This window comes from Vanellus vanellus (genome assembly GCF_965231255.1).
Source record: "Vanellus vanellus genome assembly, chromosome: 20".
NCBI classification, from domain to species: Eukaryota; Metazoa; Chordata; class Aves; order Charadriiformes; family Charadriidae; genus Vanellus; species Vanellus vanellus.
The window spans coordinates 7,077,524-7,129,515 of NC_138925.1; the positions used below are offsets into that span (position 1 = coordinate 7,077,524).

Sequence of the window (51,992 nt, forward strand, 5' to 3'; positions counted from 1 at the left end):
TACAGGAGTGTGACAGGACTATGTCTTCCCAGCAGTCAGACAGGTCTTCTCTAATCATGCTCTCCAGGTCCGTTTGCTCATTTGCTTTGCCCTTCTGAGGTTGGGCTGAGCGGTGGCAGCGGCGTTTCCTGAGGCCGACAGCCACAGACTTACCTACGTGTTGGCCCTCGGTTCCCTGGGCCACTGAAGTCCCTCCTGTTGGAGTACTGGCTGAAGTCATGGCTTATTTATCTACTTCCATAGCAAAGAGCTAAGGGGAACAGAGAGTGGGAAAAGACCAACGATTTTTAATGGGAAATCACCACTTCATGCCAAAGATGTGGATTCTCCCATCACGATTTAAGGTTTCCGTTTCCACTCCTAAGAATCTTTCCATGAAAGGCTTAAATTAAAACATACATATGCAGAAGTCCACTCTATAAGCAGCACTGACCATGCCTGTTGTCATAACCTGACTGGAAACCACATATGCCTCCAGCTTCCCTTGCTGGCTCAGGCATATTGCAAAAGTGTCAGTGCCCTACAGTTTTCTCTCCACACTTCACATCGCTGGGTAAAAACAATAATATGCAATAATAAATTAATTATTTCAGTTTCAGACCTTGTAGCTTGTGAGAAGAGTAGCTCTGGAAACAGAGACGTTCCAACAGGATTACAGTGAAGTGGTTAATAACCTCTGATGAGGATTCATTAGAATCTGAAAGGAAAAACCAAACAATACAGGGGAAGGGGAAAAGGGAAAGGCAAGCTGGCTCTTGTTCCACGCTGCTACGGCATCTGCTGCGGAACAATTCTAGCACCCAACCAATCGCAATACCGTCCGAGTCCTTCCAGCTCCATGCCTTTCCAACCTTTTTCAGGCTACGGGCTACGCTGATTTCAGGCTAACACCACAATTCCCAGCTTTTTCCTTACTATTGTGCTTAAATCACACCCAGAAGAGAAAACTAATCCAGCTTGTACCATCCCGGTTAACTGGACAAAGATGACCTCTGCCCATCGGAGAGGGTCAAATGCGTTAACATTTGACAAATAGCCTCAGCACAACTTGATCAGAGGTTATCACATTTTTCCAGTTCTTTGACAAACTGTGTCACAAAAATCAATTTCTGCTTGCCCAAAAAAGTCATAAGTCTGTGGCAGAGCCAGGACCACTGCAGGATAACCTTCCCCCCTCCGCCCCCACTCCCAGCTCTGCTTAGAAGTTGCTCCTTACAGCAGTCTCCAGCTGCTAATACAAAATAAGCAGGTCCGTTTTTCTGGCAGGACAAAAAGCCCTAGCTCTCCACGTGGAAGGGAGCTTTGTACCTGTGGAATACCGTAAGGAATCATTCTATGAATACCTCCACGCTGCCCTCATAGCGCTTTTTCTGAGAGCGCTCCGCGGGTTCCGGCTGGAAGAAGTAAGTCTGAAGAGGAGATGGAGCAGGGAAGCAGTCAGCTCTTCTAGATCCTTTATGTTCCTTTAGGGTTTTTTACTGTGTTGAGAAGTCACAAGCAATTTTGACAGCTTCTTTACAGCATTTTCCAGAAGCCTGAAATGGGATTCAAGTGACAGACCTCTAAATTCCTGTAAAGTTCCTCTGTATGCCATGGCAAATTAGGAATTTGCTGTCCAAACCACATATATTGAACTGGCTCTGATCCTGCTGCATTGACATTCTGATGTGTTTTCCTTTCCTTCTCTTTCATTCCCCCTGGCCAACTACAATTGTTAACGCATCTGTGAATCATGGCTTCCCAGCCATCGAGGCTGACCCACTAATAACAGCATTATTTGCATTGTAGTCAGCCTATTTTGCTAGACATTGTGCAAAAATCTACAAAATGACAGATCTTGCCTCAGAGTCATCAACAGAATTAGAAAACGTCTGTTCCTTCTCACACAGAGAAGCAGGAGGTTCTTGAATTCCCTCATGTGTTTGTTTAGTGGTTGTGTCTGAGCAGTCCCTCAATTAACTAGTTTCCACACCAGGCCAAAAGACCACCCTCGTAACTGGATTTGCCTCTCATAATCAGAAAGGTCAAGGAAGCGACAGGCCATGAACAGGGAATCATCCTCTCACTGGAAAAGAACGCGATACGGAACACGCTCCGCTGCTGTTTACGGTCTCTTAATTGGGCCTGACCTGAGTAGTGCTCCTTGTCTGTTCACGTGCCACCCAGATAATCTTTATGATGACCACTTTATTTTAGAGTGACTGATATTTTTCGGAGCTGATGGGGAGCCCTTTTGCAATGCCCATGAGTATGCAAATGGTGGATGACCTGTCTTTCTTTGTTCCCCTCACCACTCATCCCGTCCTCACTGGCCACTGCATGTGAATCTACGGGGACCGAGATCATGTAGACTACAGGAACCCCAGTGAAGCGAACTGCCTGAAATAGGCATGGAAGTGCTTTAAGGTTTAGCAGCATCAGGCTGAGCGTAGGAGATATTTTGGTCATCTCTTCCACTTGGGAAGCACAAATATGGTACTGCAGGTAGTCATCAAAATTGCTAACATACCAGGTCACTGGGTGCCACCTACAGATAACCGAGGACGCTCGGTCTGCCTTGCCTGCTTGTGATTTATCAGTCGGGTAAATAACATCGATCGGATGTTATTACCTCTTTCCCCAGACTCATTTAGCATTTAAACAAGCAGATTCACTACTGGTTTTCCATATCACAAAACAACAAGAAAACAAGAAAGAGTTGGCATGGTAAAAGTGAAATGCATGCTAATAGGCATTAATATCAAAGCTATTAGATTATTAACATTTTCTGCTGGTTTTTTTTTTAATTAAAAATTTTTAGACAGCTCCAAAGATGTTCAGTGCATTTCTTTTTAAGCAAAATTGACCTTTGAACTTTTACATAATTAAAAGCTATTGCAACTATACTACTACTATTGGGGCTCCCTCCTAACTGTACACGAGAAGGGTCATGTCTATTAGCAAAAAAGTTGTAACTATCGTGCTCTGACATCTGCTGGGGGAAAGCGCTTAAATATTTACTGTCTGTATTCATCAGCTAAAAGAGTTTTGGACCAAGGTAGAAGGGGGGAGGACAGAAACCCTCAAAGCTCTTAGCTCAAGAGAACGTGAACTCTCTGGACATGCCCCCAGTCAACTCTGGAGCTGCGGGTTGGCCATCGCTGTAGGGAGGGAAAGCTTGGTCTGATTCTCTGCCTTAACAAGTTCGAATGAAGCCTTATATCCGCCCTTCAGTTGAGAATATTTCTAGATTAGACCTCTCCAGACTCCCTGAACACCTCCCAAAATCCCCACTCCCCGACTCTTCCCAGCGCTGCCGCTTCGAACAGCCCAGGCCACATCCTCTCTCCTTTCCCCCTGCTTTTGTCGCCTCTGGGGAAGCCATCTACGTCTCTGAAATAACTTTCCTATATTAGGTAAAATAGCCTCCAAACTGGGTGCTGAGTGTTCACAGCCCTCAAAGAAGCATCTCGCAGCCGATCAGTTACCGCTGCCTACGTATTTGAACCAAAAGGGATACGTTCCTTGCTGGCAGACTGCGGAGCCTTGCTGAACCTGTGCCAAGAAAATAGATGAGGCAAGGGGTGTTAAAAGCTACCGTCTCGCCTCTTCTACACATTACACGCACGAGTGCCTTCAGCACCCAGGGCCCGGAGCCCAGACAACTCGCTGAAAGTCTAACGCGTTTCAGATAAGGCCTTTGACTATTACCTGGATTGACAGCCAGAGAATGGGAGGAAAAATCCAGGCTCCATCCTACGCAGCCGAGCAGAAAGCATCCCGGTTCACAGGCTAACCTAGGTCAAGTGATTTGGCGCCTGCGGTGTATTAAAGCTGTTTACAAGAGAAGAGAGGGAGGGGTTTACACAACTTGAAGGGAACCGACTCTCCCGGCGAAAATTTGGTTTATTATTTTAATTCATGATACGTCCTGGCTCTGTGCCCAGGGTCAGGGTTGGAGAAGCACTGTCTATAGTAGAGAAAATGGGAAAATGAACAATATTTCTAAAACCCCTCTGTTTCACAGCTACCCAGCTCGCATGCTTTGCTGTCATTTGATGGACCATCACCAGAAAGCCGTGCCTTCAGGCTGGAGGCGGGAAGAATCAACTCTAAGTTCCTCAAGAGCCACGTGCATTTGTACACACTCGCCAACATATCTGAAAGTACCAGGACGAGGATGTGAAAGGACTACCATGCTCAGAGCCCCTCTCAGAAAGACAAACATGTCTCTCGTCCAGAAGGACATGGGTGCAGATGCTTCAGCAGATGTCTCCCAGTCAAAGCCAACCTGGGAACTCCAGAAAGACAACTCCTCTTGTGAGGTTTCAGCTGTCTCCCGTTTGAGCTGGAATGGTGTTTCACACACGATGAGTGCTCTCAGTACCGGGTGTGCCTGGGGGACAGATTGCAGAACCCGCCAAAATGCTGAAAGATAATGAGACCTTTGGGACTGACAGAGTTGACTCTTTCTAACTCCTTCCAAGGTTTAATTTCTTAGAAGCAGCCTTACCTGTTCAAGCCCAACGTACCCCCTGCAACACCCTATCTCATCCTCTCCTCGTCTGGCTGTCAGCCCCAAGGCAGAGAAGGGGCACAGCCACTCCAGGTGGCCGAGGTGGGCTGGGACCTCCAGAGCGACAGCAGCCAGCGCACGGTCCTGTACTGGTGTGAAGCTCTCGAGTTCTCCAGACACTGTTTATCCAGCAGGAAAACCTAAGTGGGGATTACTTCTTCTGAAGGAACTGGGCACCCACCCTCCTTTGGAGTCTCAGAAAGCTGCCTTTCCCACCACTTCTTGCTTATCTCCCAGTTACGGTGTGCCATCACTGGCTATAAACTAGCTGACACTTCTGCCAAGTCCACTTCCCAGCTGAGAAACAGACCTTGACTCAAGTTTCCATGGAGAAACTCGTGTCTCACGCGGAGACGGGTGCTGCCTGCCACGCGAGTGACAGCAGTCCTGCGTGGGGACAGGTTGACACCTCGCGTCCCTGCTGCGGCTCTAGATTGAGCAGACAGGGCTGGGAGGCTCTGCGTGACTGGAACCAGCACCAGCTCAGTCATCGTGGTAGTCCTCAGGGTCTGATCTGAGCACAGACACACTACGTCAGGGCAATAAGCATCATCATCCTCTAGAACACCTTCACTCTTCCCCCTCTGCTTCTCTTTCCCCTTTTCACTTTTCCTTTCTCTTTTTTTTTTTTCCCTTTTCTTTCTGGGTCATTTGTTGGGAAATCCAATATTCTGTGACCAACTTGCCCCCCCACCTTTGCCCGTCCCCCCCCACCTCCCGTCCCCTTCTGCTCTTTGATCTGAAGATCAAAGTGAGACAAGAGCACAAGCTGGTGACAGTAAGAAAATCAACACACATGTGGGGGAAAAGAAAACTTACAAAGAGGAATAGTAATATCTGTTCCTGCACTTGTGACGGTTCCCACAAGCAGCTCTGTTCCCTGATTCTCTGAACTTGGCATAAAGACACTGACAAACGTCCCTGACTGACCAATGCCCAGTTTTTAGAGTAATTTGGGAACCTCCAGTTATGGACTACCACCCAAAAATGTATGTTTTTCTTATGATTGGTTGAACTGACTTGTGCTGCAAGGCTCCAGTCCTGTCACTTTCCTCCACTGCTGCAGTGTCAAAGCCCATCACGGGGTTATTGAATCAGCTGCTGCTCATCGCAGAGGAAAATCGAGTCCCATCGCACCCATTCCGCACTGGAGCGGTGCTGCCCAGACAGCAGAAGTGCCGCAGGACAAACCACAGGAGCTGCTCTCCGCATCCTTAGGCTTTGCCCTTAGAAAACTTCCTTCTCAGTTCTGAATCAGAATCTGCTTAGCTGAGAAATACAAGCAGGACGTTACTCTGACACAGCACAGATGCTCCACAGCAGCTCTAAAATTAATGACTGAAACTTGGTTGGTTTTTTTGGAGTTGTTTTTTGGGGGGGTTGGTTTTGGGGGGGTTTTTTTGGTTGGTTTTTTTTTTTTTTTTGGGGGGGGGGCTGTGATGCCTCACACGTATTAGACCAGGAAATTAATTTCCTAATATCCCATAGACACTTATCTGTGTCCCACTGTCACTGTTTCACTGTCGCCTGATTCAGAAGCAGGGTAAGGACAGCCCGGACGAGAAGCTACAGTCCCCTGACCCCCGACATCCTCCTCCACAGTAAATATAGGTATAACACATATATGTAAGTACAGGTGCAGAGCACTTTGCCGCTCAGGCTCAGTTTCTATGATGAAAAGGATAGTTTTGTTCTGCCAGAAAAATAGCCCAGGGACCCCTTTTTTTTTTTTTTTTTTTTTGGTGAGAATTGCCTAGCATTTACAAAAAAGGGCAAAATAAATGGCAGGGGGAGTGGACATTGCCTACTGCAAAGCAAGGGCTAAACCCAACATCCCCACGGGCTGTTAACTCGCTACGGCTGTCAGCACTGATCACAATCAATTGGTCACTCATCGCAGGAAAGCAAATGGTCAGGCCACAGCACGCCCCACAGGATCAACAGGCTAATTACTATACTCAGTCTCGCTGGAATAAGCCTGCCATTAAACTCCCAGAAGTCTCGCAAAGCTAAAACATTGTCCTCCGGCACTGCCGAAGAGGCGCGGAGCAGCATCCCTGAGGTTTCTCTGCGGTACCTCTATGCTGCATTCCCCTTTTGGCGATGAGGAATATCAGAGAGCAGCAAGGCGGCCACGGGCGCACAGAGCAAAGACACGGCCTGACGGCGCTTCCCGAGACTCCTCATCACCACCTCTCCTCCATACCCCTTCCCCTGCCCGGACTCAAGAGGATTTTCCCTCTTCCCAGAACAGAGAAGAGGAACGCAGCGGTCCTCCCGGCGTGCGTTCTGAGCCAGCGGCTACCCATTTACCGGCCGCGTTGTTCAACCAACCGCTCGAGACGGTCTCTTCTGCACCAGCCTGTCCTGCCCACCGCGGCCGCCCTCGGCGCTGCTCCTGGCGCGGCGGGCAGGAGGCCAGCGCCGTCACTCAGCGCCGGGGCAGGTTCCTTGTCAGCACGCTCTTCAGCCGTCACACCACCCTCAGCCCTGGCGCCCGGGCAACCGTGGGAGGATGCTTAACGAGGTCCAATTTGTCTGGCTGCGCGGGAGGAGAAGCCAGGGACGCGTCGCGGGGTGCGCCACGGGAAAAAAAAAAAAAAAGAAAAAAAAAAAAAAGAACTACGCGCTGGAGGCAAAAGCTGCGGGACCCAAGGAGAAAGGCACAGAAGTAGGAGAGAAGGCAACAAATAGCCTCTTCTTCCCCAGCCCTCTCCCTGTCCTCCCAGGAATCTGAGGGGTTAAACACAGTCCCCTCTGTCTCCACACGCAGTTCTGTCTCCTCTTTCTGAACTCCTTCATCTCTTTTTGCACCTCCTCTATAAACAGCCTTCTGCTTAGCGCGGCTAAACTCATTTTTATCCAGCACGCGGTCATTCAGACATTTAGGCTGAGGCTTCGCGCTTCCTCCCAGCAGCACGGACCTCCACGCGGCCATTATGTGCACCCTGGGGACAACGGCGACGCTCCGCTTCCCTGCAAATTCCTCCAGCCGCAGGTTATTACAGTGCAACAGTTCACCTGTCTCCTTGGAAATCCCGCAGCTTTAGCCGCGCCACCCTCGCGCCCTTCTGCCAAGCTACATCCTGCTCTTTTCACAGAAATGACTAATTCTCCACGCTGCTTCGCGTCACTTGAAAAGGTTTCACTCGGGGCTGTGTCTGGTCAAAACAAAACAAAGCACTGCAAAAAAAAAAAAAAAAAAAAAAAAAATCGCTTCTAGCTAAAAGAAACATTCTTTCAATATTATATCACCATTCCTTTCCATCACATCTCACATTACGATTCCGCGGCACCGAACGTGAGCACTTTTTACCTGTAAGTGGGAGGTGGGTAATCCTGATTCCCCGTGAGTTCAGAGATACCCGCGGTAGGGAAGCAGGGTGGAATTTCCACTTTAACTGGGATGGGAAAGATGATTTCAGGTGGAAACGCAGCAGCTTTCCCTTGACACGCTGCCCCATCAACTCCGAATCACCAAACGAGAACGATTACTTCACCCGGCACCGGTCAGGAAAGCACCACATCCCCCAGGTTAAATTCAGCCATCAGGTTATTCGTGCAGGATTGAGGTAGTGAGCAGTGGGTAACAGCAGGAAGTGTAGATGCCTCTGCTATGGTTTTTTAATATATATGTATATAGAGAGAAATCAAACCAAAGTCAGTTCTGTTGCTCACCGGGATTAGTTCACCTGGAACAGGTCGGAGCAGCCGCAGAGGTGAGATAATCCGGGAGATTTGGGGATGGATGAGCGGGGCAAACTGTGCGGCCGGCTTCCCTTTGAGGGTAGGAGGAGATGCCTTACACAAGCTATCTTTTGCTCTCTTGTTTAAATTACCTTCTTACTGCTTTATTTGCAAAGGTACGTTAGAGGACATGTCCTGTATGGACAGATCAGCCTTTCGCATAAAAGGCTGTCAGTTACTGTCACCTTGAATTAATTGAAACAATCGCCTGTCAGCACGGATTAGCTCAGAGGGGTTGGGATCAGGTTAGTGATCTGCCTGTTACATTACCAGAAGTCTATTGTTTAATCGTGTCTTCCAGCAAGGAATTTTTTGCAATCTTTCCGTGGGAGTTCGCTATTAAATGCGAGCCCGGAAGCGCGTGAGAAATGGAGGATCCTTGTCCCATCATGAAAACAATTTAATCTACTCTCTCAGACATTAACAACTACAGACAGGGTAGGAACACGCTCCTTCGGTTGGGAATCTCCTCGAAACTCCTTTTTTCACCTTGAAAATGCTGATGATATTGCTGATCTCACAACTACAGAAGACTTCGGTCACATACATGGGGACACCATTGCCTCATTTAATCCCCTGCCAAGGTCTGCACAAGGTTCTGTTGTGCACCACCACAGCACGCCCAGTGCTCCCAGTAGGGTACCCCAAAGCAAGGGCCTTGCTTCCCCAAAAAGGGGCAGATCTGCATCCGAGACTCCTCTGAGCACTTTTCACTCATGCAAGTAGATCGATGGGCATCAGCAAGACCCAGAACAGAGTTTACAAGAGCATCTCACAATGAGCAATAAAGGTTCATCGCTCACGTGCGTTGGCCGCGAGGCAGCGCGGTGGTCTGGGTCGGGGTAGAGGAGGCAGGACCAGCCAGCTTTCCCCCAAAATCCATGTGTAGCTCTGGCTGGGGGCAACGGCGTCAGGAAACGGTCTGCGGGACCGCAGGGAGGCCGTGGCACATCATATGGTGCAAGACACGCGAGCCGCGTGGTTCGCGGAGCTCAGCCCAGGGTTCGCGTTGCGCCTCTGTGCCTCAGGTCGTCGCGGGAAGCACCTGCTCCGTAGGTGCCAGACAGAGATGATATCAAATGAAACTTTGGCACCAAAAATTGACATACTTCTGCAAAGCCAATTTACATTCCTTGCTCTGGGCTTCTGGAGCAAAAAAAAAAAAAAAAAAAAAACACACCACCACCACACCACCAAACCAAAAATTTAAAAAAAAAAAAAAAGGACTTTGGATCCAAACTTGACTCTGCGGCTCCAGTTTGCCTAGCATAGTCCCCCCAGTATAATGCTAAAATGAGGTTCTGGCTCACAGTGCTGTGTCCTAGAAGAGTCCCCAGTGGGTATTGCAAAGTCTATCATAAGAGCAGACTGGGAACAAGACAGCAATTATGAGATTGTGATGAAAAATGGTCTATTTGTTGCATTGCCCAACCCTGTTCCCATCTTTGTCCTCAAGGGCTTCTTTGCAGACACTGTGATTTGCTTTTTTTTTTTTTTTTCCCTTAACGATGTTGGTTTGGAAAAGAGACTCCTTTTTTTTTTCCACCCTCCTGACACACAGCCCACGCGATCCCTCCTTCCCTCCCTCCTGCGCTGCACGCTCTTCCCTGCAGCAGCCGGGATTCTCAGCAGGGAATCCAGCGGATTCACAGCCCCAGAGATCCTACCCTCGAGACAAAGAAGCATCAAACAGTACTCGCAGGCTTACCGTTACCAAACCGACTCCGTTGGCTGCTCATAGAAAATACAGAGTCGGGTAACCTGCGTTTTCTGGTCTTGAATGTCCCTCACGTTATGCTGTAAGTTACTGCCCGTACCTTTACAAACCTTCACGGCACGGGCTTCAACAGCTCGCTACGCGTGCCCCGTCCGAGGGTAACCGACAAAGCGCTGTGGATGCAGTCGGGCTTTTGTCTTGACCTTTCAGCTTCACAGTCTCAGACAAATTATGTGGCTCGAGCATCCAAACTCCATTCTTTTCTTAAACCGATAGCTGCCAGCTCGGTGCCCCACCAGCCCCGCTCCCCATACAAAGCATAAATTAATAACCCAGCATTAAGTTGTTTTCATATAACATAATACTAATGTAGCCGTGTAAAATAACGTACAACATTACTGAGGTACGTTACAATGCGAGTTACTCCTTCGCCCACTTGTTTTGTCTTTCGCCCCCTTGTTTCATGAAGGCATCATCCCATCCTAATGTAACTCTATTAACACAAGAGTTATTTTAACAGTAAACATATTTCTTGTCGTTTAGGCTGCTCATTCGGTCCTGGCAAACACTTAGGCACATGTTCAGCGAGTCAGGATGAGGACTCTGTTTTTCCAGTTTTGCCTGCTCACTCTGGCTGCCTTCTGCAGCATCCCTGTGCGCGAGCAGCCACCACCAGGAGCACACAGGTTCTTCGCTGACGGTTTCCTTCTGCTTCTCAGCTCACATTCTGCCCAAACACTCGTACTTGGTTCTTCTCAAACTTAACCGCCTGTGTCTGATACGTTCTTGTCGCCTCCTTTCCGCCCCTGTGGTCCTTCTGACCATCTTTCCTCCTTCGCTTTCTCTCCTCCCCACCCCACAGCACCATCATCCTGCACCTGAACCACAGGGACACAGCTCGGTCCTGGCGTGTCGTACACAGGCCCTGAGGTTTGATGGCTCCTACAGTTTCGGTGACCTGATTCTCTAAAGGAGCTTTGTAGCTTCTTACATTTCTCCTGAATGAAGAGCAGGTCTCACTTTTACAGCTTCAGAGAAGTTCCGGACAGCCCATAGCATCATAATATTAACCTGTTACCCTCTTTGGGAGTAGAACAAGCTTTTTTTTTTTTTTTTAAGAAAAAAGAAAGGTGCTTAAGAAATCAGACTTCTGTTTTTCTTGGAGTCCATGAAAACCAAAAGCAGCCAGAATTATATGAACTTGAATTTTTCAAAAGGTCCCCCTTGGCCTCTGCAGTTTCTACCCAAAGCAAATATGCTCAGGCTATACGGCTCGGCTGAAATGAAGGTAATACTCATTAGAGTAGAAAGGCTTCACCTTTATGAGTAAGGCACCGGCAAAATACCACTGAACTGATTATTTAAAGAAACGTGTTTTATGTAGTCTTTATTGATTCTCTTCTGAGGTGCTGATTTGGCAAATACTTATACAGGTGCGTAATTGAAGCCCCTGAGGAGTGCCAGGCAGCTAATTATTTGCAGGAATGGAGGGCCTTTTGTGCCAGCTAAATAATGAAATATAAATCTGCAAACCTGTCGGCGAGTAAGCAGTTCTCCCTTCATTGACTATTATTCCATCTTTTTTATGGGTTTGTGTTAGGCACCTTCCATTGGCAACAAAAAAAAAACCCTGGTAAGTAGATTCAGAAGATTTCCAAGTCTTTTCCCAATTGGGTGTAAATGCCGCTTGGGGAAAAAAAAAAAAAAAGAAAAGAAAAAAGGTGTTTTCTCTCTTCTCGTTTTATTTGTAAACAAACAGATGGGAAGAGCCTCCTCTGGGGTTACGTCTCCAAAATGAGCTCTCCTTGCATTTCATTGTCATCTTTCCCTACGCTCCTCTCTCCCCAGATTTCCTGTTGTCATATCTAATCCCAGCAGACTGCTTGCCATGTGAGACAATCCAAGACAAATAGCCAATGGGAGAGGTTTAGGCTGGTTCTTTCTAGGAGGGATGTGTTTGCAGGAAACCAGCAGACATCCCCCAGAAAAAAAAGAACAAGGAAAGAGGGGAAAGGAAGAAGAGGGGAAAGGAAGAAGAGGGGAAAGGAAGAAGAGGGGAAAGGAAGAAGAGGGGAAAGGAAGAAGAGGGGAAAGGAAGAAGAGGGGAAAGGAAGAAGAGGGGAAAGGAAGAAGAGGGGAAAGGAAGAAGAGGGGAAAGGAAGAAGAGGGGAAAGAAAAAAAAGAAAAAGTACAGCTGAGAGTAAAGTCAGGGGTGGAAGAATAAGATGTGATCTGGAACTTTGCTTTGTTGCCCTACCCCCCGCCTCCCCTAGCAAAGCCTCATCAAAAGAGATTGCGCAGAAGGGATCACTTCACACGTTTTCTCTGAGCAATCCCAAACCTTCCCGGGTCACCAATAATTTAGATACTAGCGACAGGAGGCAAGTGCCCCGTTGCCTCCATCCACGTCTCCGGCACTCTCCCAGAGCCAGCCAGGCTCCCTCATACGTCCTTACCCCCAACTTTGGGATGCCAGCAGGCTCCCCAGCCACCTTTCAGGCCCCCACCGCTAGCATCCTTCCGAAACAGGTTCACAGAGCCTCTTGCCCCAGTAAAATAAGTCGTTCTCAAACCCCCCGACGCCTTATTGCCGCCCCAGACGCCAGTGTCCATTGCATGACCTTTCAGGGGAGGTACAACATCTCGTTTCAAGCCTTTTTGCCTTTATCAATGTGGGAGAAGAACTGTCGATCTGCACAAACTTCCGGGCAGCCGTGCCAGCGCTCTGCCACCCGCACAGGAGAGAAGTCCCTCCTCAGGTTGAGACGGAACTGCCTATGCTCAAGTTGGTGCCCGTTCCCTCTCGTTCTAAGTTTCAGTAATTCTTACTATTACAGTTGCAGTAATTCTTATTATTTTTACTCAGTTTCCAGAGGTCAGAGTGCCATCCACCACTATTGGCAGAGACAAAGATCATTTCTAGCTGTTATCACATTATCGCTTCACCTTTGAATAATCCGAGAGAGTTACTTAGGGGGGCCCTCCTGCTTTTCCACTCCCTTTAATCAACTCCTCCGGTCTGATGGGATTTGTCATGGGATGTGATGGGATTTGTTGGGTAAGGGCTGACTCATTTCTAAATTGGCCCAAGCATGCACAGATACACTCAAATCCCAATTCAGGCTGTGTCCCAGCCTTCCTTCTCACTCCCAAGAGCCTCGGTTCCCGAGGCAGCTGAGATACCAAGGCATAGAACACTCGGCCCTCTGAGGATCAGGGTTATGTCTGGAATTACTAAAATAAAAATCAATAAATAAATAGAAATCAATATTTCTCCAGAGGATGCAAGGCACATTTGGATGAAAATGTTGCACAGAAGTCAGACACCATGTTATCTTTTTTCCAAACGGCTTTTTATGTAGATCCTGTGATACGAGACAACAGTCTCGCAGCTTTCCGAGCAGCGATTTCCTGGTTTCTTAGTAAAATAAGATCATGCCCGACATCTGTATGTAATCCATTCTAACTAAACTTGGCAGCGATGTGAAGGTCTCGGATATATCTAAGTTTCTACAGATTTCATGAATAAAAAAAAAGCACGCAGGTAGAAGCAGGCAACCCATGAATAGCCTCAAAAAAAAAAGTCTGTAATAAAACAAAACAAGCGAGAGTAACCAGCCATCTCTAAAGAAGTTAAACGGTCCGCCTGAAATCATCAGACAAACAGAGCTGACCTCAGGCATCCTACCTCCCACCATTATTAATTGGATGAGAGCGAGTTTTTACGCCGGGAAGCAGTTACCGAAACCTCTAGTCAGAACTGCAGCCCGCCCGGCGTGGAACAGAGCCATATTCCCAAAAAAAGCCGCTCTAGCCCAGCTCTGCCGAGGCCATAGCTATTTTCATGCCGGGGTTTCAGCCACGCCAGGGCAGAACAAGCTCTCCGTGCCTCCGCGAGTGATGCCGAGAACAAGGGCAGCGTAGAGTCGCTTCCGCTCGGGGACTCGCAAGAGGAGGGACATGACACGACGGCTCCTTTTTGCCACTTGAGCACGGGGAGAAGCGGTGGCTCGCAGGCGGCAGCGAGCCTGTGACGCGAACCACGGGAGGCTCAGCGGCGGCCACGCTCCGCTGCTTCGTTAGGGTCGTTAAGCTGCGGCAGCGGTGCCCAGGCAGGGCTGCTGGCGGGACGAGGACACGGGAAGCGGGAACCTGGCTGCAGCGGGAATGGGTAATTTTTTCCATTCCCCCCCACACCTCCTTTGTTTTCGGTCCCGATACATCCACACTGTGTCTTCAGCGAGTGCTCCCGCTGAGTTTTCAGAGTCAAAACAGCACATTCCTTATGACCCCAAATGCCTGCGCCGTTCCGCTGGGCATGCGAGGAGCGGGGCAGCCAGAGCAATCCTGGAGGTTAGCTGGGCCAGCTGGAAGGAGGACGCTGGTCTCGGTGGCCCAGTGGAGACAGAACTAGTTTGGAACTGCCCCTTCTGGAGATGAGCACGACGGTGGTTCCCAGATCCCCGGCCCAGCTCCTGCCGCTCCGAGCATCGCTGTACGGCGGCAGAGCTGGGCAAGGAAGGGCGGCAGATCCCCAGGCGTCCCTGGTGCGCGAGGAACCTCTTCCACGAACACCTCGTGCGCTATGTGGAAGTGCCGGTGGTGTGCAGAGGGGGGGGTTGACTTTGCACGGGGCAAGAGTTCAGCAGGACTTAAACAGTAATTCTTACTGGTTTTACTCCAGGCAATGAGAGCTAACATTAAACCACAGACATTTAGATAGCTTTAACATCGTTAGTGACCGAGAGGGGATCTCATCAGTGCTGATCAATATTGAAGGGTGGGTGTCCAGGGGATGAGGCCAGACTCCTCCCAGTGGTGCCCAGCGACAGGACAAGGGGCAACAGGCACAAACTGGGACACGGGGAACTCCGTCTGAACACGGGGAAAAACTTCTTTCCCTTGGGGGTGGCAGAGCCCTGGCACAGGCTGCCCAGAGAGGCTGTGGGGTCTCCTTCTCCGGAGAGATTCCAAACCCACCTGGATGCGGTCCTGTGCAACCTGCTCTGGGCGACCCCGCTCTGGTGGAGGTTGGACTGGATGATCCCCGGAGGTCCCTTCCAACCCTGACCATGGTGTGATTCTGTGATGATGGCTTGGAAAAGGAGTCCGGGGGGAGCACGGGAGGAGGACTGGGTTCTCTGGACAGGCAGCCGTAGTTCCGAGAGAGGACCTAGTGAGTGTGTGTGGCACCTATATCCAACTGTTCAGTCCTCTCGCACACCCCCCCAGGCTGCGCAGACAGTTCCCACGTACCTGCCGAGCCTGCGGAAAGCTCCCCTTCCCCTTCCCTTCCCTTCCAGCCCCGAGAGAGCGGCTGTGGCCGCTGGTGGGGAGCGTTACCTCATGCAGCCGAAAACGGTCTTCCTCTCCCCCCCCATCCACCTTCTGCCTCCCCGTTATCAGACCCTGTTCATTGTGAGTTTTAAGCTAATGGCTTCCTCGGGTACAGCCCAGAATGGTATTAGCGGTGGAGATCCCTATCGCTCTCTAATATACCCTAAGGCTCCAGCTCCTATTTGTTTAAAACAGGGGGGAAAGCGAGAAGAATGTAACCCATTGAGCCCCTGCAAGGCAAGGGAGATGCAGTACCGAGATGTCTAGCACCGCTGTCTGACATTCTCTCCCCCTCTCCCTGGCATTTTTCTTTAAAGGAAAGAGTAAACATGTAAGTACAGACCAATTCCACAAATACCAGCCCTGCAGGAGTCAGGCTGACTGTAGTTTGCTCCGGTGTCTACCCAGCACCTCCAGCTGCTGCCAACGGCCTCGTGGACGAGATATTTTTTTGAAAAGGGGATGTTTGTCGGGGACAGAGACGCAGGGGGACACGAATGAATGGCTTCCGAGCACTCTGTACGGCCCCCGGTCACCTGCGGTGTGAAGGCGGCTCTCGGGACACGTGTGACAGGGTACAGCCTCACAAGGTCCTCACTGCGGTGACAAGATGGCAAGTGCCGCCGTGTCCCTGCACAACTGCTACGCGTATGTCATTGCGAGAGGAACTGCCTCCAGACAAGTAACCCGAGACATGTTGTTATTACAAAATGGGATTTTTATGTGCAGAATTTGGATATCCCACATTCTTTAGTTTCTTTTTCTGACCATGAAAGATATGTATTTAATTGATTAAAAAAAAAAAAAAGTTACTTTTAAGACAGCAGAGAATATTAACCCTCTCTTCGCCCCAGGCACTCAAAAGCTCTGACAAACTGAAGTGGAAAATAAACTCTTCTCCAATCACTTAGCAGGTCTGCAATGGGAGGAAATAAGGAGCTCTGCACACCCCTCAGATTGCGTTAGTCAGACTCCGCAGCATTTTTGAAAGAGTCTGTCATTAACCACGACAACACGAGAGAGAGAGGACGAGATCAAAGAGGTAGAAGCCTGCAACTCCAGTTTCAGATTCCCGGCCGTTAAAAGTAGTGACAAGGTTAGCGATCACTTGTTGCTGGTCCCTAAGTGTTTCGATCCAGCTGGGCACCTGCTGCTGCTGGAACCAGCACTCCTGTATGGCCCCCTGATTGTACTGGTTTGGCCCAGGTGAAGATCTAGTTGCAGGGACTTATCCAAACCACAGAAAAGAGCATAGCGAGACTGGAACCTTCAAAGGGATGGTATTTCCAGTAGCTCCTGCCTGTGGTTGAAGCTGGAAAGATCATCTTCTGAGGTCAGCATTTCCTCACCTCCCACTGCAGAACACCTCTGGCAACGCAAAGGCTACAGCATGATGGTGGTGGGTTACCCAGAAAGGTTTCAGAGGAGACGTTCCCCCCAGTCCCAGCGCAATTTCCATTTAATTTTCACCAGAAGGTTTCAGGACGGCTGATGACTCTTTTCCTGAGTGGAAGAAAGGTATGACCCTTCGGTGCTAGTACCCTCACGCAGAAGCCCTGAACTTAGTTAACACCCCTACCCTTCTTCTCAGCAGGAGGAGGAAACGAATGCTCTCACAACCCGTGGCAGCATTAGCAGGAGTTATTCACGCCTGTAAAGCACTAGCACTCTTCACAAAGACAAAGTTCTTGCCGGTCATCAGGGATAGCAGGCGATACCTAAGGTCAACTTAAGGGCGCTCTAGAACTCATCACGCTGGTGTGAGCCTGACACACCGGCTGCTGCAACCCACGCAAGACCCTTTCCAGAAGGGTCAATGGCCGAACTGGGTGGGACACAGTTTGAGGGAGTTTGCCCAAGGTCAACAAGCAGGTCAATGGGAGTGCTGGAAGGAGAACCCAGGCTTTCCATTCTCTTGCTCTCAGACATGTTTTCTCCCCCAGGCAAGCGATACACCAGCCGCCATCTCAGACGGCGCTGTCTTGCGCCCAGCTTCAACCCCAAGGGCAACGCCGTGGCTTCCCACGGGAGCTGCCCTGTTCCTCTCTGCCCAGCCTCTTGTAAAAACATCCCCAGAATCTCTATCACTTCATAAAAAGCTTTAAAACCAAAACCTGGTTGGACATATTTATACTGTTTGAGATCATTTCCCCCAGACTGACTGTCATTCCTGTTTTATAGATTACTGGCAGCTCCCAGCACCCTTTGCTGGGAAAAAAAGGAAAAAAAAAAAAAAAAAAAAAGAAAAAAGAAAAAAAAAGAGGGTTCGATAATTGCAGCAGCCCTTAAGAGCTTTGCTTTAAACACAAACAAACAAACCAACCCCACCCCAACTTCATCATCCTGTAAAGTTTTGTTAGATTCCAAGTGCAACACGCACAGAGCAAACATTCAGTGCTCTGTCAAAGGAGACACCTGAGAGAGCTTTAAGGACAGTTTTCAGCTGCTTTAAATTGGTTCAGATTCCCCTCCGCCCCCCCCCCCCAACTAGAGCTACACCGAAGAGTATTCTCCCATCTACGGAAGCTCAGTTTCCTGCCCACACAGGCATCCCGGCTAATTAGGATCGCAGCTAGTACCGCCAAGAACCTTGTGCCCACCCTCAGCACAAGCTGGGGCTGAAGGCCAGAGGCTGCCCCCGCCAGCCGGAGCCGCGCACCAGTCAGCCCCTGGAGCGGTGCTCCCCCTCTCAGCAGTGTACCTCGGTTACGTTTTACTTAAAGGAAAAAACTAGGAAAGGTTGTCGGGCATTTATAAATTAGCCACGAGTGCCCGAGAGAGCCAACAGGAGCACCCACAACGCAGCCTTGCTCCTTTCCTCCCCCGACTTCTGAGCACTTTGTTTTTCTGCCCGTCATGGACACAGCACTGACCCAGCGCCCCGCACCAGCCTGTCCTTAACACCTCTTCCCACCCGTCCTTCAGGAAAACAAGCATACCATAGACTCACAGAATGGTTCAGGTTGGAAGAGATCTTGAAGACCATCCAGTGCCACCCCCTGCCCCGGGCAGGGACACCTCCCCCCAGCCCAGGTTGCTCCCAGCCCCGTCCAACCTGGCCTTGAACACCTCCAGGGATGGGGCAGCCACAGCTTCTCGGGGCACCCTGCGCCAGGGGCTCACCGCCACCACAGCCAAAAATTTCTTCCTCATATCTCAACTAAATCTCCCCCCTTCCAGTTTGAAGCCATTCCGCCTTGCACCCCCTAAGGTCACCTTAAAGCGGAGCATGGGAACACCCTGCCCACAGACAACGAGCACCAGGGCCCGGGCACCAAGGAGCCCGGGGACAAGTAGGGCCAGGGAGCAGCCCAGGGTCTTGTGTCTGCGGGCACCTCTCCATTGAGTCTATGTTGGAGGCAAACCCAGCTCAGGTGCCTCAACAATGCTCTTCAGACTTGGAATTTCGATGTAAGACATCGTAGAAAGACACGTGTTTGGTCCCTGCACACTGAGCCCCTGTGAGATGCGACAAAATTCGCCCCAACCTGAACTGAAGTTACATCGATAGCGCGGTCAGTTACTGTGGAACACTATGGTTTCAGCAACACAGGCCTAAGATCGTTGGCCCAGCTGGCAGCCCGTGTTGGATTTCAGGATAAAGGGAACTAAAGCACTTCCACTGTTAAGAATGTGAGACGATAAGGCATAGTCTCACAGCTCTCCGGGACATTTCAAGCTTTCCAAAGAGCCGTAAGGAAGGTGACCTTTCCAACTCTTACGGCCTGCCCTGTCTATTCTCAGGACTACCCAGGAACCCAGAGGCTACTTCAAATCAGAACTACCCACCACAGAGGAAATAAAAACACTATACCCTTTCTAAGCCTGGAGATAGAGGTCATTTAGGTAGTAACAAAAAAAAAAACAACCACTATTTCCCCCCCAAACATCAAACAAACAGTAGAACAACACGACTGACCAGCAGATGCAGCTCCTCCACTCCACAGGGCTCCAGCACCTACTCCTCAAAACCATTCCTATAAAAGCTGACCCAGCCCTTCACCGCTGGTCCTTTATCAGGGGAATACCGAGTCCTGGAAGCTCTGCAGGAAATTAGTTGTCCTGGGGGGAATTTGGCACACCTGAACCCCTCGTGTCACAGCCCCATTAGCGTTCATTGATCCCAGCCTAACCGGAGCTTTGAGTAAAACCACCAAGTGAGATTCAGCTCTGTAATCAATGAGAGTTTGCCACTTTCTTTCCATAGATACGAGGACACGAAGCAATGAAGACTCAAGGTCTTCTTGGTACTTAGTTCTGGTTCTAGAGGGTCCCCAGCTCCCGAACTTTCTGTGGAACCTTAACAGGTTCAGCTGCTCGGGGTCTGCTCTCAGGGCTTTCCCCATCACAGTAGTTACAACGCCAAAGCTCATGGTGTTAATTTTTAAATATCACATAGCATTAGTGCCTATATTAGGGCTAATTTTACTCTGCTTTCTTTATTACAGTCACCAATTCAGAACGGTTTTCAAATTACCTTTGAGTTTTCCTTGAAGAGTATAAGCATTTCGCAAACATTCTGTCGCTCGCTTCTACGTGCGGGCTTCTCCCAGGGAAGAGGCTCGGAAAGGGTCTCTCGTTCTGTTTGATTTCATCGTTGTCCTCGGGACTGATTTATAACCTGCGCCTATTTATAACAAGACTTTTATATGACAAACTAATCATTTTGCTTGACGGTTAATAGCCCGCCATTCAAGGGGAGTTTACATGCGGCGGGCTCTCTTCTGCCGAGTGAGGAAAGGCAGGCAACGTGCTGCTAATCCAACATAAATACCCCCGGAGTCAGTCTGGAGTGTGGCATCGACATCATTTACAAAACGCGAAATTTGAATAGAACTTAAAACCTCATAACCTGTCAGCTCCCCGCCGGGGAAAATACTCGGGGAGCGCCTGGAAGACGCTGTTGTTTGCCTGGAGCAGTTAGCAGAGAGGAGCAAGGGCGCAAACGGGACTGCCCTGGCGTTACGGAGGGAGCTCTGCTCAGCTCCCGACTCTACCACAGCCTGTCCAGGGCCGACTTCGAGGCCCCGCGTGAATTAAATAGAAAGAATTCACTGCGGATTCCGCAGCGGGAGGGCTGCTCCAGCGCCGCTCCCTGCCCTTCCGAGCACGGGGATGGCGAAAAGTAGCGGGATCAGGAGAACCCAGCAATCTTTTGTCCATATAGCTCATAGGACATAGCTTATAGCGGCCACGCCAGCAGAAACACACCTGGAAGGCAACTCTGGAGTTACGCCCTGAACGAGAGCAACTCCCCGTACGCTGGGGTGAAGCGTTAGCGTTTTCGCCAGGGAGCGCAGCGGGGTCTCCGTCAGGCTCCTAAACCACAGTCACCTGCAGGTGTTGTGAGGGCACCCAACGTAGAAGGAGCTGAAGAGCAGCACTCCCTAGCCCAGACCACCGAGACAAGGGCAGAGGCGTGTTCCAGAAGCACGAGGCGATGGTATTTACCATCTTTGCCAAGGAAGGAACTTTAGCTTGAAGCTGGAGACTTTTGGCTGGACTCTGTTTAGAATAAGGAATTATGAGTGAGGATAATCACTCTTAAAGACAATGAAATTAGCGGTCAATGCTCATCCTAGGATGGTTTGGTTTATTGTTCCCAAAATATAAGCTAAGCAGCAAAGTCTGTTTCCATCGCAGCCCGTGTAAGAGGGAAGGGTACCAACCAGAGCAATGCAGTACACAACCATGAGGGCATTGAGCCCAGAGAGTCATACGGGACTGGAGCATCAAATTCTGCATCAATATCTCAGAAGCACAAAGCTCTCAGGTAGGAAAAATCCACGTGAGCGATCTCAAAACCCTGAATAGTGAACACATCTCCCTTCTTTGAGGGACACCTGCACAGAGCATTGACCCCAACAAAACCATACTGATTTGCAGCAGTTTTGGCTGAACCTGAACCGTGTATGCAGCAAAAAGCTTCGTGTCGATTGCTGGGAAGGTTGTGCGAGGCCTTTGCGGAGGAAGGGGCTGGGGGAAGAGGAGAGAGCGAGGGCATGGGGAAGACAGCCAAGTTTCAGTAAATATGAACTGCTCTGTGTGGGGTGTCACAATAACCTTTTAGAAAGTGCTCTTGAACTAAAACTGGCCAAAGTTATGACCACAAGTACAAGCTAAGCTGTTAGTGTTTGAGACTTTTTGAAGGTGACTCTGTGGCAAACATTTCCGTGAAGAACTCAAAGACGAGGGTCAGAAAGAAACTTGTTCCGGTAAGAAGAGATGTACTTCTCCACACCTCCACTTTCCCTGAAACCCTAAACTTCTCAGAAATTGTAAAGAAGAAAAAAAGCACAGCAACCGGTTGCCTTTGCTATTCTGCTAGGACCTCAATAGCGAGGTGCCCCCATCCTGTCCTCCTGCCGCGGCCCATACTGGCAGGGCACTGAGCAGGCCGGAACGACCCAGGGAAAAAAAAAAAAAACAAAAAGCCATTTAATTTGTGCCTTTTTTAGACCTCTCCCCTTGCACGCCACAAATAGCCATCGCCACTGAGGGGGATTAACACACTTGGCCATTAAATCATAGGCTCAAGCACGTGGGCTTTATTTTGTTATAAACAACTTCTTCGTACTGAACCACGTCCTCCTGAGTTCTCAAATTTTCTTGGACTATAAATTTTATGACTACAGAGGAGCGCTGGAACTTTGCTTCGCACACCATTAATCTCTTCTCTCCAAACAGCGCGGAAGCCTCGCGGAGTGTTTGTCTCAGCGCCGGCCCAGCCAGGAGCCTCCTGTCCATATTAGTCAGGAGTTTTGTGCGTTGGCACCTCAACACGGCGGGCCCCGTCTCAGCTCGCCTCTTGGCTCTTTCAGCCCATTCTGCCCCAGTTTACTGCTGGCCGGACAATCTCACGCTGGCTGGAGGCTCAGGATACAACTGCAGCCTGGTAGCATCACTCAGAGCTAAAAGACTCTTAAAAAATAAAAATAAAAGTCTTTTAGCCAAAAGACCTCAGTGATGCACAGGAAAGCTCCTTAAGGGACAACCCTCTATCCTGAGGATAGAAAGAACTGATCAAAACCCCACGAGCTTTCCAGTGGTGACAGCGAACTCAGGACAAATCAAGAGGCGCGATGTCCATTTTCTCTGCTGGTTTGGCTTCGTTCCCCAGCGCTCCCCGAGCCTGACATGAGCAGTCTCTGCTGTCAGGAGCAGAAAGGCAACGTGGCTTCCAGAGAGACGCCAGAGAGAGAGGTTTACTTCTCCCTCTGACAGTGCCCGCGGGCAAATCACGCTCTCCGCCCAGGGAGGTTGAAGCCTTCCCTGTTCGGGCTGTGTGTTCCTCGGGACCATCTGACCGCACGTTGAGACCGCGCACCGGGGAAACGCCTGCCAGGACAGCGCTCCTTGTACAAATACGGGAGAACAGGCACAAAGGCAGAACAACTCATCTCCTACTCCGAAGATCATGACAGTGAAACACGGGAGGGGAAAAAAAAAAAAGGAGGGGGGAAAAAAGTCACAAAACCCAAAACAAAGTCTGACAAACGTTTTTAGTTCTACAACAAAATAAATATTTCAACTCTGATTTACCAAGAACAGCGAGACTTGGTTCAAAAAAACTATAGGTATAACAACATACGCTGAACGTCACAACACTTGGATTATGTTGCTGTAAGTCATGCATGAAACAGCCCAATTTATTACAAATATTCACACAGTACGAAGTACAGTATAGTAATACATGCTGGGATACAGGCCGCTTGCCCTGACTGCTCTTCCTCCATCAAAACCCAGTGGAAACAGCCAATCTTTATCGACAGGGTTTGGTGACATTCCCGTGCGTTACATGCTTTCTGAAGCTCCAGAAACAACTACTGGTGCTCCTTGCTATGCCCTCCGACAGCTGTGGGCTCCCCCCTCTGCCAGCAGAGCACCCAGCTGATGCTTAAAAGTACATTCTCCCCAAAGCGTACTAGAGAAAAAAATCCATAGGACTTGTGGCATGTATTGTGGAGCAAGAATGAGTATATAAACATTGGTAGCTGCTGGATTTTAAAGTCACACAGGTGCAGTTAGAACAACCGCATTCCATTGACTACAAAGTGGAATTTACCTCTGTTCACTTGCGTAGCAGCACTACTTGATTATTCCCTGTACCCTCTCCTTCCTCATCCAATAGGTATCACTTTAATATGTTCTTCTCAAAGGAAAAAAAATACCATTTATTATCCTTAAAGATCTGTTTCAAAGTGTTTATAATGTAGATGAAAAAAAAACAGTTTCAGCCATGCGGGTTTTACAGCAGATTTTTCCACAGCTCTTGAAATAAGACATCTTTGCGTACCACCAACCTCAACAGCAGTGTTCCTGGAGCTTAGGGAAACATCATCTATTGATCCACCTGAACAACAGACCCAGCAACGGGTGGCATTCTTTTTCATGCCTTCTGCTGTCCCCAGCAGTCTCTGTTTTCATTGCACAAAGATACGGTAGTTGATGAAAAATTGCAACGCTATACAAGGGACATTTTCCATTCACTGCAAACATCCAAGAATGAGTATCTGGACTTTTTGGGGGGCCTTGCTACCATCGATGTATGACATTGTTATACAACCATTGCCTCAGCTAAGTTGAATCAATAACAGGGCCAGATGACTGTTGAAAGGGAAAGCTACAGAGCTACATTAAATGTGTGGGGTTTTTCTTAATCACAAGGATGTTACCACACCTTGGGTAACACGTAACCCCATGAAATGTCAACACCCTTTTGCTTTATTAAAATTAGTTTATAGCCTGGAGCTATAAGAAAAGCTGCTTCGGGGGGGTCAATCGCATGCTTACTGTTGCGGAAATCCAGAAAACGTTCACTGGACGGTCTTTGACAGCACTTTCACCCTCCAAGCAGAGCTCAGATAGACTCCCTCTGACCCTGGCCACCTGACGGAAGCAAGCCTTGCCTCATGTCTTCTTTCATTATTTCACTGCAGTTAACAAGCACCAAACAGGTGACGTATCTGATCCCAAGCTGCTATCCTCATTGTCTTTGCCAGGATTTTGACAACCAGCGTAATGCATTTAACAGGTTTACAAATGATTATCTGGCACCCGAGAGGACCCTGTTTACGTGATGCAGTCCAAACCCACATGTATATCTTACTAAAACATAAGAACATAAGTAAGGGAGTTCATGCTGGAACTGGTGCCGTTGGCCTCACCTTTTCATAAAAACAAAACTGCACAGGCAGCGAGGTATTCAGCTTCATCAATAAGATCGAGGAAATACTTAGATATAAAGAACCACAATTGAAGAGTTCAGACCTTGGATTCCCATCTTTGAAGCAGGCGTTGTCTGAGAATTCAACATGCTTCTTGTCAAATATATGCTATTCTGAACGTGAGAGAGGGCCTGCACCGTTTACAATTGTATGAAAAAAGCCGTTTTGCTGGCAAATCCTTGTCTCCTTCCTCCACAACACATAGAATGTAGCCACTGTTTTACTTCCCCTCTCAATCCTTCATTTACAAACTCAAACACCCCACAATACCAATCCCAAAAGACATGCTGATTACAAGTGCTATTGTGAAATAAAGTTATAATGTAACAAATCCCAAATCTCAGTGTATTGTTTAGTGAGCATCCGGTGAAGCACAAATTAAATATTACAGAGTTTGTTTCTGAATTATAAAAGTATATTTTGTATGACGAACGAACTCATGTGGACCTTGAAAAGCAGTAGCCTCTGGAAGCAAGCTGAAGTATCTGTGAAAAGAAAGGCTCTTTGCTTGTTTAAAAAGATGACAACAGTGACAGGAAGCAGTCTTCGAGAGTCAAAGTAAAGGTTTCTTCAGTCAAATATACACTGCAAGGCTCTAATTCGTATCCTTCCCTGCTACACTGCTGCAGATGACGTTACGCGCCCATTAACATGCCCATGAAATCGGATCCATTCTGAATGGTGATGGGAGCTCCAGCACTGTTGTCCACAAATATGGAGGTGTACTGGCCAGCCTGCAGAGAGAACAAGAGGGAAAGGAAAATATCCAACACTTTGTCTCAGTGTAAAAGGAGAGAAAAAACGCATTTTGCTACCATGAACTAAGCACAGAAGCCTCCTGCCCTTAGCTATGGCTCCTGGGAACAGGATCCAACCAAACATTTTTATTGCAGCAGTACAGTTTTGAGTCAGTGGAAGAAACTTTCTGTAGGGAAACTGTTATAGGTTTAGGACTAAACTGGATCCTTACTGCACTAGCATCTTTTTGGGGGACTAGTCAAGTGGCCACCTGTGCTTCAGATTCCCTTCTATGAAATAGGAAAGGCAATTGGCATCTTGACAACGCAAGGGGACATTCGAGAGGGAAGAATGTTTACTGTCATTTCTTAGAGGGAAGGTTACTTCTGTGGCTTAAGATCAGAACGTGCACCACAAGTCTAGCTTTTGTTCCCCTTCCCGCCCCTCTCTAGTCACCCCAGGTAAGGCATTTAACTTCATTAACCTTAGAAAGCAGGTTAAGAAAAACTTCCCCACCTCCTGGTGAGAATTCAGCCTTGCCGGTAAATAACTCCGCAGCCTGCCGAGCAAACCAGTGATTCCCGGCCCGCATGGGCTTACCTGCAGCTGCAGTAAGCCGTGTACGTAGATAGTGAAGATTTTGCTGTTACTTTCCAGACCAGCAATGACTTCTAAAGACCTAAACAGCAGCAAAAGAAAAACAAACTGGTTAAACACCTAAGGCAGTCACAAGAGTTGGATGTGGAATGACAATAGTCTCATGACCTCCCTAGAAAGAAGACCTCGTGGTGCCAGTGCCCTTCTGTACTTCTAGCAGTAATCAGCTGCCTTGGAAAGAGAACTGTAAACCCTTGTCCTCACTGCAGCGTCTAATGGAAGACCTACAGAGCATACAGGATTGTGAATGCAAAACTCAGCTGGAGGCAGGAACCGGGAGTCCCCTTCTCTCACAGAGGCCTTTCTCCAGGTCCTGTAGTCTCTATCCCCCACCCCTGAAAAGGTGCTAAACATGTCCTTTACATTTATCTACATACCAGATATCCCAGTTTGTTGACCACCACAATAGTTTATACTCTTGTTATTCTGCAAAGAGCTAGCTACATGCATCCTGCCAGTAACAGCTCATTCATTTTCAAGGTGTGAAAGACCTGTTTCACCTTAACAATATATGTAGTCAGCCTATGCAAGAAAGAATATATTCTGCAGCTAAAAGGTGTTTTGGGAGGATAGGGGTCACATACAAGCCAAAAAAATAAATAAATTGTGCTTCAGTTAAAATTTAAGGGAGAGCTCCAGATCACCCCTCAAGCACTGTTCTTTTCTAATACCGTTTTCTAATAGCCATCGCATTCCTTGCAGTAGCAAGATGTAGGACAGCTGCCCTCTGTGGCACCTTCTGATTACAGAACTCTAACTCAGCTCCTTTGTACAGGATTCAGGGTGGAAGGAGGTGTCCGAGACATCAACAACCAGAACAAGCCACGTAAGCTCAGTTCCAAAGCAATATGAAAGCACAGAGCGCTGTGCCTGGCTGGTTCTTCTGAAATCTGCCTAGCCAGTGGTAGCAGATCTAGTTGTTTTCCCAAGAAAACCAACCTCTTTCCTCCCTTTTTTTCCATGAAGTGGTGGTGACGAAAGCTAGCAAGTGCAAACGTGCTGTTTCCAGCCTCCTTGCAAGGAAATAATGTGCATAAAAGGTAGGGGCAATTTGGCCCAGAAAGAGCAAGCCACTTGGCACCACCTTGATTGAAGAGCTCAGTCTGTGTGTCATATCCTGCCAAAAGCCTGACTTGGGTGGGAACTTCCCACCATTAATCTCTTCTACTCCAACTGTCTCCTTGCCTCCGAGTTTCCATCTCTCTCAGCCGAAAGCCCTCAGGGCTCTTTCAGCTCCCTCAAATGAATGACTGTGTACGCTGACATCCCCAGGAAATTCCACAAGCCCGGGTAGCAGCTCAGCCTGTGCCAGCAGAATGTCTGTCCAGACAGGTTCCCATCCCTCCACCCATCTTCCTTCCATGCCACAGACCCGTCAAACTCTCACCCACCGTATGAGAGAGAGGGGTCTCTCATACAGCCAATGCTGACGCTGCTTTACTCCCACTACTGTCCAACTCACTGTTGTCCCTGCAGGACAAACCAATCACAAACTGTGACCCTGGACAACTGACGAAAACTCCAAGTCAGACATCAGAGAGCTTTATCTAAACTATTAACATCTGGGTCAGTTCTAAGGAAAAAAAAAAAAAAAAAAGTTTTTACTGTTACTGTTCTTTGGAGAATGTAGCTATAAATTCCTCAGATGGCAAGTTAATCTCAAAACATCCCAATAAACCTGCCTGGGCTGTATGTGACAAAGAGGTTGTTCACACATCCCAGCTAGAATCAGAACAGTTTTCCAGGAGCTTTCAGCTACGAAGACCTGCAACGAGGAAGGCACAGTAGTTTCCATGGCCCACAGGGAAGGTGCCCGTTCAGATAACTCTTGTGCTTGCATTTATCAGAACAAGGAGGCAAGACTAAAGTTATGCTGGAAGCAGAGACTGCCATCTATTCTTTAATAATATTCCCGTAAGGTTGACTGAGTGGACTGCAAAGGAAAAAGACGCAGAGAGAGACTGTCCTTGGAGACAGAAGTGATCCTTCCTGAAGAAAAACTCTTTGTTCTCTCTCAAATGCCTTAATCAAATCAGTTGGGAGTTTGTGGAATCATTAGGAAGAAAAACTCAACACTGTCATTTTCAGTTATTTTGCAAAATGGTTTAAATGGAATTTAGATTTTCTGTATGATTCTGTAACTGAAGACAACGTAGTGTGGAGGTCAGGATGGGAGAACGGCTTTTCACTCTCGGAGATCTGCAGGTTCAATTTCACTTTTAAGTCCTCTTAGGTGGCTTCATAAATCTCACCCACTCATTGACTCAAATCTTTACTGAACCAACCAACTGGCAGTATTTTTCCACATCCCAAGGGGAAATATAGTTCTACATCCCAAAAGCATGTAGAAAAAGGTTCTGTGAAACTTGCAGTCCCTCTTCATGGGGAATGCAAGGACTAGGGGCACGAGTCCTGTTCTTCATGAAATTGCTAAGGTAAGAGGAGGTTGTTGTAGGTGAAAAGAAAAAAAAGCACCAATGATGAAATAAATAAAAAAAAAAAAGCTGATTATTTGAATCTGACTGATCTTTGCTATGCAGAGTAAAGGACAGGAATCGGGATCTTCACTGTGCACAGGTAAATTGTGAGAGCTACTCGTAAAAAGGACAGTAAGACTCTGCACTCCTCATACCTGTTCCACCCCTGCAATTAAAGGCCTGGGCTGTCCCAAAAATCACTCATTGTCAACACGCATCCCAGTTTGCAAGATCAGGCTGAGGTACGTTCTTAGAACAACCTAAAGGAATTCTCACAAGTGCCAGAAAGGAAATGTCCGATGAGTTCTGCAGCTTACCAGAATATAAGGCATCCCTTCAAGGGGCAAGAAGTTACACCCCCCTTCTTCTACTGACATTGTGACTGCAGCCAGTCTGTCACTGCCTCACTGTAAGTGTTGCAATCGTAAAAGACTGTTATAAAACAGTCTACAAGGCCAAGGAGGTGCCAGTTGCTCCAGTCAGCAAGCTCCTTGACTTCCCGTCAGGTCGGTGGGCGCACAGCTCCCTCTTACCCTCGTTACTAACGGGTGCTCAAATACCAATCAAGTCTTTTCCGCAGGCCAATGAAACCTAAGAGAGTTTTATTTATTACACTAGGCTTCACGTCAAATTCACCTGCCAATAAAGCCTCTAAATTGAAATGCCTGTGGAGAGCTCGGTCCTATTTGCAGCACTCTGACTCAGGGAGCAGGGAAAGCGAGGGCTGAAGCAGCCAGTCCAGCAGCAAATTTATGTTTTCGTGGGTTTTAAGTTGCACCTGTGGAGTCGTTTTATGGATATATTTCAGTGGTGCTATTGCAAGGGTGTTGCTACAGCTGCACTGGAAGAGCTGCGGGCAGGGCAGAGCAAATCTGCGCAGCCCTGTACAGGCATTTTTCCTCCCGTGAGGAGGGCTCAGCCGCAAGCAGAAGCGGTGGCCACTCTCTGCAAGCAGCATTGCCCTCTGCTGGGTGCAATTCAGCCCAGCCCAGGGGCTACCCAGCCCCTTCCTCCAAGCAAAGCTTGCCAAACTCCTCCTGAGCTGGCCTTCTGAGACACACGGCACCAACACGCTGCGGCTGAATGGATGACAGAAGCGACCAAGAGCAGCCAACAGTATGCTGATGCCGCGGCCCACAGCATAAAGAGCTGCACCCAAAGTTGCCATGACCTAACAAAAGTGTTTCGTTAGCGGAGGTTTTGCTAATGGGTCCCAGCAGAGGAAAATTCAGCATGGTTGTCTGAGCAAGCTCCACAAGGCAGGTGAGGGCTGGTGAGAAGGGACCATGTACCTGTACGCAAGCCCTGCAGCTTTCTGCCTCAGGACACCTTCACCTCTAATTTCCACTTATTCATTCTCCTCATCTCTCCAACGTTTTCACGGCAACACAAGCGAGATGCTGTGATCCGTTCAGGATGCAGCTGAATTTATAGAGCTAACAACCTCTGGCACAAAATTAAAGCGTTTCTCTCGCTCTGTACGTTTATGATGATAGCTGAGCATTCAGCACCTTCAGCTATATCCAGTTTCAGCCGACTTCATTCACAATTCTCTCAACATATGCAATATTTAGAGTAATTAGCACTGAAAGGTTAAAAATCAGAATTAAAAAACCCACATAAAACCTAAGGGCCAGATGGAATCACTCTCTTCAGAAAAGTTCTACAAGCAATTATTGTATGAAATTCACTGTTGGTGAACCTGATTTCCACAGCTGGTTGAAACACTGGCCCATATGAGAAAAGTAATTGCCACAACAGCATTGCAGTAACTCACGTGTATCGGTGGCACAAAGATTCAATGCAGATCAACACCCGGACATTATCTCTGGCTCGGAGTTGGACTTTACTCTTCAACTCACTGTGGTCTGGGGAAAGCAGTGGAAGAAATATAAGGAATTTTGCAACATAGCAGACCACCAATTGCTGGTGTTTGGCTTAATAGAGGCACCAGTAACCTTGTGACTTTTTAGGAAAGCACCCTTCTGGTGTTGGATTATGAAATACTTCTTCATTGAATGTTTAAAGTCATTGAACGAACGCACTGGTGACAAAGCACAGTTAAAACTGCCTTGATGCAGTTCTACATCACCAATCATGTTCATTTCTTCTAAAAGTTTTTTATGGAAGCCATAACTTCTGCACCTGAATATATTTTTTCATTAAACTCATCCTCCATGAGGAGTGTTGAATTGTTTGGTTTGCATGGAGCAGCCTGCTGTGGCTATCAGTCTGCCAAAGTACCCAAAGGACAGGATTTTGGGTATGATACCAAAGGGATAGCTCACTGCAAAGGGCTGCCATTGCGGATGCTTCAAACCAAACAGGACCCAGAGAGCTCCAGGACTCCTCCCTGCACCTCTCAAGCAGTACAGAAAAGGCTTCTGTGGACAACACTCACCAATGTGGACATTGGCTGAAAACTGGTAGATGCCAGACACGGGTGCTGTGAAACGTCCTGTTGCCAGATTTAATCCTGTCCCCCGGAGAAAAGCTCCTTTGGCCAGAGGCTGTAAGATAAGAAGAGCAGACCCTGAAGAAGTCCCCAGCACTCTCAACAATTGCTCCTGCCTACGACAAAGAGCAAGCTTATGTGCATGAGAACAAAGTTGAAAAAATTTGCAAGGCTACTGCCTTATCTCCCCAGAGCACACCTTCCAGATGGGCGTTCTCAGCATTTGGTCCCACAAAAGGCAAAATGATCAGGATGAGAGATGAAAATGCCCTTTTTGCTCACTGCCCAACTCTTCTAACTCATCTTGACTCAGACTGTGCTTACTGCATCTCTATGCTCTGCTGGTCCCAGTGGCCTCTAGCCTCCGCTGATGTTTGGATATAAAAGATCTCCCATTATTTGATTCAAGAGGTCCCTACTACTCCCAAAGACTTCCCAGATGGGACCAAGCAGTGTCCCCAGGCTTAAAATCTTGGAACCTTATACGCTTTTTTTTTTTGTGATATAAGTACAGTGGAAACAGTCATATGAGTATCCAGGGGTTTTCTACCCAATTCAGGTCTAAGTCAGGTGGCTTTGATGCTGTTAAAGAACAACTGCTTGGATTCTTACAGGTTCCATATTTAGCTTCATTTTTTCCTAACATTGCATTCTACAGACCAGGCAAAAATCTAGTAAAATAGTATGCAGCTTCTCCTCATGGCAAGGAAGCAGTCTGAGTCAAACTCACAGCAGATTATCTGACTCAGACTAAAATAAACTCTGCGAGAAATGTTTATTGTTAGTTTTGGCCTGCCTGATATGAATTTGGCTAGAGCTGGGGAGAAGCAGGAGTGGCTTCCACGGGCCAAGAAAGCATATTAGTCAGACTCTGCTTCCACCGCAAGGGCATTCTGTGCAGTGTGAACGCATTCCTATGAATGCTGTCCTGAGAGATTTGCCCCACATTGCTCTTAAAGGACAGAAGAGCTGTTCAAATCCGACTCTGTAAAGGCAAACATGCTGCTGTATCCCTAAAACATGCACAAACGCAAAACTGAGTGACCTCAACAACCTGATATTTGAGTACGCTTTCCAATATTAGATGGTGAAAGGGGCCTGAGACACGGTGAACAAATTTGTAGCAGTGTCACCACAGGTGCTATTACACTAAAAAAAAAAAAAAAAAAAAAAAAAAAAAAAAAAGTGGAACACCTTTGTTCAAGTACCAGAAGGAAGTTAATTGCCTCCCCATTCTGGTTCATCGCAACCAGAAATTGCCAGCTTTCACAGTGCAGGGTAGGAATAATTTATTTAGCTTTCTCTTTGAAAGGAAGTAAGGTTGCAAATATTTGTGTCTGCGGGTGTTTGTTTAGAGAGTTACTACAGGGTAGGAGGAGTGAAATGACTAACCTGCTTTTATTCAGCAAAACTCAGGGAAGGCTCACAAAAGAGTAATTCCCAGTCCTTATTTACCAAGGTCTAGCTGTGGTGTTAAATTTCACAGAGATCTACTAGAAATGTTTTATATACGCATATGGTGGTGAAAATATATCCATGTGCAACAGCAGTGGCGTTTCTCCTAAGATTACATATGTACAATGGGAAAAAAGTAAAAATGAACTGCAGAACAACTGCGTTTCATACAATGACTTCTAAGCCTCTATATTTATCAGTGTGCACTGATGAGTGCCTGTGTGCACATATATAGACACAAAAGGAGCTCTATTTTCTTTACGTATACCCACACGGACAATAACAGCTAACCTAACAACAAAGACTATGGAAGGAGCTTGATTCCGTTCTTATGCTATCATTAGGCCATCATTTTTGGTACTGCTATTTTTGATTTACCTCACTGAAAGAGCAGATCCAAGCCCTGTATGTACAAAACTGTACTGCGTAGTTAATTCATTCCTTTCTCGTTACAGCTATTAGCAGAATCAGCAACATAATTCCAAAACCACTGGCTGAGCATGGAAGGCAATTTTAGGCACCAGTAAATTATCACTGATAAAACATTCCTGTTTCTTCATGCCCTCTGTGGCTTTGTTATTCTTTTGCTCATAGAAATAGACAATGCAGGGAGAGGTTTTCTGGGCAAAATATTCCATTAAACCCCATGCCAATTAGAGCTCCCTGCTGCATTTGCTGCCTCACAGCAGCACACTCACCTAGCTGCTTCAAACACTGCAGGGAATTATATCTGAGAAACTAACTACTTGCACACAGGTATTTCAGTTAGCAGACCAAAAGCAAACGAACAAGTTCGCATCCAGCCATTCTGTACAAACCAAGGTCAGCTTCTCTTCCTCAGTTCATCTCCTACCCCCACGTCTCCCTCACTCGCTCCATAGTTTACCTCGGGGTGGAAAATAGGAACCGTGCACAGAGAATTGAGATACGGACTGCCAGTTTAGCTGTTCAGTGATAAACACTGTGGAAAGTAATGCATTAACTTATCTGTTATTAAAGAAACAGATAACCCAGCCTGTACGGCAACCACAACGCACAGGGGATGCACCCATCTCCTGGAGCAGCAATAAAAATCAGCTGCCACTGGTAGACATTTAGCTTGACCTCAAGGCACTAGAGACACCAGGACTCCTTCTGCGATCTTTCACCATGAAAAGCACGTAGGCCACCTTAGCCTTAAATGACCTGATTGCAGTGATGTCCCTGGGCCCCAGATAAATCCCACTTCCACGGCCTGTCAGAGGCCGCAGTTACTTCAATTCTCGCTGTGTAAAGTACCTTTCTGAAAGCTTTTGCAAGAGGCAATCGTTAGAAAACTCAAAGCGTGAGACACAGGAGGAAGAGGTGTGGGGAAGGGAATATCACGTGTTTCATTCCAGATACTAAGGAAATTGTGAGAGCTAGAGGAAGAGAGGGAGGGAATGTTCTTGGAGGAAATTTAGCACGGAGGGATGAGAAAACCATCATCCTCTCTCAGTTCTCAAGGTCAAAGTGACTCAGTCACCATACTCAAATGACAGAGTATAGAAGTGATAGGCTGTTTCTTAACACGTGTTCTTTCCACTATCTCAAAATGCTTTGGGTAAGGTCCAAATCCAGGAATTAGAGTCAATCCCTATCATCTCCCTGAGAAGTATCAAACTGTTGACTTCTTCACACTATTAAACTGACAGAATGCAGGGAGGGGAATTCTCTCTCTCTCCCCCTTGGACCGTTTAAAGACAATGTTTTCATCTTTGCAAGAGCATCCACTGTCTCACTCCCTGCTAAATTCCCCTATATAAGAGCACAAGCTAAAACCAGACACTTCTTGTCCCAAAGCTGAAATGAAAGGCTGGCATCCAGAGGCCTGCCAGCCCTCCCACATCAGCTTCAGGGCCAGAAGCAATTAGAAAGAAGCTAGGCGTACGATAACAAAGCATGGGAAGCATCAGCCTACGCACTGATTGCTGAGATGTCTTTATTCACATTTTCCCTCCTAATTAATGAGGCAGCAGATCTCTCTGGCCCTGCCCACACTTCAAGTACAATCTTGCCTCTGTGCCAGCACCCACAGTGCTGTCAAACCAGGCTTCCACAAGTGTATTTGGGAAAGAGCCAGGAAAGCACCCTGTTTAGAACACAACCACTGCCTCTAGTCCCGTAGCTGTGAGAAGTCCTAGCAGCAAAGCTACTCCATGGGAAAGGAACTGCTGGACAGGTTTATTCAGAAATGGGACTCGGTGCAACTGGGAAGAAAGCTCAGCACCTTACTGCATGAACAAGATTAGCAAACCCTGCTGGTGGAGAGCCATATTCCCTGTTCATACTCTTCAAACTCTTCTTGTCACCAAACCAACCATGTATCTGAAGGCCTTGTGCTATTAGACAGTCTTTGTGACTCCAAAGTCTAGAATAAGCTTCCTCAATTACCAAGTAACTATTTGGTTTTAGCTATTAATTCGCCTAACATTTAAACTTCAAATTCAGATCCTATTTGCAACTGTTTCAGACATGGTTAGTAGAAGCTTTAACATAAAATTCAACCTCTTCCTTGTAACCATGCTTATAATTACCTACAGCATCCCATGATGTAGAATGAAATTATATAGGTAATATTTATTAGTCTTCTACAAAACATTATGTAAAGAATTTGAGCATCAGCACTTGCCCGTCTAACAAAATGATGGCCTTATTTGGGCTCACAAATCTATAACCAATGGCTTCTGTCTGCCTCTGACATTTTTCTACATCTGAACATTACTCTGGAATTAAGCAGGGTGTGCACTGAATATAAGAACAGATCCTTCAGACTAATGCCAAACATGGACAAGCCTTTCTCCATCATTAACTGAAATAAAAAGACTGTTGTTTGGACCTGTGAGACAGCCCTCTCTTGCACAGACCTGTTAGAACTCCAGTAAGAACTGTAATGAGATTCAGCTGGGCTGCAAGAGAGAAGAAAGTCTGCCTTTTGGGTTTGCCAGGAAGGAGACGACTCGATGCTAAATGTCCATCTTACTGCAATTGAGCTTCAGTGCAGAAATCACCATATGAGATCCTACCTCCATCAATCACAAGAAAGGTAGTGCTATATTTATAGCATCCAAGCCTAAGACAAGCTTCTGAGATTAGCCTGCCCTTTGAGGAAACACCTTTACAGAGCCACCTAGCAGCTTTGCAGACTAGGGGAACTATAGCTGATCTACGCACAATGGCTGTTGTGGAGTTGCACAGGTTGAGTCTGTAATCCCTTCTCACCGACTGGAAGTTCTGAAGTTCTACCAGGGTCTTCTTATCTACAATGACTTGTCCTTTTAGCTTGCAATGGAATGCCTCCTCTACACGTCTGTGGGGTGAAACTTCCTCCAAGGAGAGCAGGAGTGGAGGCAGCTGGCTAGGATGGGCTGAAATAGCCAGGGATGCTCGACGCTCAATGGCTTCTGAGGAGAAAAGAAAAAGTATAGGAGAATAAAGGCTTAGTTCAAGAGCCTGGTCTATGAAGGCATTAGTTGTGCAATTAGACTCCTGCACTCAACTCCTCAACTCAAACTGAGCAGCACTGGGGAAACATTTTTTTCAAATTTTTGATTGCCAGACAGGGGAATGCTTTAAGGCAAACATTTGCAAAGCCAGTTCTTTCTTTGCAATGGTGCCGACCAAAAGAAGCAGATCGCAAAAAGCACAAAGCTCTTACAGTCTTTACCTTTTAATATCTCCTTAAACTCCTGCAGAAGGACTTCCCGGGTGACTTCAGCACCAGGTGCTCCTGGAGGTCCCTGGGGGCCAGGAGGTCCTGGGGGCCCAACAAGGCCACGCTAAGGAAGTAACCAAAGAAAACCACGTGAATTAGAACCAGGAAATTGCACTGACAGACCAAAAGTTCTCTCAGCCATGAGCCAGTTCTACAGGGCTGTCAGCCACGTGAGCAGCCCCCTCTGCTATCAGTTCAGCTACAGGCCTGGTGCCGTAAATCTTAAGCTGACTCTCCAGCCAGCTGTGAATTCCAGCACTTGGAATTTACTCAGGTCTTTATGTGGGAGGATAAACTTTGCTCAGGTAAACACAAACTGGTTCTTCAAGTGCATATATACAGTGTGAAGCACAACACGCACAAGACTTAAGTTTGCTGCTTCTGTATCTTCTCCTATCACCAAAGCAACTTACTGGCTTTTAAGCTTCTTATTCTGCCTATTCACTAACTAGAATAGCCACCTAGCCACACTTCACATTACTAATGTACGTTGCTCAGACATAACAATCACATATATGAGTGCTTGGTGCAACAGTAGAGCTCTCAGGAAAAAAAACTGAAACAGTTTATTCATAACACCTGTAAAGGTCAGCCTCACACACATTAGAGCTTTAAAATAGTAGTAGGAACATACAACAGTGATATCAATGCTATTTTCATGTATATTGTTCCCAGGGAGTTCCTGTTTCCTCAACTAAACGTCAGCAAACCTCCATGGAAGCACTCCTGCCTATCAGCTCCCTGAGAAATAAAAGGATATTATTAAAAGCATTCAAGATTGTCTAAGCAGCAGATTAAAAGTGCACACGTGATCAAGTATCACTCAGCAGATAATCAGTAATTCATTAATTTGAAATAAATGATGTGTCTACACCTCAATTAACATATCCTTTGAGATATATGGACCTTATCTAGTGGGAAAAAAAATGTTAATTTTATTTCTACTGAGCAGTAAAAAATCCAAAAAAGTCTCAGTCCAAGAAACAGCTGCTTTAAACAAAAATGAATGTTGACAGTGGAATTCACATACCTTATCTTACAAAGTATACAGCACTTACTGTCTCAAAATTCTCCAAAATACTTTGAGAAACTAAACACAAACAAATGGAAATGCAGCACTCTGGGACGGGAAGGCAAAAGCCGGAGCATACAAAACACCTTGCGTATCAGCAGTAGGAAGGGAAGCCATGGTGCACATTTATTAGCTGATGGCAATCTAGCAATAACCTACTAATTTCTTGTCTTTCCCTTTGCATCTCCTTTTAGAGGTATTGCCATCATCTGGGCGGTGAACAAAGGAGATCCAAGTCCGCCGTGGATCTGTGATTCGAGGGTCTGGAGATTCTAGGATCTAAAGGGAAACAAGAACAAAGACTGATATCACTGTGTCTCTTTGGCCCCTACATGGGTTCAGAGAATTTTTTTTCTTCGTAAGTTACAGGCTAAGCCTGCCAGGAGAAATGTCCCAAAAGCCAGAAGATACTCTCCTTAAAACACCAAAATGCCTTCTAATAATTTAATATGCCATCACCTGCAGGGCCTCCCAGCTCCCTTTGCTTCAGAAATCAGTAAGAGCCAAGAGCTGGGAGCCAGTGTACCTCAGAGACCTTTCTCAAGCTGCTGAGACTTTCAGCCCTCTGACAGTCCTAATATGCGCCACAGAAAACCTGCCCAGATGACAAAGAGTGTTCACCACTGGCATCTGACTTTTATCAGTTGGATCGATCAAGCAATACAGGGAGATTAAAACATACAGAAAACCTTGAAATGCTCCATAGCTTTCAAATCACAGGCTGTAGAGTGACAAATGTCCACACAGGAAAAAAAAAAAAAATCACAATGAAAAACAAAGTCCACATATGATCACAGAAGAGGTGTCCATTGCCAAATTTAACTACCTTGCCCATTCCTATGTTCTGCAAGTATATTGCAGCCACAGAGAAATTGTCTAGAGAAGCTTTGACATTACAGTGTGTAGTTCTGGATCTCTTCTAATCAAAGTCTGGACAGAAAAGAGGTTCTGTCATTACGAATTTGGGTCCACTTCCTATTGGACTCCCTCGTTCCCATTAGTCACCTCCCGGAGACAACCAGAAGTGATCAAATAGCCATACCTGTTGTTTTTCTCCTAAGCTAGGAATGAACTTCTAACTTCAAATTAAAAAAAGACACCAGAAATCATTGGTTACCAATACCCTGCCACGCTCTTGTCAAGAGCAATAAACTGTTGAGGTGGCACTTGCCACTTCTCAGAGAACCATACTGAGTTTTAATAATGTTTCTAGTACCACTTATAAGTACAGATTCCTTTTCACCAAACAGTCAGCAGAAGCATGTAGAAACAACCTCTAAAACGCAGCTGAGGTCCCAATAACTTCAATATATGTCACTGTCTAACGGCAACACAAATTGGACAGCGGATTGCAAATTCTAGCTAGAAATATCAGGGCAAGCCCATTTTGAAGAGGAAAGACCACAGTCTGTGTGATGCGCTGTGAAAAATCCATGCAGCATAAATTGTTACAAAATTAAATCTTAGAAGTCTGCTGGAGTTCCAGCTTGAGGTTGCAAGGAATGTCAGTGCTTCTAAGCTGATGCAGAGCCTGGAAAGCTCGCTCTCTCCGGCACGCATCCAGGCAGATGGGTGTAGTACAAGGCACTTGTCCATAGATTTCTGAGCTGATGTGATCACAACTATTTATTTCAAACAGCTTGGGTCAACAGATGATTTACAAACCAGCAGACTACGAGCAGCTCCCCAGAAATCAGATGTGTTGTGAGCTGAGCAAGGGTATTCCTTAAACATACATCACAATCTCTGTGAAGCCAACTCTATCTTCTCTATTCAGCAAGTAATCTTAGGTGATTTACTGCTCAGACACCACCCACAGAAAGATCTACTCCCGTTGAATTGCTCTATTCATGCAGTCCGCTTATCCTCCCCTCCAGCTAGATGGCTGCAGAGTGGCTGGCGTCTGTGCTTTAAGCCAAAGCAAGGATATCCCCAGACATTTTGCCAGAGTATGGTTATGCATACTCCCCTGATGCTCAAATTTAGGGTATACCACAAACAAGATCAAGACAAACTATTCATGACAATCTAGTTCATTATTTCTGTACCAAAATCAGCCTTAAACAGGCCTTTTATGTTTATAACCACATTTACAGTCAGCTGTCGATTGTGTGTTAAGTCACAGGGTTCTAGCAGGTTGTTTTAGCTAAATTACTGTTTGCCTGTTTTACTTACCGCACCCAGGACTTAAATAGCTTTCCGAAATTTCCTTGGAACATAACGTGAATCGAGCACCACGGGAAATCCCTGGTATTGTGAGATTAATCACCTTGCTAAAACACTATCATCATCCCACAGATCGCTTGACTGCAGATTTTTGCAAAGCATAAGAAGTCAAAGACAGGCCAAGAAGGTCCTTTGGTGCAAACCTCTCTATCTATTCTAACATGCAAACATTCAGTCCAGAGGCAAACATTCATAAAGTCTGCAAAAGTCCTTAGAACAGCACACGAGGTGCAGCTTATTTCTACAACAAACATGCAACATATTTATCAGAGTTTCATGGAGATTTAATGGTTTCCGATGGGAGAAGATAATTCTTTCCTGCCCCTCTTCATCTGCAAACAGATGGGTGCAGCATCACCACACACAAAGTCACACCTGCAGAAGACTGTGTTTATGAACGTTATACTATATTTTATAATATTATTATACATAATATTACAGCTTATAAATGTAAAGCAGGTAAAAGCCTACCCGTGCTTTGCCCAGGGGAAGGAGATGTCTTTTTGTCCCAGTGACTGGGACTGACAGGTCTGTGGTAAAGCTGTAGTACAGTTCACAAAACAGAAGGAAGCAACTTATTAATAGAAGCACCCAGTTTAGGCAGGATGGAGTATTCCCTCAGTGCTGTAACAGAAGCCAGCAAAAGAACAGCTGGGTTGCAGAGAAAAGGAAAATAAAATCAGTCCATCCTTCAAAAAGGGCTGGCTCACGTGGCAGGAACTCAAAGGCACAGTCTCCGCAACACAGCAAATACAAGACCAGAGCCTTAGGAACTGGGATGCAGCATTTGCTGCAGATGTGGAAGAGACTATTCAAATATTCGTGGTTTCCACCAGGCTGCAAGACAGGCATAAACTCCCCTCCACTGCAAAAATGAGGAAACAGGCCAGCTAGGAGCAGAAGCCAGCAATCATGGGCAGACTCTGACCATTAACTGTGAAGACAAACAGATGTCCTCAGCCTTTCTGGAGCTCCAGCTGTGAAGAAACAGGCCAGAGCAGACATCTTGTCAAGGAGAAAAAAAGAAATCCAGATGCCACATCCCAGAAAAATAAATGAAAAACTCCCGAAGTTAAAAAAAAATAAAAATTTAAAAATCCCATACCTCTCCAGTGGCATGCTTAAATTACAAATCCCTCTACAAGACAGTCATGGCACTCCCCAATTTCTCCAGCACAAGGATGATTGACAGTCAAAATGAATGTTCCATCCTTGTGGTATTATTATTTAATTACTATGGCATGCATAAGCAATCCCAGCAATAAGCATGCAAGCCTCTATTTTTCTTGGCAGCAGCAGCCTCCAGCAGCCAGAGAGACCTCGCAGCCAACTCAGGTATCAGTCAGGACTGAGAACAGCCTTGGAATCCCAGCAAAGGGGACTTGTCCCTCCTGGGGAGCTGTTTACAGAGCAAAGCTAACCTACCGGAGTCAGGAGGAATCCTCATGTTAACTGCAGTGAAATCAGGCTTACTCCTTAACACTTGAAACAGTACCTCCAAAATCAACACAAGCCTTGCCAGCGATTTTTAATGAACTTTCAATCAGGTCTTTTAAGATTACTTTGGAATCTGAATATAATAGTACCTATCGCTTCAGAACCAGTTTATGACACTGATGAGAAATTAGCCCAATCTGTCCCTGACTTCCCTCACAGTAAAGGGCAAATTGAGCTGTAATTTCGACTGCTGTACACAAGCAGAACCTGTGGTTCTTTCTGGCTCTAACTCCCAGAACAGCACACGCTGCCCAGAGACACACAGTCTCTGGCCAAGATTCAGCCAGCATGGAAGAAACTACTAGCAGAAATCTACAGTGAAGTAGCAGAGTTTGGATCCTGAGAAATTTCTGAACTGCATCTGAACTTTACTGAAACTCAAGGATAGCGGGATCCAGTCTGCATCTCTGCTCAAAACCAAAGTGAAATGGACAAAAGTGGTTTCAGAGCCCGGATGAATAAAAGAAAATTGTCAACAGTACCTGTGAGCAAGTCTGCACACCAAAAAGCATCTCAAAGTGTTCTCAGGCACACCTAAGCATTCCTCAGGGTGGGAGAGGATGGAGAGAAAGCATGAAAAGGTTACAATTGTGTGAGAGGACAGCATCCTTTCCACCTGTAATTATTTAGAGATGTGTGTCCAAGAACATATATCTAACCATTCCAGTCCACAGTCTTCATGCCTGAAGTTACTGCCCTGCAAGTTTTGCTCAGGTATCCATGTATTTGTACATCTGTGATGGAATTATATTTAAGAATGCTTTGCTTAGTAGTTAAGCAGTTACCAGACAAAAACCGGACCTGACTAAGCATTTCGGTTATCTTAATCCACAAATTTCTATGTTGTTACACCTGATTTACACCAGCAAGAGTATTGTCGGCTTCATTATGAAATTAGGAGCAAATTATTTATTTCAGCAGTGTATTTGACTTGGAACAGGCTAAAAAGTGACAGACCACTTTTTTTTTTTTATAGCATGAAAAATCCTATGTCAGCTGCTAATAACTTATGGTTATACACACTCTTGGTTATTAATGAGATGTAAAACCAAGGTCCTGACCACTTGTGGTTTTTACAGATCTCTCAAGAATTTTCCCTAGAGCAGAAGTGTTAGGTTTGGTACCTTAGCCAAATCCAAAATGGAATTCCTACCTAAATTCCCACTATGTTTTGTGATTGAAAAATTATTCTTCGCTCCTCTAAACGGTTATGTCAAAAAAGCTTCTCCCCTCCACTTAAATGCAAACTGCCTTCAGCGGTCACACCCATAATGAATTTAATGAATCTAACGGAACAGTTCATGTGAGCAAGAGCTACTCTGGGTGAGAAAACAACATGTTTGTTGCTGTGTTAGCTGTACTGCAATGTTAATCAGTGCTACCCCTGGATGGACCAGTAGGGTTCTGTTTAGGGACAACACAAAAAGGGAGGGAACTAAGGAGCACCAACATAACAGGTGTAGCACGATGCATCTAGCACGCAAAGCCACATCTGATGTAGGACTACATACTTTAACAATGAGCTTTAAAAATCTTACAAACAGCTCTGAGAAATGAGACCAAGTACTGAATTATTTGATATGCTGAGTCAGATGTATGAATCCAACATTATTTTACATGAGCCACAAGGAACTGCTAGGAAGTGTGTTGTTATAGCCCTTCTTGTTCATAACACGCCAGAGCGAGACTGACAATGATGACAGATATAAAACATGAAAGATAACATCTTCTATTAGAGACAGGTCACGGTCCAGTCTCTCCTGTGGCTTTAATACCTGCCTATTACTTTTCTCAATTACACATGCAATCACACACTTCAGGCTAAGACTGAAATCTCTTTACAGAGGAGGAATGCAATCTGTGCAATGTCATTGAACCAGCTGCTGTTTTCAATTGGAAGCAAAAGGCTCCAAAGAAATAATTCAGAGAGGTTTAAGTAATAAACCAGGTAGACATAGCCCTAGATATTTGACAGAGATAGAAGGATCACAAAGAAAATAAAATTTCAAGGACCCCTTGGCTACATAATAGGTAACTAAATTAAAAACCTTACACTATTTCTTGCAGAAATTCCACAGAAGGTAAAATCCTGTTAACCTGAAATCATCCCTGAAGCTTCTCTGGGATGCAGTGTCAGTAATCTTCCCTAGGTTAGGATGCTGCCTCTGAGTCGCTTAGCTCAACTACCGCTAAAAGCAGCTCACAGAAGCTGAACTTGGAAAGGACATCCACAGATTGCCTAGTTCAACGGCCCACACTCTAATCAGGTTAACCACAGCAGGTTACTCTGGACCACGTGCAGTTAGGTTCTGACTGTCTCCAAGGATGGAGACTCCACAGCCTCTCTGTCCAGCCTTTTCCAGTGTTTGACCCTCCTCACAGTAAAGAAGCTTTTTTTCTTCTGTTTGAGTGGAATTTCCTCTATTTCAACTTGTACCCACTGCCTCTTGTCCTCTAACCAGGCACCAAGAGCCTGACTCCATCTCGATTCCCTCTACTCAGGTATTAAATGGTAACTCCTCACCAGTGTCAACCCTATATAACCACTGGGCAACCTACTACTGTTGAACCCCTGTTAGTATAATATCACATCTTGCAAGACAAGATCTATGCCTGGGAAGGGGAAGACAAGCCTGGCAAGTGGCAGCTGCAGGTACTTAGTCACACACAGTCAAAGTAAGAAGGTCCAGTAGATAAAAACCTCTGTATCCATCAGTCATGTTCTGTTCTCTCTCTTAATCCACCTGTGTCAGAGAAGAAAACTCTCACGTGCTTGGCACTGACAGCAACTCAGCAAAGAGAAGACTGGAGGAAAGCTTTTTTTTTTTTAAAACAAATTAAAAAATCCAACACGCTTATTATTTCCTTGGAAATATCAGGTTTATCAGGAGATTTGAGACTTCTGCTTCCCTGTTTTGGATAGAGGTTTCACCAGATGCCCTGTAAATGTTAAAGGGGAGCTTTCTCCACTCCTATTTAAAAACAATTCCCAAGATAAATTTGTCCCACATTGTTTTGCTTAATTAGAAGGAAAACACATCTACCTTTTCAACAGTATGAATAAAAATCACTACTCTCAGCTAATAGTTCATTTCCTGCTCTTTCTGCTTTGATAAACCTACCAGCTGGCCACAGAGTCTTCCAAGGTAAACACAGCCTTAATTTTTACTGTACAAGGCCAAAAAAAATTTCATCTTTCCTGTTAGGTGCTGCAGAGAAATGAAATGGGACACTGCTGTTGTTTCACTTTCCTGTGCAGGGCATCCTTTCGTGAAACAAATCTGCTCAGGGAAGTACCTTCAAGGCTCAAAGAGACAGAGAACTGCTTTCAACTTCCTTTAACTTGATAGGTTAGGTAAGGATAGCTTCACTATTACTTTACTTCTTCCCTTAGTGAATACAAGTTGTGATGGTTTGTGTGCTGTCATTTACCCCAGAAATGGTGGCAATTCTTAAGCACTGCATTTATAGTATGTGTAAAATAATCTCTCAGCTTGGGCAGGTGCTATATAAAACACAATACAGTCAACCCATGACACTTAGAAGCAATACTTAACTGGAGCCCGGACTTCAGCCTCAGATAGATTCCAAGGAGAAAAGTTCACATTGCAAAATTTGGGAAGGGATATCAAGCAGAGCTCACAAGCATTTACATCAAAGATTTGGTTTCATCCTGTCCTTATTAAACAGAACCTGCCTTCACTGAACTTGCCAGGTCTTACTGCAGCCAAACTTTTGCCATGGATATTTTAAAGCAAAGTACTTCAACACAGAAACTGCAGCTTCCAAACAATGTCTGTTTTAATGAATGCCCACTAGCCTCCGTACGAGTACTGTGTTTCTTCCTGCACTAATGTATGTATGACTATATCAGAATTAACCAGGACCAGTTTCTGCTTGCTTTTGCAATCAGAATATATTGTGCTTGCGGTCCAATACATTTCACGTCAAGCCAAATTAATTCCAGAATAGACTGAAATTTAGCTGCACCAGATATGTATCTGGCCCCTTTTGCAAAAGCAGAATGAAGCAGTTCTAGAGAGAGTAGAAGAAAGTGATTGATTATAAGCACCTCAAGAATTTAGCGTGTATACAACCTGTCCTGACAGAGTCCTGCAATACACAACAAAGAATTAGCTGAAGAAACGCCGCTTACAGTCCCCTAATGATAATTTTAAGTGTAGCAGCCAGCTTTTTTATATAGAGGACTGTTTCCCAGACTTGCCCGACCTTAACCAATTACTCTCACAATAGCATTGAACAGGATATTTAGAATGTCAGCCCAATTGTTCTAACTTGCCCCCTCTGCCATGCCCCAATTTTTGACAGGTTTGTTCCTCTATTGCTATAGTGACTGCCATCCCTAATGCTTGTGATCAAAGTCATGTTTTAGAGGTCACCTCCATTTGAAACAAGGGACATTTTTGTGTGACCAGAGAGAGAAAGAGCGAAGGGGCTGTGTGGTAGGGGAGACTCCCTCTTTTCTCAGTGTCGTAGTCTCCCTGAATCCTTTCCTACAAGAGCCACAATCACATTAAGCAGATCATCTGACTACACCCAAATTTTTCTCATCTGTCATTTTCAATCACCACAGCCTCTGCGGTGGAAGGTGCAGTGCAGAGAAAGCTCAGCCGTGCTCAGGTGTGTATACTGTTGCCTAAGACAGTTTTGAAATAATGTTCCAGAGAATAAAGGGTTTGTCTGGAGGAGATACATTAATATTCCAGGATCGCTGCTGTACTGCGATAGCCCACTTGACTTTTTTTTAATCAGTTGTTTCTGAACAGGATAGTGTTCATACACTAGAACTCCAAAATGTCTTTACACTTAATCAGCTACCGTAGGACTGGAACTTCAGTCATGCATATTCTAAAATAAATTATTCCAGAATTCCAGCGTTTGCTTCAGTAAGCTAGAAAAATCAATCATGCACAGGCAAAAGAGAGAACATTTCTCTTTAAAATCAAATAGAATTTGCCAAGACTGCCTCAATCATTGGAAAAAGGAACCAGCATCACATTACTGCCAGAAATAAGTTCTACCAAGCACTGACAACACGTAAACACCTACCTTGGGATGCCCGTGCAGCTCTTCACTGTTTGAGAGGGTAGCATTGAAAGGCTCTGTATACTGATTAGGTTCTTTCTTCATCTTTCTCTCTCTCTTTGCTGCCATAACTCTGAAGAGGCAAAACTGCTGACAAAGTAAAGTTGCCACAAATACCCAGGTGCACCCCTTCATTTTGAAAAGGGAGGGGCCAAGTCAGGAAGGGCACTTTCCAAGCACAAAAACCTTCACCACCAATAATAGGAATAGACACAGACTTCTCTCTAAAAAAATAAAAAATAAAAAGGTTAGAACTATTAAAGGTGGTCCTCTGGGCTATGCAATGTCAAATGAGCGGCATGCACAGATGCACTGGTTGCTGGAGAGATCTCTGTTCAAGCAGGACACATGGAAATGGTATAGATAAACTTGTTTGAAAATCTGGATTCACTCGAAGAAAGAGGTAAGTCCATTCAGCCTCCTGAAGCTTACATAAATACAAGGGGCCCTGGAAAGTCCTGCCACCCACCTTGAAGTGTCTCGTCTCCCCCCCCACACACACCCCCCCCAATAAGTCTTCAGACTCGTTTAAAATGCACTCAACTATGAAACCTAGAGAAGTCAAATTGCTCAGGGCAACAGTTGCTCAGGCCGGAGCTGACAACACAAACTCATTAGGGGAGTTGTTGGGTTGCTCCTCTTGAACAGGAGATTTCACTTTCTGTCATTTGAAGCATTGTGTTCAGCTCAAAGCAGGCTTGAATACGTCCCATCCATTCTCTCTTGAATGATACTGCCCTTTCCTCAGTGACAAGTCCTCATCCTTTCCTTTGAAGATGCTGGGGAACTGCAACCCAAGGTTGCTACAGCCACTGCTCTTCTGAAGAGGCTGAAAGCATCACAGCTCAGCCAAGTGCTCAGCCTTCTAAGGAGAAAATAAATTTCTCATATCATAAAAATTAAAACAGGGAGAAGCAAAGAATCTGAAGATGTACCTAGGTCCATTAGGAGCAGATAAAGTTTTCCCAAGTCTAGCTTCTCTCCCTCTTTAGCTGGGTTTATCTTCACTTTTCTTTAATGAGATGATGAGCAGCAAGTCCCGATGCCACAAGCAGCTGTCAGGATGTAGAATCTTGTCTTTTTCATCCTCACCTCCTGTCACACTAGGCAAGATTTCAGGTACCTCTCTGTGTAGATCACGTCTGATTTTTCTCACTGCTTTCCCCAGCTGCACACTGGCAAAACCCTCTTCAGCTTTTGCTTTACCTCAGCAAATAAGTACTTCTTTCCTGAATGAGTTTCCATCAACTTCAAGAAAGGGGAAAAAAAAGAAAAAAGGAGGAGGGATCACATTCTAATGAGCTGTCAAGCCTATTCTCTTCACATTCCTATTAGACTCACTGATAAGTGGAGCTGGCCCGTGTGCCAGGCAGATTTAAATCAATGCCCGTTCCCTGCTCCCTCCCCTTAGCCCTATTCTGTACCTCCCCTTCATTATCTCAGAGAAATCACCATTTTTCTGGGAAGTTTGTAATACTGAACATGAGTGTGTGGTAGAGCTAAAAATATGTGGCTTGGAATATGCACTCAGCATCGCACCACACATCGATGCATCAGAACTCCTGCTTTATACTGTAGTTAGCTGTGTTCCACACAACTTTTTCCCCTAGCTCTCATTAAAGGCTGGCTCCGTGGGGGCTCTCCCATTTCTTTACAGGAGGGTGGGCTGTTTATTAAAAATAATGGAAAACCAGAGGTTACACATATCCTAATAGCATTGCATAAGGGAGACCTTGAAGTACTTCAAATCTGTCGATTCCCCACCACCTAGAACAAATATTCCTATTCTTTCTACAAATACAGAGAGTGATGCAAAAATTTAGCTGAGATTGTACGATGAGAAAGTCCAACAATGATAAAAGGTGGCACAATCTGAAGTCCCTTATGCAGTCAGCAAGCAACAGATTTGCTTTATTTTAACAATCCCTTTACCATGCCTTCTGTAACCCACGTAATAATGCCAGAACAGTTCTTCATTGGACTCTAAAGGCAGCCAGGGCAGATCAGGAGCAACAGCTCTATTATCTGTGGCTCAGGGAAACTGAGGCACGAACAGCCTGAGCACAAAATCAAGAAGTAGAATGCAGGTGTTTTTTTTTTAAAGCATCTTTTGAGAAAAATGGAGTTTGGGAAAGAGAAGAGAGTGAGAGTAAGAAGGGAAGTTGCACAGAAGCTAAATAGTTAACAGCATATCACCCCTCCCCCAACTAGCTCACATTCCATCAAAACTACGTGGCAGACTTTATTTGTTAATAATATTTAACTTTCTTTGGCGCCTTCTCATACTTAAGCCTCTTTTTTCAGGTTAGTTGTAGACAAGCCATGAATTTGTAAAAGTGCACTTGATGACACATTAATAGGACAATCTGTCATATTGCAGCTAAACAGCTTGACAGATCCACACACCATGGCAAGAAATGACATTCAAGGCTGGAACGGGGCAATCGCTTTTTTGGTCTGCTGTCTGCCTGCAACATCTCCTTTCCCATCCCAAGAGCCAAATCCCAAGCCTGTATCCTCAGATTTGGGGGAAATGAATCCTAACTACATTTGCAAGCACAAGGCGAAGTTACTTGATGGTCCAGTAGGACAAACTGACTGTAGCTAACTCCTGACTGTATACTTTTCTCTACACTGGGCTGGAACAAGCGTCAGCACAGTTGTTACCTCTCCTCCAACCTTTAATTCAGCATTTGTATTATCTGTAGAAAATTGCACACCATGCTGCTGCTGTTCTCACATCCTACTTGCAGTAGTGCCAAAGCACCCGAGTCTCGTCAATACATGAACAACATTCAACCCCCATTTGCAAAAAAATAGGAATAAGCCAATGTTGCACTTAATAGCACAACAAACCAAGGACCTCAAAGTGACTGAAAGGACAAATAGTTTCTTCTCTGAGCTCAGCACCATAATGGGAATAGTTAAGGATACATCAATACCAATTCTGCACGAGGAAAGTTTTGAAGTAGAGAAGATATTATAAGCAGCCACATTTACATTTCAAAATTGTGGGCAAGAACCCAAATACAGTGTTTGCAAACACTGTAATAAGCATGTGTAAAGCTGGAAAGGAAACTGAATAGTCAGGCAAGAAACTTGTGATTTGATCTTTCAATCTCTACTTACGAAAGTCGCCTTTTACTCCAGACAGACCTTACCTAACTATGCTAAGAGTAATATCCAAAGGGCAAAAGGTCAAAAGCTAGGATTTTCCCAGAGTTGCCCATTGTAAATATATTGAACAACTCTTAAGCCTCAGTGCAGAGATAGTGATTTTTTAAGCCAATACAAAAGGCAGCACATTACCATTCCCTGACACACACACACACTTCATAGCAGATAAAGGCCTAGAGTACTCCTATGGTAGATCCTTTAGGTTTAAATCTAAAATTTCCCAATGCTAATTCAATATAAACTCAAGCTTGTTGATTGGGCTAATACACAAAAGCTGTTAGAACGAATCTAAACACACCAGCAGATAAAAAAGTAGCTTTGGGAAGACAAACCAAGAGCTTACGGCCACTTCAGTTGCCTTCTGCAACATCCCTGTAGCCCACGTTTCAGGATTTTCTCCATTGGGCTCCTTCCCGCATTTCCCACGCGGGATCGCTACGCCATCTCCTGGCAAACCCACGGAAACGCCAGGCAGAACAGGGAAACATTTGCTGCCACTTCTAAGGTTTCTCTTGCAGTAAGTGGGCTCTTTGGAGCGTCCGACTGTGAAATAACATTGTCGGGGTTAAAGCTTTTACCGCTAATAAAAGGTTCCTAATAAACCCCAATAAATCATCCTCATTCGTTGCCCAGAAAAATCTTTTCAATAACATGAGATGTGAATGCTTTGAGTTAATGCTCAACAGCCTCCCTTTGGGGGCTGGGGGGGGGGGGGGGGGGGGGGCAATTTTTGCACTGAATATATGATTTTTCTGCTTTAAGATCAGGCCTCTGCTGGGCAGCAAAAAAAGTATCCTTTTATATACTGTTTATATTGCAACCCAGTCACAGGACAACAAGCCACCAATAGCAACAAATTAGTAGCAGAAATTATTCAGACACATTCAAAAAATACTTTTTGAAGCAGAGGGCTTAAGGTAGTAATTCTAATTACAAGTTATGAGCTTGCTCTTCTGAAGAAAAGACAGCATGTCACTGGCTGACTGCTTACACATTTAAGGCAAGTTGGCGAATGCATGAGATGGGCAAGAGGCATCTCATTTCTTGGGCCTTCTGTGGATGGGAGAGTTTCCCATTTAATACTTGGCTAGATAGACACCATCAAAACCCATGATCAGTTTCAAATCCAAGTACTTGTGCAAATGCAATAGGAGCAGGTTTTTTTTCCCTACAGAATTTGCCTAGGGGAGGGGCAGGACAATGCCTGTCCTCACGGCAAGAATGCTGTATGACTCCATAGATCCGAAACACGGCAACATGGCTATCCTCATCTGACCAGTTCCTTACTAACTCAAGCACTAAACAAACCTGAAGCAGGGCAACTGGAGAAATGAAAAGCACTTAACAGTGGAGTGCAAAAGACTCCGGGCACAAGAACTATTCTGAGTAAGAAAAAAAAAAAGGTGGAAATACCAGCGTTAAGGAAAATGCATCATTTCATAAAACAAATTAGAGACAACAGCTTTGAGCTGGCAGATATCAGTCAAGCAAAACCACCTCACTTCCATCAAGTTATAAAGAAATTGCTATTAGAAACAATTATGGTTTGGATTCACACACACAACTGGAATGCCAGCCGAAAATCAAATTCTAGAAGTCAAAAGTGAAGACAGCCTTCGAGTAACATTTGCTGCTTTACACACAACTGAAGCTGTCTAGATATCACAGAAGTAGCTATCCAGATGTTAAGGGAATGGCACCAGAATGAAGCCAAACTGTACTCAAATAGCAAATGCTGAGGTAGTAGCAAGGTTCCCATCTACCTTTTTCTTCAGACACATCATCACTGTTGGCAAAAACAGTGGAACAGCATCTTAAGAGTGCCTCCATGTCTCAGATAAAGTACTGCAATCATCAGGTACTGCACTACAGTGATAGTTGTGACTTTCATGTCATTAAGGAACAAATACCTCTCTGTAAAGGAATTGCATTATCAAACAAAAGATCTAAAAGAAGTTACTACCAGTAGGTCTTCCTGGAGGTGTTTTACCACAGGTGGAAGGGATACCAAACTAACTTGAGGAGGAAAAAAAAATAAACCTGGATGTGACAGGGATGCAGTTTTGCCATAGTTTTTGTTTTCTAGTCCGTATATATTCATTTAGATTTCTTCCCAGTGATTCCTTTCCCAAAAACAGTCCCACAGAAAGTATAAATTTTATCATGAATGTTTATTATGAACAAACAACTTTACAATGCAGTCATTTCTACTCCTCAGTACATGCTTGAAGGTAACTTCCGTGACCTTGAAATCTTAGGGGGAGAAAAGGTACGACTACACACAAATCCATGATTTTAAAAAAATCAACAAATCTTTAAAGGCGACCACTGAGATGTCTTCTGATTCAAGCTGCACAAACTCCCAACCGTGTGTAACAATCCTACAGAAATCTATGAAATTGCAGCATGAAAGTGAAGGGCCAGACATTTATTCCAGTATAATATACTGAGGGACAGCTTTTCGTTTTATTACATTAAGTAATGCACTGCTTCAGGGCATGGTAATATTTTTGCATGGCAAAGAATGGTTTACTCCATCTAATGACTTTGGTAACAAAAAGATCAGATACTGCAAACTATTATAAATGCTTTTAAAAAACAAAACAGTAAAACCTACACAAAAGGGAGTAAATCTTCTGTTACCAAAGGCAAGGAGATGTATCAAAATCTTTAAGCCATAGGTGCAAGGGTTCAGTCAGCTACTGCTCCTAGAAATGACTGTCAAGTCTCTCTGAATCCAGGATACTGAAGGGAAACCGCAACTGGAAGTTTTGTTTGGTTTTTTAAATACAACCAATCCTCAGAAAAAAATGCAG

At 45.7% G+C, this 51,992-nt stretch overlaps 1 protein-coding gene across 1 annotated transcript; it reads right to left on the reverse strand.

Annotated features, from left to right (window-relative positions):
• Window positions 1-25,218: 25,218 nt before the first annotated feature.
• C1QTNF12 (C1q and TNF related 12) lies at window positions 25,219-46,134 on the reverse strand (the record flags this gene model as incomplete). The annotated part of the gene is made up of 8 exons (XM_082493430.1): window positions 25,219-25,317; window positions 25,922-26,000; window positions 30,233-30,323; window positions 30,857-30,965; window positions 35,606-35,787; window positions 36,051-36,162; window positions 37,330-37,449; window positions 45,964-46,134. The coding sequence occupies 8 exons, from the start codon at window positions 46,132-46,134 to the stop codon at window positions 25,219-25,221; spliced, it is 963 nt and encodes a 320-aa protein (XP_082349556.1).
• Window positions 46,135-51,992: the final 5,858 nt, after the last annotated feature.